The sequence below is a fragment of the Zingiber officinale genome, chromosome 5A, assembly GCF_018446385.1.
Source record: "Zingiber officinale cultivar Zhangliang chromosome 5A, Zo_v1.1, whole genome shotgun sequence".
NCBI classification, from domain to species: domain Eukaryota; kingdom Viridiplantae; phylum Streptophyta; class Magnoliopsida; order Zingiberales; family Zingiberaceae; genus Zingiber; species Zingiber officinale.
Genome location: NC_055994.1, coordinates 82,366,573 through 82,438,661, shown reverse-complemented (window position 1 = coordinate 82,438,661; position 72,089 = coordinate 82,366,573). Strand labels below are relative to the sequence as shown.

General features: G+C 38.1%; 2 protein-coding genes across 3 annotated transcripts; one reads left to right on the top strand and one right to left on the bottom strand.

Annotated features, from left to right (window-relative positions):
• Positions 1 to 16,320: 16,320 nt before the first annotated feature.
• On the top strand, positions 16,321 to 40,468 carry LOC121980753 (syndetin-like). Its single transcript, XM_042532948.1, has 25 exons — positions 16,321 to 16,805; positions 17,821 to 17,976; positions 19,706 to 19,780; positions 20,695 to 20,773; positions 21,782 to 21,846; positions 21,943 to 22,032; positions 22,683 to 22,772; positions 22,920 to 23,006; positions 23,757 to 23,840; positions 24,173 to 24,292; positions 25,366 to 25,394; positions 25,482 to 25,614; positions 27,931 to 28,494; positions 30,612 to 31,153; positions 31,502 to 31,565; positions 31,650 to 31,752; positions 31,862 to 32,049; positions 34,933 to 35,058; positions 35,319 to 35,389; positions 36,041 to 36,103; positions 37,934 to 38,006; positions 38,425 to 38,544; positions 38,609 to 38,686; positions 40,054 to 40,104; positions 40,201 to 40,468. The coding sequence occupies exons 1-25, from the start codon at positions 16,593 to 16,595 to the stop codon at positions 40,309 to 40,311; spliced, it is 3,375 nt and encodes a 1,124-aa protein (XP_042388882.1). The 5' UTR covers positions 16,321 to 16,592; the 3' UTR covers positions 40,312 to 40,468.
• Positions 40,469 to 52,982: 12,514 nt separating this feature from the next.
• LOC121980752 lies at positions 52,983 to 59,940 on the bottom strand. 2 transcript variants are annotated; one of them, XM_042532946.1, is made up of 7 exons: positions 58,458 to 59,940; positions 55,826 to 55,944; positions 54,611 to 55,201; positions 54,230 to 54,539; positions 53,693 to 53,858; positions 53,445 to 53,547; positions 52,983 to 53,376 (listed from the first exon to the last, which is right to left on the bottom strand). In XM_042532946.1, exons 1-7 carry the CDS (start codon positions 59,508 to 59,510, stop codon positions 53,259 to 53,261), a joined length of 2,460 nt encoding a protein of 819 aa, XP_042388880.1. In that variant the 5' UTR covers positions 59,511 to 59,940; the 3' UTR covers positions 52,983 to 53,258. The 2 variants fall into 2 exon arrangements, with proteins under 2 accessions (XP_042388880.1, XP_042388879.1); XM_042532945.1 differs by having other exon boundaries at positions 54,611 to 55,207; positions 58,458 to 59,939.
• Positions 59,941 to 72,089: the final 12,149 nt, after the last annotated feature.

The window sequence follows — 72,089 nt, the reverse complement described above, 5'->3', positions numbered from 1 at the left end:
CCACCGCTGCATTTCATCGAGCCTATTCCGCACCCGCCGCATCACCATAGGGATAGGGGATCTTCTTCGGAGGAAATGCCTAGGCGAGATGACAGAAAGGGGAAAGCCCCCGAGCGGATGCATCGCCCGAGCGGATCAATCGCCAATTTTTAGAGGCTATTCTACGAGACCCTCTGCCAAAGCACTACGCGCCTCCGACGATCGGCGAGTACAATGGGACAACCGACCCAGATGATCATCTGGGTAAGTTCGATAACACAGCTACTCTCCATCAATATACAGATGGAGTAAAGTGCCGAGTTTTTCTTACCACTCTCTCGGGATCGGCTCAACGGTGGTTTCGGAGATTGCCGGACGGATCCATCACGAACTTCAGAGATTTTCGAATGGCCTTCCTCCACCATTTTGCGAGCAGTCGACGCTACCAGAAAACGAGTGTGAGCATGTTCGCCATCAAGCAAGAAGCCCGTGAATCGCTTCGAGCTTACATCCAGCGGTTCAACCAAGTGGCGATGGACATTCCAACGGTCACCTCGGAAACCATGATGAATGCCTTCACACAAGGCCTGGTGGATGGGGATTTCTTCCGATCGCTCATCCGAAAGCCGCCCCGAGACTATGATCACATGCTACACCGGGCGAACGAATACATCAACGTGGAAGAGGCACGAGCGAGGAAAAAGAAACTCCAACCGAAGGGGCTCTCCAATGAGCGGAACAAGACGCTGCTCATCACCGCCTGAGGACCAAGGGTCAAGTAATCCGATCCCCATGCCGGTCCCACGTGCAAGAGGTAGCCGCCACCGCCCAAGCCAAAAAGAAATGGACCGATGTTTTTCTCCTTCCACCGAACGGATACACGCACAACACAAGGGATTGTCAAGTCTTCCTTCGTGGCTCATCCTGCGCCTCGAATGCCGGGACGACGTCCTCTCCCTCGCCGACAGCAACGGAGAACTCATGACGCGTCGACGGACGCTGATAAAGGCCACGAACAGGACTCCCGACGGCATCGCCCTCAAGGAAGGAGAATCGCCGAGCGTCCAGAGAACGTCGACCATCCGCTCGGAAGAGGAAAATAGAAGCAATACTTCCGAGGCGAGATCAACGTTATTGTCAAGGGTCGGTAGGAGACTCCAACCGAGCTAGAAAGGCGAGCGTCCGATAGCTCCAGATTCATACGGTCGGCTGTAGCCAAGAACGAGCGGAAGGACCCAAAATTAGTTTCGGGCCCGGGGACTTGGAAGGAGTTGAAGTACCCCATGACGATGCGCTGCTTAGCCAATTACACTATTCACCGTGTATTTGTTGACACAGGGAGCTCAGTCAACATCATATTCAAGAAGGCGTTTGATCAGTTGCAAATTGATCGAGCCGAGCTATTACCCATGACAACTCCGCTCTATGGGTTCACCGGTAACGAAGTTCAGCCGGTCGGACAGATCCGACTGGCTACCTCGCTGGGAGAAGAGCCACATTTTGGGACGACCGGCGCTCAGCGAATTCCGAGCGGTCGTCTCAACCTTCCATCAGAAGATCAAGTTCCCAGTGGAGGACAAAGTGGGAGAGGTACGGGGAGATCAGCTAGCAGCTCGGCGATGCTTCATCGAGATGGTCCAAGCAGAAGCCAATTCCGCTCGGAAGGCGCCTCGGATTGAGGTAAACGCCATCACCGAAAAGCCACCCTCTTTAATTTATGAAAAAAAAGAGGAAGTGCAGATTCACCCGACCCAATCGGGTGCCACGACTTTTATTGCGTCCGATCTGGAGGAGAAACAGAAAGATGAGCTGATCCAATGCCTCCGAAGAAATCATGATGTCTTCATCTGGTCGGCACATGAGCTGCCCAGAATTTCGCCGAGCATAGCGCAGCACGAGTTGCATGTCCGACCGGACGCTCGGCCAGTGAAGCAAAGAAAAAGGGACTTCAGCGCCGAGCAGAATGCCATCATCGTGGCGGAGGTGGAAAAGCTTTTGAAAGCCGGCCATATACGCGAGGTGCAGTTCCCGAGCTGGCTGGCTAACGTAGTATTAGTCTCCAAGCCAGGCAACAAGTGGAGAGTGTGCATTGATTTTCGGGATCTCAACAAAGCTTGCCCGAAAGATTTTTATCCTCTGCCCCGGATAGATCAGCTGGTGGACTCTACGGCCGGCTATCACCAAGTGCCGCTCGCCCGTGAAGATCAAGAAAAGGTTAGCTTCGTAACGACCGACGGCACTTATTGCTATAATGTAATGCCGTTCGGATTGAAGAATGCGGGGGCCACATATCAGCGCTTGATGAATAAAGTATTCAGAGAGCAGATCGGGCGGAATCTAGAAGTTTATGTGGACGATATTCTCATTAAGTCCCGCCGAGCGGCCGATCTCTTCAAAGACATGGAGGAAACCTTCCGAACGCTGCGCAAATATGGAGTCAAGCTAAATCCCCAGAAGTGCCTGTTCAAGCAAGGTGAAAGCTCTACAAGATATGCCGCCTCTAAGAAATACAAGGGAAGTGCAGCGTTTGACCGGTCGGATCACCGCTCTGTCCAGGTTCATTTCCAAAACCGCCGACCGGAGCCTTCCTTTTTTTCAAGATCTTACGCAAAGCTACAAAATTCTACTGGGACAAAGAATGCGACCGGGCGTTCGAAGATTTGAAGGCATTTCTGAACTCTCTCCCGGTATTAGTCAAGCCGACTGCGGGTGAGCCACTTCATATGTACTTGTCTTCAACCGAGCATGCAATCGGCTCAGCTTTAGTGAGGTCGAGCGGAGAAGAGCCTGTATATTTCCTTAGTCACATTTTAAAAGATGCTGAATCTCGCTACACTGGGCTCGAGAAGCTGGCTTTCGCTTTGGTCCTGGCCGCTCGGCGCCTTCGTCCATACTTCCTGGTGCATACGATCATTGTCAAAACCAATAGCCCGCTCGGACGTGTCCTACTAAATCCAGAGGCATCCGGACGGCTCATCAAATGGACGACGGAATTAAGTGAGTTCGACATCCAATACCAGCCCCGCTCGGCGATCAAAGCGCAATCCTTGGTCGATTTCGTGACTGAGGTGCAAAGGCCGGAGCTATGTGGAGAATATATGTGGATGGGTCGCCCACCTGGAAGCGGGATTGGAATATTGTTGCTCTCCCTCAAGAAGAAAAGATGCACTTATCCGTCCTTTGGATTATAAAGCTACCAACAATGAAGGCGAATATGAAGTCACGATAGGTGGCTGCGGTTGCCATGTGGGAGCTGGCAACGCTTCATTCGGATTCGCAGTTGGCCGCTCAACAGCTCTCTGGTACCTTCGAAATTAATAATGCTCCCCTCAAGCTCTACGCTGAAGCCTTCGAAAAGCTCAAAGCCAATTTTAGAGAAGTTATTGTTCAGAAGATACCCAGAGCAGAAAATCAAGCGGCCGATGAGTTAGCCAAGCTCGCGAGCTCAATAACGTCAATCGCCATTCAGCAGCCAATTGAAAAAGTATTGTTGGTGGCGCATGTCGACCGGATGGCAGGCCTCACGATTCCGAGTGACTGGAGAACACCCATCATAGAGTTCCTCCGCTCGGGCGCCACACCATCCAATGAGTATGAAGCCCAACTGCTAAGGAGAAGAGCCGGTCGGTTCACACTCATCGGCGATCAGCTTTACAAAAAGGCTTTCTCACGCCCGTTGTTGAAATGCGTGAGCTCGGAGGACTCGGCTTACATCCTCCAAGAAGTACATCAAGGATCATGCGGAGGGCATCCGGGCGGACGATCGTTGGCCAAGAAGATCCTCCTGGCCGGGTACTTTTGGCCGACTTTACAAGCAGACGCCGCTCGGACCGTGTCGACGTGCCTTTCATGCCAGAAGTACCATAACTTCAACCACCGACCGGCAGAGGAAATGAAGGCATCTACAGTCTCGTGTCCGTTTGACCAGTGGGGAATGGATATCGTTGGTCCATTTCCTATGGCGATCGGACAGCGGAAATTTCTACTAGTGGCGGTAGATTATTTTTCCAAGTGGGTGGAGACCGAGCCGCTAGCCAAGATCACCGAACAAATGGTCAAAAAGTTCATATGGCAATACATCATTTGTCGGTTCGGCATCCCTCGCCGACTGATTTCCGACAACGGACGACAATTCACAGGGAAGGTGCTGGAGGATTGGTGCAAGAGCTACGGCATCAAGCAACACTTCACGTCCGTGGCTTATCCCCAAAGCAACGGTCAAGCCGAAGTAGCCAATCGGGAAATTCTTCGTATTCTGCGCGCTCGGCTCGACCATTTGGGAGGAAGTTGGCCGGATGAAGTGCCGGGCGTCTTGTGGGCCATCCGGACGACTCCGAAGGAAGGAGGGCGTAACACCATTCCATTTGGTGTATGGTGGCGAAGCAGTATTCGGTGAAGTCGGCGTCGAGTCCGATCGAGTCAGTTATGATATGATAACGGCGAAGGAACATGGAGCTGGATTTGGTCGACGAAGCCGAGCCAAGGCGTCGTTCGGTTGATGGCATTCCGGCAGCGGATGAAGCAAAATTACAACCGTAATCCCGAATGGTTGGCGATCTTGTTCGGAAGAAAGTCAAGCCGGTCGGCGATGTCGGCAAGTTAGAAGATCCTGGGCGGGCCCCTTCAAGGTTATTGAGAAGCTCGATCGGGAGCATATTATTTGGAGGATGAAGACGGGCGTAGCTGGATCGACCGTGGAGTGCGAATCATCTCCACCTTATCGAGCGGGGTGAAAGGTGCACGAATGTAAATCATTTTGTATATGTTAGTCGCCCACCCTTGTAATGCAGAAGCAAAATTAATGCAAAGGATGGCCAATGGATTCGCCCGATCGGCAGTGTCAAAATTAACCTTGAAGACCATCGAGCTCCGACGTTAAATATCGAGAGGAGCGGCGTCTATAAACGCCCGAGCGAGAGACCGTCGAGCTCGGACGTTAAATATCGAGAGAGCCGGCGTCTATAAACGTCCGAGCGGAAGACCGTCGAGCTCCGGCGTTAAATATCGAGAGGCGAGCCGGCGTTTATAACGCCCGGCGGAAGACCGCCGAGCTCCGGCGTTAAATATCGAGAGCGGCCGGCGTCTATAAACATCCGAGGGAAGACCGTCGAGCTCCGTTAAATATCGAGACGAGCCGGCGTCTATAAACGTCCGGGCGGAAGACCGCCGAGCTCCGAGCGTTAAATATCGAGAGACGGCCGCGCTCTATAAACGCTCCAAGTGGAAGACCGCCGAAGCTTGACGCGTTAAATATCGAGAGATGAGCCGGCGTCTATAAACGTCCGAAGGGAAGACCGTCGAGCTCGACGTTAAATATCGAGACGAGCGGCGTCTATAAACGCGTCCGGAAGGAAGACCGCCGAGCTCCGGCGTTAAATATCGAGAGCGAGCCGACGTTATAAACGCCCGAGCGGGAAGACCGCCGACCACGTTAAATATCGAGGCGAGCCGCGTCTATAAACGCCAGCGGAAGACCGTCGAGCCAGACGTTAAATATCGAGATGAGCCGGCGTCTATAAGCGCCGGAGCGGAAGACCGCCGAGCTCCGGTGTTAAATATCGAGAGAGGCGAGCGGCGTCTTATAAACGCTCCGGCGGAAGACCGTCGAGCTCGGCGTTAAATATCGAGACGAGCTGCGTCTTATAAACGTCCGAGGAAGACCGCCGAGCTCGACGCGTTAAATATCGAGAGACGGCCGGCGTCTATAACGGTCCGCGCCGCCGAGCTCCGGCGTTAAATATCGAGAGACGCGAGCTCCGGCGATACGAGAGAAGAGCCGAGCTCCGACGTTAAATATCGAGAGACGAGCCGGCGTCTATAAACGTCCGAGCGGAAGACCGTCGAGCTCTGACGTTAAATATCGAGGGACGAGCCGGCGTCTATAAACGTCTGAGCGGAAGACCGTTGAGCTCCGACGTCAAATATCGAGAGACGAGCCGGCGTCTATAAACGTCCGAGCGGATAGCCATTCACATGATACGATCAATGACAGCCTGGTCGTTAAGACCAACATACGGCTGAGCGGCTCGCTTATCAAATGTGTACGGAAAACCCCTTTGGGGGTAAGGCACAGAGCAAAAGTTGGTCAGTAGAAGTTAAAAGATATTAGCGTGTAAACGCCGAGCGGCTTCGTTAGAACGCCGAGCGGCTGCTCAGTCGCATGATAAAAGACATTAAAAACAATCGACTTGTCTGGTAGAGCGTGGTGCCGAGCATGGTGCCGAGCGTGGTGCCGAGCGTAAGAGTTTTAAAGAAGACTTCAGTCGTGACGAGATAAAAATTTCTTGCCAAAACAGAAGTTGAAGGAACAGAAAAGATTATCTATTATACACTGGGTGAACCAAAAAAGTTGGGCCGAACGGCTGGAATACAAAAAAAAGTTCATACACAGAAAAAACGCTTATCACGCGTCAAAGTCAAAAAGAGTGTCGGGATGGAGCCCATCACGGTCGCAAGGTCCTCGGGGGGGATGGCCAGCTCGGCGGGCAGGTGGCCCTTTGTCTTCAGGTAATCCACCGCCGCCTTGATCGCTTCTTCGAAAGTGAGGGATATCTTGTCGGTAAACTTCTCTCCGAAATCTTCCGAGCGGAGATACGCCTTCCTCACTTCGTCAGAACGGGCCGACTCCCCCTCTTGATATTCTTTGAGCGCGGCGTGGGCAGCGTCGCTGGCGGCTTGGAGATCCTTCAAGTCTCCATCAAATCTTTGGAGATCGGCCGAGCGGCTCTCCTTCTCGGTAGCCAACAGAGCATCCAGATCCTTGATGCATTGCTCCAGCCCTTGGATCTCCACCTTCATCCGGTCCATATCATCGATGGCCTGGAGCTTCCGGGTGGTCGCCATCTTGATCTCCTTATCTCGTTGCTTGATCATCGCCTCAAGCCGAACGACCTTGCTCGCCAGATCGGAAGCCCTTTTCCGTTCGGCTTCCAGTGACTTTTTGGCCTTCTCCAGAGCGGCCGTCGATTGTTGGTTGTCCCCGGCGGCTTTAAGTTTTCTCAGTTCGTCCTCCAGCTCGGCCAACCGATTGCTAATGGCAATCTGCTCCACCCAGTTCTACGAGCAAAGGTGAATAGGTTAAAAACTTAATTCAACTACACGAATAAAGAAGAAGAGCATACCCCGGTGGCCTGTTGGAGGTTGCTGTCGCCGAGCTGCCCAGGAGTCATCGCTTTTATGCGACGCCGAGCGTCCTCCCAAGCTTTTGCAAGGGGGCCCGTCAAGGTGATCTGCTGTTCGGGGACCACTGGCCGATCAGCAACAGCCATGTATTTCTCTGAGGGGAGGCGCAGAACGGTCTTAATTAAATTCGAGCCGCTCGGCTCGCTCTGAGAGGCATCGGCCTTACCGGTGGACGAGGAGGGAAGCTCACCCAAACGCCTGATACGGCACAGAGTTCTAGAAGGGCTGGATGGCGGCACCTCAGAGCTGGCCCTCGGAGAGCCATGTGGGGTCGGAGTACTCTCGAGGGAAACCGTCCCGGACAACATCGGAGCATCCGCGCCCCGCTCGGGCGGTGGCTCATCAAGTGGAGTGGAGGCAGACGCAGATTCCGGTCGGCGGCGCTTCCGAGTGACTAGCGGAACATCGTCGACTGAGCGGCCCTCCACCTCGGCTTGGGTAGGAGGTTCTGTGTCGCCCGCTGCCTCCTCGTGGGAGGTAGTAGCTGCCACGGCTTCAGGGGCATTCTGAGTCCCCTCACTTGCTTCATCGACCGGATCAGCTAGACCAAGGCCCCGCTCGGCGACCTCTTTGTTCATCACCGCCTCAATCTGAGCGGCTTTCAACTTGAGCTTCTCAATCGCCTTGGCGCGCCACATGACTTCAGCTGCAGAAGAAAAAAATAAATCAGTTAGAATAAAACAAACGGGAAGATAAGAGAACTTACTCATACTACAGGGCAGATCGGCTGTGGTAAAGGACAAGCCAAATATGTGCATTACTCCCGGAAGGAGCAGCTTGTCAATATGATAACGCTGACCAACCAGCCGTTCGGCTGCATGAAGGTAGGCCGCGTCGCCTCTAAATTTGCCAAGCTCCGGTTGCGCTGGCATTGCCGTCTGCCACTTGGTACGAAAAGTTGGCCGCTCGGGAAAACGTATATAGAAAAAGTGCTCATTCCAATGTTTGTTGGAGCTCGGCATGCCGTCGAAGAGGACGAAACCTATCCTAGATTGAAAAACAAAAGTTCCCCACTCGGCCTGCTTGGGATAGTAAAAGTAGTGGAAGATTTTTGGGTCTAAGGGGATGCCGTTCAGTTTGAACAAAACTATTACTCCGTTCAGCAGCCTAATAGAGTTGGGAATTACCTGGCCGAGCGGAATGCGGAAGTAATTGCAGACTTGCAGGAAAAATTTATGGGGTGGGAAGCGTAGTCCGGCCAGAAATTGGTCTCGGAAAAAAAGAACTGTGCCGATCGGCGGTTCATGAGGCCGATCGGCCGGTGTGGCTAATACTATTTGGTGGTCGGAAGGAATGTCGTAAGTCCGAGTGAGACGCAACGCATCCTCCTCGTTAAAACGGCTTTCCATGGTCGAGTACCATAGACCCGGAGCACCGCCGGTAGACTGCGAGGTGCTAGTCATGGTCGAAAGACAAGAATGCGGGACAAAAGGGGAAGGTTCAAGCAAGGAATGGGTGGAAACCGACCGAAGGAAACGATTAACAGAAAGAAGAAAACGTTGGGAGCAAGAAAAAGGGTCTTACGAGCAAGGAAGATGGTCTGAAGAAGCTGCAGGGTCGCCGGAAAGCCGAAACACAGGGTCGCCGGCGAAAGGAGGAGCAGCGGGATGTCTGGAAACGAGGAGGTCGAAATGCGGCGAAGAGCAGGGGTCGGGAGCTTTATATGGGCGGCCGCCATCAATTTCCACCGTCCGGTTCAGGTCACCGATATCAAGGTCGTCATCCAGCCGTTCATTTCAAACGGCGGTTGTCCCATCGGAAGTGACGCCACCGCCATACGTTGACAAACGCACGATCGCCACGTGTCAGCAGGATACTGGCCGCATTTAATGAACTCCCCTTACCGTGCGCAGCGCACGTGATGGGTAATAGGGGAGAGCATCGGACATGGATGCCAAGAAAACACAAGGCATGGACAAGATACCGCCGAATGGATGAGCATCCTTACGCCTGGCCGAGCGGCCCAATGCAGCAATCATTGCTCAGTCAGATCGACAGTCCAGTCAGTCGGACTTCGCCTCCTTCGACTAGACTCGAGGGGAAGGCAAGTGATCCGGTGGTAAGAGCCCGGGACCCCCTAACGAGGGGTCAACGCCACGTGGAGGTCAAGGGCTGTGGTCCGTCAAAGAAGGTGAGCCGACGGACGATGAAAAAGGCGGAGCCGATCGGCTGCCGAATGTCTCGATAGTGAAAGACGCACGACAGGGTCGGGTTCCGGCCAATGAAATAGTAAATAATGACCGAGCGGAAGGCCTAAGAAAGGCAGGACATAATGGGCGGGCCGGTCGGCTGGCGCCGGGAATTAAGGCCGTCCGGACGCGGACGTCCCGGCCGGGCGGTGGGCGAAGGATAGGAACATCTTCGGACGTCGTCAATTCCTATGGCTAGGCCATACTCTAAGTCGACAACAAGGTGTTCTTGTCCCATCAAGACGTGATTGAATCGATATGGTGTCAGGTAAGCTCTCTGACAGGTACATACCAAGGTATGGGCTGCGGACACGTATGTGCCTCGGTGAACGTGCATTAATTCTTTCACCGCTCTATATAAAGAGCCTCTTATTTCGCCGGAGGTACGCATTCTACAAGCCTCGGAGCCACTTTTTCCACCACTCGCTTACCTGACTTGAGCGTCGGAGGGTCACCATCGGGAACCCCTTCCCGGCCCGACTTCTGTGCAGGTTCGCCGGACATTCGTGCGACCAGACGGAGGCCTACACCATCGACTAGGAGTGCGCCACGTGCCCAGCGTCCTTTGGTTCGGCGATTCGGACAGGATCATAGAGTTAGAGAAAATGGAAAGCTGCAAAGCTGAAGAAATGTAGTCTGATACAAAATCATGTTTAGGACTTAGTCGATCTTCTTCCAAGCTGAAAAGCTATAGGGAATAAGTGGATTTTCAAAATTAAAAGGAAAGCTGATGGATCGATTAATAGATACAAAGTTCGTTTAGTTGCAAAAGGATATAACCAAATAGAGGGTATTGACTTTGAATAGACATTTTCTCTCGTAGTGAAATTTGTATCAATACGAGTTATTTTGGCTTTTGTGACACATTATGACTTGGAATTACATCAAATTGATGTGAAAATCGCTTTCCTTAATGATGAGCTTGATGAGGAAATCTATATGGTTCAGCCAGAAGGTTTCATTGCTGGAGGCCAAGAGGAGAAAGTATGTAGACTTAAAAAGTCTATATATGGGCTAAAGCAAGCGTCAAGATAATGGAACATAAACGAAGTTATTTTATCTTAAGATTTCGAGATGAACAATGAGGATCATTGTGTTTTTTTAAAAAGAGAAAAAGAAAAGTATGCTATTTTATCATTATATGTTGATGATATGCTCATAGCTAGAAATGACATAGAGTATGTGAATAAAGTTAAAAACTGTCTGTCATCACAATTTGATACAACGGATATGGGAGAAGATGAGTATATTTTAGGGGTAAAGATCATTAGAGATCGTCTTAAAAGTCTTTTGGGTCTGTCATAAGAGTCTAACATAAATAAGATGTTATATCATTTCAGCATGTCAAAACGTAGAGCATACACCTATTATGAAAGGTATTGATTTGAGCAAAAGTATGTGTCCCAAAACTCTAGATGAAATAGCTGAGATAAATAAAAAATCATGTGTCAGTGCTATTGGTAGTTTGATGTACATTATATTGTGTACACGTCTTGATATCAACAATGATATTGGCTTAGTCAGTCGTTTCCAGTTAAACCCAGGACCGAGATACTCAAAGGCAGTAAAAAGGATATTCAGATATTTGAAGGCGACAACAGATTATTGTCTTTCTTTTCAAGAATCAAATATGAGTCTGAAAGGTTATTCAGATGCAAATTGGGTCGGGTACCTGGATGATAGAAAATTCACATCAAGCTATGCGTTCTTGCTAAATGGTGGCGCCATTTCATGGAACAACAAGAAAAAAGCTTGTGTAGCTTTGTCAACTATAAAAGCTGAATATGTGACATGTTCTGTGTAAGAAGCAGTTTGGTTGAGAAGGTTCCTGAAACATCTGAAGATTGTCGAGGACAGTGGAAGTCCAGTAACTGTCTATTGTGACAGTCAAGTTGCAATAACTTTTTCCAAGGATCCCAAATATTACAGCAAATGCAAACATATAGTTATAAAATATAACTTTGTGAGGGATATTGTGGTTAAGAGAAAAGTAATCCTTGAGTGTTCCTACACGTGCTATGCTTGTAAATCCTTTTACTAAGCCAATGACTAAATAGTCATTTAAAGAACATGTAAAGTTTTTGGGACTTCATAAAATGTAACAATATTGTAATAACAATCAAATATTATGATTTAATTGTGTAATTTGCCATAATTTATTCAGTGTATATATTTTTGTTACATTTATATATGATCTTGGTGAGCATGTGACAGGTAGAGATTGGTCCACTATATGGACAATAATCTCTATTTGTTAAGTACAAATAAAGGTAAAACTGTTACTTATGGAACATGTTACATAGCTGTGATTAGAAACAGATCCATAAGTTAAAGCCACCTTGATAATTGTGTGATTATTTATGTTAAATAATGATCTAAGTAAATGAACCTACCATTTACTAAACATGTTGAAGACCAGATTGAAATTCATATGTTGAATTCAGGATTAGGCATTAGGTATGTCTAGATTAAAATTTACATACTGTTAAATATTAAGGAAAACATGCACTCTTTTTGGTAAAAATAATAATATTGTAGCATGTGATTCATACCATATGTGCTATTGCGATAATAAATGTAGTAGGAAAATGGGTCCCTGTTTCTCTACTTTGTGAGACTTTTGAGATGATAAATTAATCTCAGTTTTACCCTTACTGATCATTTAGCTGTTTACTTGAAGTTTTAATCAGTGTCTGCTACTTTAGTATGTATCCTGTGACTATGGATGATTCGATCTATAGAACATAATTAGGAAAACGACTTATTAGAATGAATAAATTGTAGCTAAAAAGGAAGATTAAATATATTTACTGTTGGTACGGTTAGCACTAACGGTCTAACTCAATTTTTGATAAAATGACAAAATAGGTTTAAGTTAGTTTCATTTGTGTTCTAACCCCTTTGATCAAGTGTGCAGAAGTCCAGACAGGTCGACGGGCTGACCGGATGTCTGACATAAAGCCAGTTAGGTCGACGGGCCAACCAGACGTTTGGCATAAAGTCCAGCTAGGTTGATGGGCTAACCGGATAGCTGACACAAAATCCAGATAGGTCAACGGGCTGACCGGATAACTGGCACAAAGTCCAGATGGGTCAACGGGCTGACCGGACGTTTGACAGGTAAGTGAAGATAAGTCACTGGAGGAGAGTGACTGTGAGAACGCATTCCCGGGAAAGGAACTTAGGCGCCGATCCAACTTAGAAACATTTCGGAACTCTAAGTTGAGATCTTGACTAGATTTCGGTCTTGATGAGACGAAGTCTAATTAATATTTCATTTTGATCATAAACTGTGTTAACACTCTGTTTTGCAGGATATATATTTGCCTCGAACTAACATTTTCTTGCAGGAAGGAAACTATTGGAAAACAAGGGTTCGGGCGTCCAGAAGGGATCGGGGCGCTCGGAGGTCCGAGCGCCCGGAAGGGATCTGGGTGCTCGGAGGTCTGGGCGCCCGGAGGTCTGAGCACCCGGAATGGGTCCGAGCGCCCGGAATACAAAAATGATTCCCAACGAGCTTCGCCACGTGGAGCACCCTGGTTGGATCAGCTACGTCACATTCAGGGAGCCCTGAAGGGATCTAGGTGCCCTGAACCTCCTATATGAGGGTGAAGGCTAGAGCAAAAGAACAACAACAAGATCTTTCAACACTAGCTTTAGTGTGTTGTGCTCCTCCGACGCCGTGAGGCTACTCCGACAAAGTGCTTTCTTTCTTTCTTCTTTTCTTAATTATTGTCGGAATTTTCTTTTAGCATTTCCTGTAATTCAATTGTGCAATATCTTTTCGAATTGCTAGTGGATTGCCGAACGAAAGCACTCGACGAGTGCGGGCCTTGGAGTAGGAGTCGACAAAGACTCCGAACCAAATAAAACGTATCTTGTTAGCATTGTTGTTTTTTTATTTTTCCGCTGCGTAACTCGATAAATTTTTTATCGCTATTCACCCCCCCTCTCTAGCGAATTCTTGATCCAACATTTACATCTTTTGATGTTATTCACGGGTTAACCTATTTCTGTTATGTATAGAAATGATTGTGAATATTGAATATAGAACATGCTCTTGACGTAATAGTCATTATAAGACATTAGAGATGTTCATATTGGTGTAAATGAAAACTATTTAATTTAGGTAAATAGTAAGACATTGATATCTCCAATATAATGGCTGCTGCCACAGAGAGATTGGATGTTTCTTGGATAACGAATATGTATCGCCAGGAAAGAGGCTATGTGCCATGATGAGTATGTCTCTAATTCATTTGCAAGAACGGCTAAGTAAAGTGTAACAAGTTTGTTAGCATTGATCGCTCTGAGAGCGGTTATGTAAGGTGTAATAATTTTTTTAACAACTATCGCTCAGTGTGTTTGCTGTCGCACAAACCATTTTCTTTAAGTATGGATTAGATGTTTTGATATGATCTTTTTGACTAAACTCTTATATAATCTATGTGACTTATTTGGTCTTTGTGTGTAACTGGTGTTAGTGACTTACCTGGATGAACTGATCTTTGTGGTCTGATTTGGATGAGTGAGAGATGTTGGTAATGGGAATATGGGAATGTTGGCTATCCATGATACCCATGTTGTCCATATTTCCATAGGATAATTTACTGATATACTCTTAGGTATTTCCATTATATAAAGTGTCTAAGTCTTTCATCGAGAGATAGAGAAAGAAAGAAAAGAGAAAAGAAGAACATCCATTAGGCAACGAGATTTGGTCCGTGGAATCGTCAAGAAGCGTTTGTCTAACCTTCTCGTAGACGGCAAGAGACGAATTCCTCTATCCAGTGGTTTTTCTCCTCCTTCAAATTTTATCGTAATGAGATATGATTCATTGTTTAGTACAGTAAATTTTAATTATAATTCCTTCCCAATTTCTTTTCTAGAACTAATGTTGATTTTGGAGATTTTGCAACTAGAAGCATTAACGAATGCAGAATTACTAATTGCTTGCGATACCGGTACTTGATTGTCATTCCTTTGTTAATAAAAAAATATCAGCGAACCCTTTGGAATCGTCAGGTTTTATCTCATGAGGAAACTTATTATTGTATTACAGTTCAAAGAAACAGGTAATAGATAACAGAAGAGTCCAGAAAGTTCTGACTCAAATGATCGTGGAAGCTGTTTGATGTGCAATTGAAGCTGTTGCTGTTTTCATTGTTGCAAAATGCATGTTGAAGATTTTGAGCACGAGTTTCAAAACATTGCCAGGACTCTTGTTTTCTGTTTTCTCCGCACAGGGATACAATCATACAAGCGGGTGGTGCTTCGTTAGCACAATGCCAGTGGAGATTCTTTCCGTGTCTTGTGTCACCTCGCTTTACTTTGGTAAGCATTGACATGGTTTAATTACCCACTAACATGGTAACCTTCGGATAGATGACATGTAGTATAAATGCCACTGCAAGTGATGAAAGCTTGTTAATTCATGTGGTAAATTAAAATTGAACAATATTGAACTATATGATGTTTTTTTTGGACTAATAAAATCAATCAAATTTTACTATTAAAATTGAATTAATTCCGTAGATATTTTTTTAAAAAAATAAAAATTTTATTTTTAATAAAATATAATAAATTTGTTATTATTTATTTAACATATTTAAAATTAAAATTTAATTGATTTAATTGAAATAATCGATGGAAGAGTCATGCGCCCCGGTACTAAGTCATCGTTAAATTTTATGATGTTTTAAATCCTAAAATGAATGAAGTCATGAAGATGATTGCTCAAGTTAGGTTTAATTTTTTTTTATGAATTTGAGTTTAGTTTAATGGTTTGAGTTTGATTTATTTGGATGTTTTTGAAATTCTCAATTCAACATTTGGATGTTTTTGAATTTTCAATTCAATGTTATTTGATTTTTAAAAATTTTTGTTTTAAGATTGACTATATAATATAAATTTGTTTTGTTCATCGTTAATTTTTTTTTTATTTAGTATGTTAATACGAATTTTATTGATAAACACAGTTTATGAAAATATTATTCATGAATTCTGTTGATAAATGTTATTTACAAATGGTGTTCATAAATAAATTTATTTATTTAGTTTGACTAGTTGTTTAAATTTATTTCTTTAATTGATTTTCTGCATTAAAATAAGGTGGGAGGATTTTTTTTTCCAAAGATGCGTCAGTCGGGATTTTTTCCAAATATGTGTCGTCGGGAATTAAGCCCTTATTTCATTATAGTTAAGTGTTCATTCTCTAATTAACTAGGCACAAATTTATTATCGCTAGCACATTAAAATATGCCGTATTAATAAAATGATTGTGGAATAATAAATTAATGCGTTTAAATACTAAACCTCTGGAACTCTTTATTTCATTTCTAACGACGGGTACTCCTTTGTTTTTTTTTTTTTTTTTTTTTTTTTTTTGTTGCCTTGTTATTACAGATTGAAAGAATGATAGGTAAACGAAACAATATATTATTAAACTAGCGAAAACATTGAATTGAAAATTATGGTTAAATATATATGTTTATATCTAAAATTCCTCTATCAACAAAAATTGGTTCTAACCTTACAAAAACATAAAAAAAAATTATTTATTACAATTGAAAACAATGATCACCTTAAGATTCTAAGCTTTTATTTATATATGCAATCTCCATTGTCCAAATAAATGTTTCTAAATTAAATTTAAAATTAAGTTATTATAAGAAAAACCCCGTATTTTATCTTAGATTTAAATATTTTTTTTGAAAATATATTTCTTTACATTAGTTAACTAGAAGTGACAGATTTATTATAGTGCTAGTGAGGAGAGTAAATTTACAAGGATAGATGACAGATACAAATTATTGTGATGTGTAATAAGAAAAAATACGAAACAGACACGCTGTAGAAAAATAAATGAATGGTTTAAAAGCAAAATTTACTTATACACAGGTAAGATGGCACGTCCATGTCCTCACGTGCAATACACGTGTTCGGCTCTTGGTAGGGATGTGAGTCAAGTGACGGCGTAGGGTCTCCGTTTCCGAAGAACGACCTCGGCCACCATCGTCCGCTGCCAATCTCGCTTGCTTCTCTTCCTTTCCGAAACGAATTCCGGCGGACAGTGCCGGTGATCGAGGCTCGTGTTCGATTTCTACACCTCGGATCCTGTCGCAGCCGGTACCGGATGCTGCTGGAGCACTGGATCGAGTCGCCGTCTCCGTCGTCGTGATCCTGCGATGGGATCGAGGAGCGCTGGCTGGCTTACTCTGATTTCTGGCTGCTGCAGCTGAGATGCGCCCAGATCAGGCAGGCAATCCTCCATCGTTCCTCGACGGAGACCGCGCGATCTCGGAGTTTGAGACCCCAGGGCCCCTCCTGTTCCTCCCCTTGCTCTTCATCCAGGGGGGAGGAATGGATCTCTCCAAGGTCGGGGAGAAGATATTCAGCTCCGTGCGATCCGCTAGATCTCTCGGACTTCTTCCCTCCTCCTCTGATCGGCCCGAGGTGAGTGCGAGCTTGGTCTGCTCAAGATTAATATTTATCGCCTTACATTTTCAAATTTGTGCAGTGCCAGTTGAGTTCATCTCGCAGAATGAGGATTTTTAGTTGAATTTATTTCTTCTTAACTTTCGGCTAGATATTGCTGATTGAGTTTCCTATTTTAACTCCGATCGCTATGCTTAGGATGCCAAAGACAACCTCCAAACCATTTCCCAAATCCTCCTCTACTTCGAGAATGGCTCTTCTACCTTATCGGTGAGCAGCGCCTTCCTATGTCCCCTAGTCGCTCCCACGTTTCTTCCCTCACTTTCACCTGCTTGGAATGGCGTACTCCCTTCCATCCACCCCAATACGAATGATTCCTTCTCATGCAATTCTCTGTCTCTAAATACGTTCGGGTTACAAAATATCTAAAGCCCATACACTTCTATTAGTTGCTAGTAAACTCATGCATAGCTGAGAAAAAAATTGAGCCCAGATAGGCATGATAGGATAGAGCTCCGGCTGAGATGAATTTGAACAGTAACTCATTTGATCGTTGTAAGAATGTATTATATTTCTGTATCAAGAGACATGCTAGTTTTGGGCCCATTAGCACATGGAAGAGACAGCCCTCGCTAAGTCTGTGTATCTGATCTAGTATTTTTGTTAAATAATTCAGTGAATTCCTATTGGTCATTTCTGTAGAGCTCTTGGTTTGGTGATTCTGTTATGAAGTGTAAAGGTTCTCTCTCTCTCTCTCTCTCAAGTTTTCAAACAATACATACTTTTCCCTGTGCACAAATCCTAAATCAGTTCATGTTCCATATGACATAGTCTAAACTCTAAACTGGTTTGTAGTTTTTGATGGATCATTCTATATAACAGTTTAATTCTCTCAAATCTAATCAGGAAGTTAGCAATTCAAAGTTTGGGTCTCATATTTTGCTAGAGTTTATCCAGTATCTGTGTGCTGTCTTTTTTCTAGAAAACAGAACTGCTCTAAGATGTTTCATATATTATTCTTTCTATGATTCAGGTTCCTGCTAGAGCAGCAGCTGCAGCTGCTATTGCTCATGCTCTCGCTGCCATACCACCCTATCAAAAAGTTAATAGACTATCAAGCTCAGAAGAATCAGCATCAATTTATAATAGCAAATCTATTGATGATCTTGAGGAGGAGTTCTATGAAGAGGTATGTTTTTTCCTGCATTGTGATTTTGTTCTTATTTATATCAATTCCAAGAAGTCTTAACCTGGGATCTGAAATGTCCACAACCCATTTATTCTATTTAATATTATTGTTATGCAAAGTAGACATGCATGTTTAAACACTTATGAACTTTCTTCCAGTCTTCAATAACTATCATCTAATTTCCATTTATGATTTAGGTTCTGTATGTCCTACAAAGTCAGAATTCCTGACTAGATTGCTAAATCATCAAAAAGTAACATGGTAAAGTAATTTAAGATGCCAATATCATCCAAATTAAGCATTTCAATTTAGTTATAGATCTTTGGAAAATGATTTAGACTAGAGGAATATGATACTTTATTTATAAAACCATTGAAGAACTAGATTCTCTTTCCCTGAAATGACAAATAAATTTTATAGTTTTGGGTCAAAAGGAAACCCAAGCAATGGGAAGCAAAGTGTAGATGGTTGCTTAACTCAAATAACTGCTGTTAGAAATTTGATTGTGCTGTTTCCTGCACCCTCAAGATCATTGATGAGAATAAATGTGCTTGTGCACTTTTTTACTAGGAATGATTTATGAGATATGGTATGGATTGGTCAATGAGGAAACAAACTCATAAAAAAGTTTAGCTAGCAAAGATGATAATGTTGTGATCAAGGACAGACGCAAATAGACGGGGGTGGTTCCTTCTCCCAGCATTCTAAAAATCTTTTATAAAATTTGAAAATTTTGTCATAAAATATGAAGTATTAATATTTCTTCCCAATCCTTATTTTTTTTTGCCCCTGCCACTAGCTGAGATAAAAGTATACAATCAAGAAGTAGTTAGCTCTAGTAGATGATAAATAGAGATAAAACAAATCCAATGATATTGCCTTGTTTAAAACAATGATAGAATCTATGATTACATAAGTGTTCAGAATGGAGGCGTGTGAGCTGAAAAAAGATAAAGGAGAAATCTATATGACAATTTTGAGTGATTTGAAACACTTGGGCAGCACTAGCAATATAGCCTTACATTGGCTTCATGGCGGGATAGAACTATACACCTACTTCCAAGTAGTTGGAACTTGTCTATTCTTGAGAATCATCATGAAAGAATTGCTACTTTGTTGCTAGAATTTATACTAATAATAAGTTAAAAGATTTGAAAGCCTCCAAAATGATTTAATGATGAGGTTTTATTTCTAACAAGAGTTCTCAAATTTGAGGATGCAAAGGCCTCCAAATTGCTTTATTGTCCCCTTGGACGCCATAAGTGAGCTCATGCGAGGGCTAACCAATGACTGTATGAGATTTTATTTTGGCGAAATCAAGGGAATTTGTTATCTACTGTTGTAACTATTAGTTCCATTTACGTTTAGTTGTAAGTTCAATTTGCTTACGGTTTGGTATGGTGTAACACTTTCTCTTCTCATGTTAGTATGCTGAGTCTTGTTCATTAGGCTGGTTTTCTCTCCATATCCTATGGTGAATGCTCCAGTCATGGTCATCTTATGGTTCAAGCATCAGGCTTTCCCTTGAAAGACTAAATCACTTTGCTTTGATACTATTTTCTCTAGTACATACATTATTCACATTTGTCTGAGTCATGATGTCCTCCTGTCCTTGTTCTGCTAGTAATATTCTAATGCTTATTTACTAGTAGTTCCTTTTGTAAGTGGCTAAATGCTAACTGTGTTCTCTATGAGCAAAAAGAAAAAGGTATGATGATTTTGTCTGCAGGATTTTGATCCAGTTGGATATGTCCTGGAAAACTTTCCAGATGAAGAACTTGATTCTACCTACTTTGATAAAAAGGTTGGTTCGTTCAAGTATTCATTTTGTTGTTTAGATATTTGAAAATTTGCCTCATAGAAAAAGGGATTTTGTTAATTTACTGATAACTTCTGGGATCATTAATATTATTACCTGTTTTGTTATATTTTTGCTATTCTTTTATCAATTGTACGCTTTATGTCATGGAGTATAGTTTTCCAAAGCAGGCAGCTTGTGCTTGGGTAATTTCATGGTTTTATACAGTTTATGGATGCATATCCATTCCTCAGTAATGAATATCTTTGAACTAATAATAGTAATTTACAGACCAGTTAAATATTCAGTTGATGTAAACATTTGATATGTCAATCATGTTGTCCAAATATAATAACAACCTAGTCTTATCCCACCATGTGGGGTCGGCTAATGCTTATCCAAATCCCTTTCTAATTTAGGATGAATCATTGACTTACAAACTTGCATCTTACAATCAGATTAAATGATTGTGTGATCCTACAATTTAGTTAAAATTTAAGTTCTATACAAATATAAGTTGTGGTTTTAAGTAGTGGGATCAGACAGCCATTCTTTTCATTGATGCACAGAAAACATTGTGTTCGAGATGGAAGTTTTGGTCCAGATTAAAGATGCTTGACTTTGGTTCTCGTGTATACCATATATCACTGTCAAATGAGCCATTGAAATAATCTGAAATATAAGGAAAATAAATCATGTGATGCGTTTGTTGAACTTGTATTAGTAGTCACAAATCTGTTTAGTTATATGGCTGCTATTTGAGCTCAACATTCACTGATTCTGTTTTGATATGCTTTCATGTCTATTTTATTTTCTACGTGCCACTCCTGTAATACATGTTTCTATTATATATATTTTTCCTCTTTATGGGCATTTTTACAACCTCCTGATTTGGTGAATTTTTTTTCCTGATACTGTAGTCAACCCTTAGGTTGGCACAACTTGATAAGATATCAGAGCAGTTGTCACATCATGTCATGGAGCACCATGAAGAGATGGGTATGTTTCTGGACTCTAGGATAGTGAGAACGATGCTGATCTTTCAATTATTTTTCATACAACTGAAGATACACATGACTTTCAGCAGAACATAGTTTTATATTGTCTATGTCTTTGTATCTTATTTTTGATCCATTAGCATCATGGTGTTGTAAGTTACCGAATGATAAAGTGGTCTTGGTTTCTTTGAAATCATAATAGGTGGAACTGAATAGAGTTAAGAATCCAAGGGCTTCAGTTAGTCATCTGCACTTCAGTATTAGCAATTTAGCATGAGCAATTATACATGACAAATAGCATACATATAGTCAAATTTTCACTTTTGAAGAGTCATTTTAAATTTAGATATGCTCGTGCTAGATTTGAAATATCATTTTGAGCTGGGATTTAGCTCCTTGATTCATTGATTGGATCGATTTGGTATCGGTGTTGTGTTGACACATGGTGCTAGAGGCACCAAGAAGAGGAAGGAATAAGGGAGGAGGATTTATGACGCCATCTCTGTGCTCTCATGAGAAGTTGCCTCTGTTGTTGTGAACTCCGTGTGAAATTGTAAACTTCTTGTGGCCTCATGGCAGCCTAGCACACTTTGCAGGGAGCCGTCATTGTCATTGTGAACCTCATGCAAAGTTGCTACCTTTCTTAGGATCTTGATGAAGTATCGGGTGAAGTTGTCACCTTCTCTGGATCCCATGGAAAACTCACACAAAATTGTTGCTGTTAGTCATGGTTTCAAGCTTGTTCAGCATGTTGGTTGGCTGACAGAATAATAAGTTTTGCCTACGCCAATTAGAATAGAACAATTTTTAAAATCTTGTGCTTATGGAAACTAAATTTTATTGGACACTGGACAAATTTTTCTTTATCGAAAATTCTACTTTTTCTAAGCATGGTTTCTTGGTATGATATTTTTCTTGATTCATTATGTTTGCTTGACAATGATATGAATTAACTTAACCTATTTCTTAAGTGTACTTTAAAATTTTCTCTTGATTCTTCTTTGGTCAGTGAAGGGAATGCAGTTAGTGACCGAGCTGGAGCAAGATTTGAAAGTTGCGAATGTCATCTGCATGGTAGCTATATGAAGACTATACATTTGTTGTTAGTTATTTTCCTTGCTTAAGTCTGCTGAAATGATATGATGTTTATTTGCATGTCTACTCTTACAGAATGGGCGGCGACACTTAACTTCATCAATAAATGAGGTTTCAAGAGATCTTGTTGTCAATAAAATGTCAAGAAAGAAACAAGCATTACTGGTTGGCATCTAATGTCTTCACTATTTCTTCCTTTTCTGCAAACTTCTTTTTGACATTGTTGCCACTTATCACTGACAAGAAGGATTTTTGTTTAGAAGTTGTCGGAATGTTTAGCTTATATGACTTATCTTCCTATTTTCAATTACTTATGTAAAATGGCCATCTGTATTAGTAGTATAATATAACTCTGCGTCTGCAGCATTTATTTTCAAGTAACTCCGAGGATTTCAAATAGGGAAATCTTTTTTTAGAAAATAAATCAAAGGACTTGTCATTGTTTGTGACATTTCCTTGTTCACTGCTTCATCTTTTTTTATTTAAAATTCAAAAACTCAATACAATTTAAATGACCTTAATTGCAGGTCCTTGACATCTTTGAAAGACAGAAAGATTGTTATAGTTTACCTGAATCAAGGTTTCTTACATTAAAAGATATTTATCATCTCCCATTATGTTTGGAAGTCTTCATGTTAGTCCGTTGTTGATCTCTCCATACTTCTATTTCTTTGTTTTCCACATAGATTATTATTACCATTAAAATTTCTTATCATTTTGTACATTTTGTTTGATTTTCTAGGCCATTAATTTTTGGCCAGATTGTTAGATGGCATTGTATAATTAAGTCATCCTTGGGTTCATATGTCCTGCAGGATATGATCCCAATTCTTACAGAACTTCGTCGTTCAATAGACATGCAGATGGACCTAGAAGTTCTTGTTGAAAATGGAAAGTATTGTCAGGTGGTTTGCTATTCCAGGTTTTTATGGTGTTATCCTGTTCCATGCTTAAATTTAAATTAGAAGTTCTATGCTACAAACACAACCTCTGTGTGGTTATCTTGTCTGAATAATTTTCCTTCTTATGACCTGGCCGTTGTCCTGTTACAGGCATTTCAGTTGTTACCTGAGTATCTGCAAATTTTAGATAATTACTCTGAGCTTTCTGTTATTCAAGAGATGGGACATGGAGTTGAGGTTAGTTTTCTTTGCAAGTCCATTTGCCAAATTCATTTGGTAACTTGTTTTACTTCTAACCTTTTGGCTTAGAAGCTTAAAACTCATTGATTGCATAATCATTTTGAGAACAATAAAGCAAGTGGTAACAATTATGGCAATGGATTTTATAATTGGTATAAATTCAAAATTGTGCAATGAGAAAAGTTTGGTGGTTGAAAGTTTAGACCAAGGTACAAAGTTCTTCAGTGGTTGCTATTGACACCTCTAAAAACTCTAAATAATGTATAAGGCTTCCTCAAACTTTTACATGCTGTAAGTTGAAATTGTACTACTTCTGGTCTTTCAGCTGGTTTACTGCTTTGACTATATTACTGCAAGGATTGGATTGTTTAGGATGCAAGATATTTGGTTGAAATTTCACACAATATACTAATATAGTTTTGTTGCTTTTGAAGAAACTGAAAATTAGAACCAATACTTGTCCTTGGTGGAGAAGGCTGAATGAATGCCAATACCATAAGATGAGAAAGTTAGAGATATGATCTAGTGTACTAATTTTCAGTTTATTCTAGGATATCACTTCATTTTATGATTCAACAATGGTAAAACCTGATAACATGTGCTTCATTGTGAGCACAAGCTCTTCTTTCTTGGACTTAGTTTTGGCAATAATGTAGATGCACAGTAAGAAGTACTTGTAATTTCTCTTTTCTATTGTATCCTTCTCTTTGCATGATAATTTGACATTTCATGCCTATATGTCTGCAGGCTTGGCTTGCTAGGACAATTCAAAAGCTAGATTCACATTTGCTGGGTGTTTGCAGGGCATTTGAAGAAGAAAGCTATGTAACTGTTAGTATCTGACAACTAAGTTGTATTTCTTTCAATAATTTCTTCTTTCGGCTTCCCTTTTCTGTATTTTTGTAAATTATCTAATATAATGCAACAACTGACATTCTCAACCCAACAAATTAGCATAGTTATTATTTTACATTTTTTTTATCACCATGAATCATATCTTTGTACCTTGGCTTAGAGTACTGATCAACAAACCCTTTCGTAGTCTGAGCAAAACTATTATTATTATACTGATTTTCATTTTTCATCTTAACTTCTTGCCAAGTGGGCTTTCCTTGTTCAGGCACAATTCTTTTTACTAATTCTGTGAATTCAATCCTCTGCAGGCAATTGATGCTTATGCCTTGATGGGAGATATAGCTGGTCTTGGTGAGAAAATTCAGAGTTTCTTTATGCAGGAAGTTCTCTCTCAAACACATTCTGTGTTGAAAGATATGATATCAGAGGTAATCACTTCTGTTTCTTCTATTTCTTTTCAAGTTTCTGGGTGCCACATTAATTACAGAACTTTTCTGATTTTGTATAGGTTCATGAGAAATACATTAAAAGTTCCACATCTCAGAGACATAACCTTGATCTTTCAGTGTTGTGTTCCAGTAACCATCTAGCTTCACCACTAATGTTAATTACTTAAGATGACTCTTTGTTTGTTGAATTAAATGAATTCTACATGTCAAACTGCAAATTGTTATCTGATGTTAAGAAAAACTTCAGATTTTATGAAATTTTTTACTGGAGGCTCCTTTCTTTATCTTAATGATTTTTCCCTCTTTCAAATTACTTTCTGGGAAAGATTAACTGAAAATTTTGAATTTTCTATGCCTTCTGTACTGGTTTATGATTCTTCGGTCTAACTCTCTATATTATTTAACATTCAACATAATGCTTTCTGCATTTGCTGCTTTAGAAATGTTCAAAGTAGGGTTATAAGTTACCTCTTCGTGTCACCAATTTATATGCATTTGATTTTATGTTTGTTAATGTGTTTCTATAATATGTTTACTCTTTCTGATCTGAGCAGTTCAATCAACTCCTTAGGTTTAGAATATATGCATTTAGCCTGAATGCTAGGGGTTTTGTTCAATCATCATTGGAAAGTAATCTTTATTTTGGAGAGACAATCTAGTTGCTGCATGTGGAAATAACTCTAATTGGACATTTCACGGCAAGTTATATTGTCAAATTCCTTCAATCTAAAATTAGAGATGATATAGAAGATAAAAAACGCTTCCCTTTTCCATGCTTTGTTTACTTTTTTGAAGTGTAAAACTGTAATTGGTTGAAGTATGAGATGTGCTTGTTCGCTGCCACCCAAGGGTCAGAAGTGGTTTGCAGTGGAGGAATTGCTGTACTTTGACTTACAATAGTCTGAATTGATGTCTATCTGTAAATCTGTATCCTCCTCTTGTATTTGCTTACTCTTGTTTTTCCTCTAATAGCTTGCTGATGTTGTGAATTTGTTGCATTTGTAAGGTCTTCCTTTTGATTACTAGTTACTAATCAGTAAATTTTATTACAGGAAATTGGAAATCCTTCGCTGACAAGTAGGTGCGTCTTTTTAGCTAAATTTTCTCTCTGCACATTGCTATGTATGCATATGAATTTTATAAATGCCTAATAGGTTTCTTGTTTCAGACTCACTTACAGTGATCTCTGCATTCAGATACCTGAATCTCAATTTCGTCAGTGTTTGTTGAGAACTTTGGATGTCTTATTTAGGTTAATGTGTTCATATTACTCTATTATGAGCTTTCATTCACAAGAAAAGGTAAGAATGTATATCCTTTGCTGTCATCACCTTCAATTATCTGTATTATCTATATAATATTTTGCAATATATAACTTTTTCATCTTCTTTAGCTGGTCCTTCTCTTTTATTTACCAGAATACCAAAAATTGAAATTCATGCATTTAGCATGGTCCATTTGCTTTGCTCTTTTTTAATGTGTTTCTTGTTGTTGTTATGTGCACATGTCAACTATTGTTTGCATGTATCTGGTTCCTTGGTTCTTGGACAAGTTTTTTAGATGACTCCCTAGTTAATTATAATCTTTTGGTACTGGTTAGATTTATTCATTCTTTGTTAGATTTCCACCAATTATTACTCTTCTCCCACTTTTATACTTACGGACTTTTGCTACAAAGTAATTGCCTGAATTTTTTTAAAGAAATGGCATAAATAAATGATGCAGCCACCCACGCTGAGTCTTTTCACCATGGCAGTTTAATTGCTGCCTAGTTTTACCTTGATGGATGTGTAATTCTGGTTGATACATAGTGTACTACTACCACATACCAGTCAATGCGTACCTGCCAAATCATGAATTTGAACTAGTTTTTCTTATTAAGTTTTTAGTGTTGTCAACTTGTAAAGCCTGTTATCCCGTAAGCATGTATTGATCAATGCCAGTTTGCAAACTGCTAGTTGGTCCCTACTTTGATGGATGGAGACATAACACATCTAATTGTCTTGTCGAGTACCTAACTGATGAAAGAGCCTGACTTAATATTCCTGTAAATTTTCCTTGCCATATTTGTTTTTGATTTTCTTGATACAAATTCTGTTGATGTATTATTTTCTTTAGGAAAAATAGAATTTATCAAAACACAGGTTATGGTTCGTCTCAAGCAAACTGCTTTCTTTGCATTGTATGTATTGTAATTTCAAGTATCATTGCTGCTATGGTGTTCCATGTCCAATATTAGCCCTTTTAGTGAAGAGAAATCCTACTAATGTATAAAGGTTTAGATTCTATCTTCTTTTTTCTGTCATAGACATTGATTTAAGTACATCTCCTTGACATTGGATAGCAACTAAGACAAAGGCTTATATTTCTGTTTGGTGTTGGTCTGTGTAGTGGTTCTCTATTGTTGCTAGTAATAGGCTTGTTTGCATTAACTACTGGCCTTTGATTATTAAAGGAAATGTAGATTATTGGTTTCTGCTAATTTTGTGCATCAAGAAGGGAAGGCTAATGAAGCAAGTGGAGTAAACTTAACCTGGACAACTATTAGAGGATCCATAGATCCACTCTCATGATCTTAGTTCCACAATCAATTTACTTTAGTCTACAGCCTTTCTTGTTTTATGGGTTCAAGCGTTTATGCATCAGCCTCCTTAATACTGAAGTTACACCCTATGATTTCACTTTTCAATTCTATACAATGCTTACACACTCTATTTTGATGTAAATAGTAATTCAAAGCTTATTCAACAAGAAGTCACTAATTGTTTATTTATTTTTCTATTGAACATAAGGTTTGAAATCTCGAATTGAAGTTTCTGTTTATTTATTTATTCAAAGCTTATTTGAGATAACATAGTACTATTATTGGAAAATCTGTGATATTGATGAAGATATAATCTGTAAAATGGAGAATAGCTTTTATTATCTTGGAATCTTGTGTGATCAGTATTTATCGTAAGATTTTGTTATTTTCCATCATGAATAGAGTGTTGGTTAATCAGGAAACAATACACATGAGAATCTAATGAATCAGAGATGACACTGAAATAGTTATGTGGTGTTACTAGAGAGGATAAAATAAAAAAGATTACTATCCAAGAGTAATTAGTTCTACTTCTAATAGTTTCATAAAGTAATAAAAAAAGAGGTTGAGATAGTGTGGATATGTCTAAGGTGAATAATAGATTCAATGGCAAGATAAGTTAATTGAACAGTGTTAAAAGTGTAAGGTGTAAGTGGTAGAGAGAGAGATGAATTTTTTTTACATATAATAAAAGGTGATTTAATTGATTTGAATATTAGTAGTGATATTGCATCGGATAGTGTTTATTAGAGGATTAAGATCCAGCTTTATTGGGACTAACACAATTTTGATGATGATGGCAAGATAAGTTGAGACCTTTGCACAAGCAATTTTTTTACTAGTTTTAGAATACAGGGTTTTATATTTTGACAGAATTTTCATGCATAGGCGTCTGTCAGCTTATGATATAACTTTTGGAGATTTTATTGGTGTTCCACTTTTTAATTGTCTTTTATATTGAATGTATTGCCTCGGCTTCCATTTTCACATTGCAAGGTTGTACATTACCTGTAAACTTTTCTTCATATGGTAGGTCTTAGGTTCCCAGAAGCCTGACATTGATCTGAAGAAAAGTAGCACATCACATGACTTGGAAGGATCTATACCTGATTCAATGTCCATTGTTCCAACTCACTCAATCGAGCATATTGACTATGCACCTATGTCATCTAACCAGATGGATGGAATTATTGTGCCAAACAATGTAACCACCACAAGTCCAGATACCATGCCACAAAGTTCTTGTAGTTCTACAATGGAAAGGCCAACTAATTTAAGTGAGGCTGGGGTTGCCACTTCAGCTTGTGATTCTCCTTTCTACCAGTTGAGAAAGGATGCAACAGCTTTTGTCTCTCACACATTAGGAAAAGGGAGAAAAAATCTGTGGCAACTGACTTCAAGTCGTGTCTCAGTTTTGCTTTCTTCTTCTGCTATTTGCTCAACCAGTACTTACCAATTCTTACGGAACTACGAAGATCTCAATATTTTTATCTTAGCTGGTGAAGCATTCTGTGGCACTAAGGCTGTTGAATTCAGGCAGAAATTGAAGACTACTTGCGAAAGTTATTTGGCATCCTTTCACCGTCAAAATGTGTATGTACGTAATGTTGCACAGTGATGTCGTATTATGTATATTACTTCAATTGACTTTTATGTCTTCTGGTTGAGTATCTTATTTAGCTTTATGGGACTTTAAAATGAAATGTTGTCATAATTTGGTTGAATGCTATTTGGTATTATGTAGTTGGTTCAGTATGTTATCTTCCTTCTGTGAGTATTTTGGGTTTATCTGTAGACTTATATGCCATAAAAATATAGAAGATTACCATTGTATTTCTATTTCAACATTCAAAACATGTGTAATATCTTGAGACACGATAAATTTACATATTAATGTATAAGCCTTGGATGATTGGATACTTTGGATCTCCTTCAGTAACTGTGCTTGCAAGGGATTAACATTTCTGTGGTGACCTTGATCAAGTCATGTACACAGAATAAATGGATAAAATCTTTAAGAAAATTGATAGTTTTTCAAGAATTTTTCAAACTGTTTCTCAGTCTGGCTTTGCATAGGATAATGTTGACTCTCTGTAATATCAGTGCCAAAGTTAACTTGTCACTTAATCTCTTGTACTCTAAGATTGGTGTTGGACAATTAGAATTTGAAGTCCTTGATTGTCATTTGTATGGATTTTTATGATACATTTTTTTACTGATTTTTGAACTTACATTGCTATGGAGATTCATCTGTTGTTATGATTTGTATTGTCTACATCTATACTCACCGTTCTGTTACTATCATGCGGGATCATGAATGTCTGCCGCCACTCATTCAAGAAGATGCAGACTTCAATAACGATATGATTTTTGACATGATTTTCTTATTTATACTGAACTCTTTTTTTTTCTCACCATGTCTCTTGGTCTATTTATTTGATATTAAGACTTAATATAATTAATCTGCTTGAGACTTCACCTTTTGTAAGCAATGCTATTGGTCACTGCTCCATTCATCAAAATGCACAATTTTGACAGCATTAACCATATGTTTTATGTTCGACAGTTTTTTTTTTGGTAGCATTGCTGAGTTTTACAACTTTGTTTCTCAAGTTTTGTCTTTGTCTGTTTGTTTTCTGTGAAGATTTAGCATGCCAATCAACTTACCTTATGCATTCAGTGTTGTTGCAGGGTACTTTTGTATCAATAAGAAGTTTTTATCTATGATAATGCTTTATAGAACAGTATTTTTTAAACAATTAAAGATGAATTTACCTACAGCTATTAGCTGTCGGGCATAGGTGACATCTTGATACACGTCTAGCTGCCTTATTAAAGGTCTTTTGGCTGCAATTTTTTTTTTTTGCCTAAAATAAATAGTACAATCTCATGTTGTATTGAATGCTATCCATTTCCACTGTCTCAATCATATGTATTTTGGAAGTTGCCATTGATAAGGATCTCATATGATAGACATGAAAACCTTATATTATTCTGTAAATGAGTCGAGCTTATTTGTGTCTCTTATTAAGTGAAATTCTCTCTAGTTGTAGGCCATGGGGTGTGTTTAAGTAATGAGTTGATTACATAGATTGAATAATTGCTATAAATTGATGCGTCTGTTTGGAGCAAAAATTGTCCAGTATGAAATTGAAACATTGGTGATAGTTTATATATTTTGATTCTTGCAATTGACTCTAGCGCCACATCTAGTTAACTTGTGTAACATCATAGTTTATCTATAAATAAGCCTTTTCAGATGGACCTAATTTCCATGTGGTTATGAGCGTTCCAATCCAAGAATCAGTTATCCTCTTGGGTAGTTATCAGTCATTGTGCATAACAAAAAGACATCCACAAATCAGTTCATTGCCAAAATGGTAGTTTATGGGAAATATTAGACCATGATTTTGTTTTGGATAAAGAAAGATAATGTATTGTTTAAATCATATTTCTCATGTATATATTGATATCTGCCAACTGAAAGTGCCTATGTTGTTCTTTACAAATTAACTAACATCATGTAGTTGCTTGTATATGATCTAGAATATCTTAATCTTCATACTGTATATTATGTGTATGTGTAATTCTTTTGCGATGGTATATGCCATTTTCATTGAAATCTTGAGCCATGTCATCTCATGTTCTATTATTTTAGCTGCTAGTTTGCCATGTTACATATAATGGCTGATTTGTAATATTTTCTGCAACCAGGCTCTTAAGATGATTCTAGAAAAAGAATCGTGGGTGAAGATGTCAATGAACACGCTACAAGTAATTAATTTAGCTGGTCTTGTTGGTGATGGGGCTCCATTGATTGCTCCTTCTCCAGGTCATGCATCCATGTCTATGCTTGAGTTGAAGAGAACTAATGATTCTGTTGATTCTGGCAAACAGAATGGATTTGCCTATTGGCTTCAGATGGAAAATCCATTTTATTCAAAGCTGACATTTGTCTCAAAGGAATCACCACGATCTATCTTATCACTTAATGGATCAACCTCAAATTTAGGCCAAGGACGTGTTGGTATTTCACACAATGATGATATATCTCCAAAGAGCTATTATAATGATCAGGCTAATGGAAGTAGTTCTGTCATGGAGGATGAGAATGAAGATCTTCTTGCCGACTTTATTGATGAGGATAGTCAGTTGCCTAGTCGCATATCTAAACCCATACATAACAGAACAAAATCCTCAACCTGGAGCAGTGAGGAAATCTCAGCACAGACAGCGTCTTCGCTTTATCTTTTAAGGTACTTTTTATCCATTAAAAAAAAATGATTAACTAGGTTGGGTAACGTCGAGCCTGGGGTGACCGGCCCGGCCCTACGGAAATTTTCCACCGGCCACCAGGGTAAATCAGGAAGCATTTGTGGTGGGCAGTCCAAAAGCCCAGCATCTCTTAGTTGCAAGTTCCATTTGGAGGAAAAATCCCTGCAATTACGTCGTAGCTGGGAATCGAACCATGAGTGCCTGGAAGACAACTAAGCACCCTTACCACTGCACCGTAGCCCGGGGGCTACTTCTTATCCATTAGAATATTGATTACACTGATATATCACTAATAATTCTGAATTTTCTTACTCCCTCCCATGAATCAGGTTGTTGGACAAGTATGCTAGGCTTATGCAGAAACTAGAAATAATCAACGTTGAGTTTTTCAAGGTAAGCTGAAGCATATGCTTTTTATGTTGTTCTAGAGGTTTGATGGTTTTGTAATATATATTTTTGCTCATTATGTTATTGCAGGGCATCTGTCAATTGTTTGGTATATTTTATCATTTTATATTTGAGACCTTTGGTCAGCCAGAAGCTAGTCAAAGTGGGAAACCCATACCAGATTTTCTACCTTGTGAGAAGTGGTTATATTTTCCTTCAATTCTTTACCTAAGCATGATAGAGCTGAATCACATTCTGTGTGATATAGTTGCTAATTTCAAATATTTATCTGTCATTTCCAGCTCGAATTAAAACAGCTTTGTCAAAGATTATGCAAGATTGTGATCAGTGGATTAGAACACAGAACATATTACATTCAATTTCATCACCTATCCCAATGAGTCCAACATTCGCACAGATGGATGTAACGCCTACAGCACCTCCTAACACGTTTTTTGGGCATGCACCTAACACTTCATTTGGATTAAAGGTATCTAACATCTGTTGTATATATACTAGTTTTTATAAGTCCTAAGTTATAAGTTGTTCTTTCTTCCTTGAGTAGTGGTTATTCTTACGGCAGAGGATCAAACTCTTTTCTATCTTCCTTTCAAATCTACTTCTAGGGCTAAAAATGAATAGGATGTTGGTGAACAAGATCAATACTTGGCTCAATAAGAACTTGTTTTTACTGTTTAATAGTATAAAATGTATCAATGATCAGGCTTGAATATTAGTTATCTTTGCTCGGTAATGTTCATGAAAAAAAAATTAAAACAATTTAGAAATAAATTTATTTATTAATTTATCTAAATCTCAATTCTGATTTGTTGAGTCTTGGCTCAATGGTAAAGTTGCTTCGTGTGACCTATAGGTCACGGGTTCGAGTCTCGGAAACAACCTCTTGCAAAGTAAGGTAAGGATGTATTACATAGACCCTTCCCTGGGACAAGAGCTTTGTGCATCATGCTGTCCTTTTCATTCAAATACCTAAATAATATAATATCTATAATTTTTTTATAATTTTAAAATACCTATAATTCATTAAAAATAAAAAATAGAAGGGGAGCCTTGAAGCAAGGTAAAGTTGCTACTGTGTGAGGTCACTAGTTCGAGTCTCAGAAACCACCTCTTGCAAAATAGGATAAGTCTGCGTACAATAGACTCTTCCCGGGATCCCACATTGGTAGGAGCTTGGTGCACCGAGTTATCTTTTTTATTAAATATAAAAAAATCATGCTTGCATCATGCTTCAGCCTATGGTCATTTCTTCAAAGCTTTGCTTTGTCGAGCTTCTCAACCACTACACTAGTATTGTGTTCTCATTTCATAATAGTCATATCTTCTCATATTTTTTTTTAAACCTTTTATTTTTTATGCAACAAACTAAACATAGATAGTACTGCTGCAGAATGTGTTTACTACAAGTCAGTAGTTATATCTTGTGGGTATAGTCTCACATTGGATGGTTTAGTTTTTGGTTATTGTGTTGTGTTCTTTATATATTGTGATAGTTATCTTGCAATAATATCGATGCAATGCCTCTTTTCCCACATAAAAGTTTTTAGTTGTAACCTAAATATTGCAGCTTGGATGTTGGCTTCAGAAATAGGTTCTTTTAGTGAACCAATCTTCAAAATCTTGATACATATTTTTTGAATTAGTTGAATTGTGTGGTTCATCTTGTAAACTATTGTGTGCATGTTTTCAATAAGCTGTTGCCTTTTTTTTTTAAATAAAAAATCAAAATAACTGAAAATAATTGTTTATTTAAATTTACCAAATCTGGATATTTTGTAATTCTTTCTAAGGTCAGTGACACAGGACTAGACTGAATCAGTATACCTAGCTACTGTTTATTAGGTTTTAGGGTGTCTCTGATAATACTAAAAAAGGGTAATATTTAACCACGAGGAAATGTTTATGTGAGCATTTCAATATAATTAGTCATACAGAACAGTACTAATTTCTCTTTTGATTTATAATGACCTTGGTTATCACTAGCTTGCACATGACTATATGAGTGCTTCCATTTTTATTTTCTTATAGAAAAAAGAATTTTTTTTATTTTATTTAATTAATAGCTTTCTTCCCGTCTTTTTTAGATTTTCTCCTAAAATTATCTTATACTTAACTTTAGATATTAAATTGGGAAACTAAATTGAACCCCAAAAGTCTCTGATAAGTGATAGGTGGGAGATATGTAAAGGTTCATTGTTTAATAAAGAAACCCATACATTAAGCATATGCAATACAGGTACTTATATCTTGATGTAAATTAATTGATATTTTTTGGATTCACGGGGTTAATTTGAAGCAACTTTGCTTTTATTGGGGTTTATTTGGAGTAAGTTGGACTCTATTGATTTTAGTTGGGTATTTCTGGGGGATTCTTTAGAGTGGGATTAGGCCTAGGCTAGCTAGGATTTGAGTTGAGCTTGAATCAAATTCAATGTGGAGGTTTTATGACTGAATCTGGAGAGAAGGGAAAGAAATAATCTCTTTAGCTGTGGGTGGATCTGCTGCTAGGATTAGTAAGATGCGTTAACTGTGCTTCTGTACTACTTGGAGTCTTGGACAAGAGACTGCAGGCATGCATCAAAAGAAGGAAGGCTGCATCCGATCAGGAGGTTGCTTATGGAAGTTTGCATGATATAAAATTTACTACCTATTTGTTGTCAAGTTGGCTCTGGTACTTTTTCAGATAATGCAGAAAATAGCATTGAAATTAACCCAGGTACATCCTTCTACCTATATTTCAAAACATTACAAAAGATTGAGATATTTAGCCTGGATGTTTCTATATTTACAATTAGGTTCTCAACCACAATGAATAGCTTATTTCTTGACCTATGTCCTCAACAAAATTAGGATGCGTTTGGTTTGCGCATTTTCCATTTTTATTTTCTAGAAAACATGAGTTTTCTAGAAAATAGAAAATGACTTTTAGTCATTTTCTATTTTTTCAGAAAATACTATCTATTTTTTTTTAGAAAACAGACATGGAAAATGCAAACCAAACACCATTTTTCAGAAATGCGCGTTTTTCAAAAAATGAAAATGTAAAACATGCAAACAAAGCGCACCTTTAGAATCTTAAATTTTTACATATCAATCTACCAGCCTAAATTATACTATCAAATACCACAAGTTTTATGTAGGAGAAAAGATTTACTGACAAGTGTTTTCTTTTATTTCCGTTGGATAATATATCTTATTAGACATCAATTCACTGGATATTTTACTGTTAAGTAATTTATTTAATGATCTATTCCTAGTTTTGAATAAGCAATTGCTGGTTTTGTAGTGCAAGTGCTTTCTTTTCCATTTGGTCCGTGTAATGTTTATTTCCTTCTAATTCTGCCTGTCACAGGAACGATGTTCTTCTGTTGAAACCATATCATTAGTTGCTCAAGTACTGCATAAATCGAAGGCTCATATCCATTCTATGTTATCACAGCACAATGCTTGTGTAATAGAAGAGTTTTTCATCCATCTGGTAATTTTAAATAATTTGTACACAAACTTTCACCTTTTTGTTTCTCTTTGCTTCTTGTGTAACGTCTTTTTTCTTTAATCAGGTTATTTATTTGCATATGCTCAAACAATCAATTTCCTTCCTACCTCTTTCTCTTCTTCATTTCTTGCCTCGTATTAATAATCAGTTGTTTTATTGTTAACTACTTTGTAAATTTGTTGTTTTAATTCTATTGATGTCCATTACATTGAAGAATGGAATGACAGTCTGCTGTTTGACAGGTGGATGCAGTTCCTGATCTGACCGAGTATATTCACAGGGCAACAGCTCGTATGCTTCTCCATATTAATGGGTATCAACTCATTCCAATTTCATAAATATAATGCTTCTCCGAAACCCTTTTCATTTAGTCATCAGTTTTTAACCTTGCCTCTAGAAATCATTTGCCATCAACAGTTGAAGTTGCATGTGGCGTGATAATGGGAAATCATGTTAAGCTAGAGCGTGAAGATGTGGTGGAAGAAATTCTACAAAAGGTGAAAAATCCGTCACCACACGCCGGTGGGACCCATGTGGGAGGGTATTTCCACGGCTTTGTTGAGATTGGGATGTGGTGGGAGAAAGCTTTTATGGAGAGAGGAGGATGAGGGAGGTGATGTTGCCATCATAACAAAGTTGCAACCTCAATGGGGATTGAAGAAAAAATCGTAAAATTAGATTGGACTTTTATGATACCAAATTGAAAGGACTTAAATTGCATTTTATTTTTAATCCTAATACCCATATTTATCATATATTTAGGACTATGACATAACACCTAATGACCAAATATGAGATTAGACTTATACACACATGTAACTGTTACTTTAAAATTATTAGATTGCTTTGGTTAATTAATTTTATTCGTTGCTTGTAGAATTAAGATCCTTTGCAGCCAAAATTTATCCCACATCCTTGTTCTTTATCATGCCAAAGTAGTAATTTAGATCATTTGTTTGTGCAGGTACGCTGATAAGATTGCCAATGCAAAATGGGAGGTGAAGGAGCTTGGTTTTGAGCACAATGGGTTGGTTCATCATATTTATCAGTTCTTTTTTTTCTCTTATTTTTGCTTCTTGCCTTCCTTGATTACTTACTTTATGCTTCTACCCTAGAAACCACTCCCAGATCACTCAGCTGTGTTTTTTTATTATTATATGATAGAATAACTTTGTGCCATGAACATTAATTATTCATCTCACTTTAGTGTCCATAACCACATCTCATTTTTGCTGCAAGAGCTCATTCATTTTCTCATTGGTTTCATTATGCATATCTTTTTAAATTCACTATGATGTTACTGATACAAGCAAGGTTTAAAATTTCGACCCGTGCCGAGGTTTCGGTCCGAAACCGGAACGATACGGTTTCGGTATCGTATCGTGCCGTGCCGATACGGTTTCGGTAATTTTACTTAAACATTAAATCAGTAAAAAATATAAAATAATTAAAAAATATATATAAGAATATAAATTTGATTTAATAGAATTTTTATAAAAAATATTTTTTTTAGAATTTTAAAGAATTTTTAAAAATTTTAAAATAGTAAAAATAATTTCAGAATATTATTTAATAAAATTGATTATTTTTTTAAAATTTTAAATATATTTTTTTATATTTTATATTTTATATATAAATTTTTTTTAGAATTTTTTGAATTTTTATATTTTGTTGGGATAATTTAATTAGGGTTCATGAAAGTCTCTTTAAAATATCTCAATTAAATAGGAATTGTTTAATTTATTTAAATTATAATTTTGCACAGTGCTGTGCCCGTGACCCGCGCCTGCTCCCGCGACCCCGCGCCCGCGACTCGCTCGCGCCCGCGACTCGCCCGCGACGCCTCCGACGGCGCCGGAGGAGTCCGGCGAAGATTCCGGCGGCGCCAGGACCGTCCGGTGCCGGTTTCGGTGCGCGGGCCGAACGGTAAGTTTCGCCCGTTCCGCCCGGCACGGAACGAAATTTTGTTCATTGGATACAAGTTCCACACTGAATGTTAGGCCTAAAGCAAGCTTTGTCCTGGCATGTGAAATATCTTCTAGCTAACTGAATGTAAGGGTTGGTACTAAATGAAGAACCACTGTTTGGTTTTTGGTTCCATGCTCAATCTTGTGCCCTTGAGCATGGTTTTTCCCCATATTTTGGCCTGAAGCAGATATTTACAGCAAACTATTACTGATTTTCAAAGCAATAAATGGAGAATACTTTGGATCATTATTATATCGACTTCTGTTATTTTCTTGGATTATAAATTTGTCGGGGTTTGGTTTATCATAGCAATTCTAATAATGCTTAATTCTACTTTGTTACAGCAATCTAAGGTAATCCTATATATCTTTCAATTATTCATGTAGTATTAGATAGCAACATCGTATGTTTAACTCATAACTAGTGGAAGTAGTTTCCTTGTTAAAACACTTTTATCCATATGTTAATCCAAGAATTATATAGGAAATATTTTTGTAAAAGCTTTGTGGTATTTTCACATGATACATGTTGTAAACTTCATGATTTTAAATGTGGTAAACTAGTAACCTACCTGTTGGTCCTAAAAAGGATTGTTACTACATGGTAACATCTTTAATGCATGCTAATAATTTCAGTTCTTTTCGGTTGGTATCAAACTGATGGTTCAATATACTGCTTGGGGCGCCAATAATCTACTGATACAATTTTCTAAAAATTGTAATGGTACCAGATTAGAACTCCTGCATATTTGGTTGATAGAAGGGATCAAATCTACATGGTTTACAATGTGGTTTACAAGTGTAGTATCTGTTGGTTATCAAACATCTTTCTTTTTTTTAAGCTGCTGACACTGGATTTCTTTCCTATGCTTATTGTTTGTTATTAACAGGTATGTTGACTTGTTATTGGGAGAATTCAAACATTATAAAACAAGGCTCATGCATGGTGGGATTTCAAAGGAGGTAGCTGTAGTAGATATTTTTATTTTAAGAAAAACAAAATTGGTAGTGGTCTTTCTTTACTTGGGCAGTCTGTTCAGTTTTCAGTTAAATTCAGTTGCCATGCTTCTCCTTATGACTTGACTCTGTAACTGTAATTGTATTCCTTTCTTGAATCTTTCACTGGTGTGCTAAGTACCAATGTATTGTTTTGCTTACCTTAGAAAATGAATATGTTGACTTCAAATTCAAGTGCATTTTCATTAGCCAGAATATCAGCTGAATTCTTGATCCATTTTGTGACAAATTGATTCTTGTACATTGCAACCATTCACACTAAAGCTTCAACCTTGCTTTGCGCGGGGAGTAATATGATTAACCCCATGTTAAACTTGAATTTCATCCTTGTTGTTTTTCCACTTTGACATTGAGATTTTATCAGGTTCAAGATCTCCTCTTGGAATACGGACTTGAAAATGTCGCAGAGACACTTATTGAAGGTCTATCACGTGTTAAAAGATGCACAGATGAAGGAAGAGTTTTAATGTCACTCGACCTTCAGGTTTATCAAACTGCTATTTATGCTAGATCTCATATAAGAGGTATTAATCCCTTCCTGATTACAGGTCTTGATTAATGGACTACAACATTTTGTCACCATAAATGTGAAGCCAAAGTTGCAGATAGTGGAAACATTTATCAAGGTAAATGTGTTTACTTTATGCTTCCTTCCTGCGTGTTAGCTATTTCAGGTATATGGATTCTGAGATTTACAGGAAGATCATACGAATTGCATATATTCTACTATATTCCTGCTGAGAATTTCAAAAAGATGTAGAAATATGTTTCTCATATTTAACATTCATGGCTGTGTCAATCATTTACTTGACATTATCACAATCCCATATTAAGATGCTACTACTTAAATTTTATAAAATTTCCAAGTTGGCACTGTTGAGTTGTGCTGTAGCGACAATGATAAACTAAATAAAAAGTTGCGCTTGAGGTTTGGCTTGGTCAGGTTTACAGTGTCCGAGATTTTTGTTCAAGACACTCATTATCCTCAACTTGAGACCTGACTACTTGTGGAAAATTTGCCAACCTGATTATGTTTGGTTTTTATCAAAACAGCAAAACTGTGATTTCAATAATCAACGTATTGTGCTGGACAAGTCATTCTAATTAAAACCATGGAGTTAGATCGATTCAGTTCTGGCTTGATGATAATTATTGAAATTTGTTTGTTTTGGTTTTGTTATTAGTAATGGTTTGAAACAAGTGGAACAATAAAATTTTCAACCTAACCCAAAATTTCAAAACAAATAGCGCAAAACCTGGTTCAAGACCTAAAGTTGACTCAAAATTTCAGGATTAGATTGAAATCAGATCCTTTTTTTTAATCACCTCTAACTGGATATGTCCTGTTCAATAACAAATCTTGTTATTGGTTGAGTGAGTGCTGGAGACGGATGTATATGCAGGCCATCCAAACTAACAAGTTAGATTGATCCAACTTATGGGATAATAGGGACTTGGCTCAAGCTGTCTGGTTCTGGTAATGGAACTTCTCTTGGTTTGCAAACAAAATCATTGTAAGCAAAATCTGATACCAAATTTTCAGTAAGAATATCTGGTAGTTTCTTAAAATCCACTCTATTTCTAGATCTTGGGATCTGGAGCAGAGTAGCTAGATTAGGAATTTATCTCATGACTTCTAGTGGCTTCTGAAAGGTTAAGCTTGGCAAAACAAGTTCAGTTTGTTACTTCTCATGATCATAAAAACTCATAAAATTTAATGTTGCAGGTATGTTGGGCATAATATCTTTAATTCTTTATCCTGGGTTCATTTGGGCTTTTGCATCATCTAGATAGCAGTTTAAACACTTTTGTTGCCCAATCTCAATAGGTTGCTAGCGATAAGCCCAACTTTTCAATATTACTTATTAAAAGCATGTTATGGAAGATATTCCGTGAGCACAAGATATCCCTTTCAAATTCTGCGAATACTTATACTGTCTCATCATGGCAAACTTTTGATTTGTTCGAGTTGTTACTCTTTCCTTGAGAACAGGCCTACTATCTCCCAGAGACTGAATATGTTCACTGGGCTCGCACTCATCCGGTAAGGAATTTTGCTTTTACAGAAGCTGAACAAAGTGAGATTCTCTTTGTTTGATTTCCAGAATCATTTCAGTTCTGCTGCATATTTGTTTTCCAGGAATTCAGTAAATCTCAGATAACTGGACTCGTAAATCTCGTTGCCACCATGAAAGGTTGGAAGAGGAAGACAAGGTTGGAAATCCTAGAAAGGATCGAAGCAGGCAATTAAAAGAGAGTAGATCTACAATTTTTTCGACATGTAAAGTTCTAATTATTCAATTTTCTTTTCTTTCATTTTGTATATGTACCTTAGGTATCTATATGTAACTTGGATATCTTCGAGTCCGATTGTTTGGCAGCATATAATGATAAATGTCTTTGAACAACTTTTTGTATCGTAATAATCCCCATTAGAAAAGAGAAGGTTCATGCATTTCCATTCTTTGCTCAGAATTCTATTGGGGTAATTTAATTCAGAGAATGTACGTTATTTCTTCTAAATTTAATATTTGATATGAAGAAAGTTTAGTTGTATTTGTTTGATAGTTAAAATTAAATAAAATAAATAAATTGAAATGAATAAAATTTATAAATAAATTTACTTATTAACTAGGAAACTTTGATTTTACTTTTAAAGACTTATAATATATTTAAAACAATATTAATTAATTAATATTTTAATTAAATTATATATGTATATAAATAATGGTACATAATAAAACGTGCAAAAAAAATTAATAAATAAAATTTAACAAAGTTAATAAGGAAAAATTGTTCAAGTTTAAATATAGTTTAAGTAAAAACTTAATTGTAATGAGTAGAGTTGGTAACATAAAAACATTTTTTTTTTATAACAAGTAACAATAGTTTAACACAATGATGATTGTTAGAGCATCTGTAGTCGTGTGTGTGTCTATATATAACCTGAAAGTGATCCAACTCTCTAGCCTTGTGAGCATTGCCCACCATGGATGCACAAATTAACAACTATATATATGTTAAATTGCAAAATTATTTGTTGTTCTTCAGCCTGGGGTTATATTGTATGGATGAGATGTCAATAAATAGAGGTGTAAATTAGCCAAACTGTGAGCTATTTGGTTATTGATTCAGAAAAAAAATTTATTTGAAAGTTAACGAATCAAGCTTAAGTTTAACCGTATTTAATTCGTGAGTTTGTGGATATGTTCATTTAGAGACTTGCGAAGAGTTTGAATTAAGTTCGTTTAATTTTTAAACGAGTTATTTTTTGAACTGAGCTTGAGCTATTCGCAAGTTATTTAATTCATTTCGAATCGAGCTCAAGCTTAAAAATTAAAGTTTGAATTGAACTCAAGCCGAGCTTGAGCTTCTTATTGGTTAGCTTGATTCGATTATACCCTTACCAATAAATATTTGGGAAAGAAACTAAAATGACCGTATTTAACGAATAGTTAAATGAGCATTAAAAAAAACAAATGAACGATCTATCATATTTTTTTCATCTCGATAATATCCTCACTTTCAGTATTATTGTAACAGCTACAACTAATTGTTACACCATGTAACAGCTCCAACTAATTACTATAATATATAACAATTATTAGCTAGCTATTACAATTTATAATAAATATCGGATAGCCATTATAATATGATAAAATATAATATTTTATTTTAATTAAAATTATTATATATAAATACTATTATATTAAAATATTCTTTACTAACTTAGTCTAATTATTTAAACTTTATTAAAACTATTTTAACTTGTCAAAATCATTTTACATTTTTTTTCTAGTAGTTATTAATTAGTTGTTACAATATTTGTATTAGCTAGTTGTAACTGTTGGAACTCCAAGGTTGTTTTGGTGTGATAACAAGTTAAGTTAGGTAATGTCGTATTTTTAACCTTGTGTCTAAGTGTGCAGAAGCTTAGGAGCACAGGGAATCGAGCAAAAGACGCAGCTAGCGAGAAGGACGGCACGGGAGGGAGCCGATGAGCTCGGTGCGTCTGAGGTACGAGGCGTTGAGGAAGAGTATGCGGGCGGACGAGAAGGAGGCTCGCGGTGTTTCCGAGGGACGAGAAGCCGGAGTGGAAGGTTACTCGAGAAGGCCGAAATTAGATTCGGGTGAGCCTTATTTCGGTTGGCTGAAATCACCCGGACCGAGTCGAGCAGCACGAGAGCAAAGGGTCTGGACCAAAAGTCAACTTGGTTGACTTTAGTGGTCCGGGCCCCCGAAACCATTTCGGGCACCCAGAGTTGACTTTTGACTAGGATCGCGTCAAACGCGATCCGTTACGAAGGGGATAAAAGTTTATCCCCTCCCAGGCACCTGGAAGTTTATCCCCTCCCAGGTGCCTGGAACCCTTCCAGGCGCCCCGACCAAGACTATAAATACAGTCTTAGTCTAGAATCTTCAAATCAATTCAAGAATTAGCAATCCAACACTTGTGTGCTTTCATTTCTACTTTAGCTTCTGTTTTTTATGCTTTCACTGTTGTAAGAGGCTTCTCCGCCTGAAAGAGATATTCTAGTGCACGTTTCATTCCTTGGATTAACAACCTCTTTGGTTGTAACCAAGTCAAGTCTGTGAGCCTCTTTCTATTTATTACTTTTTGTTTATTTAATTTATGCAAGTGTTTATTTGAAAGTTCGAGAAGTGTTGTTTGTTTTATTTTTTAGGCTATTCAACCCCCCTTCTAGTCGGCCGCCGCGATCCAGCAAGTGGTATCAGAGCCAAGTTGCTTCAGGAGGACTATCTGCCGATCGAAGCAAAGACGATGACCGGACCGAGCATATACCCGCCGAAGATCGAAAGGGAATTCACTACTTGGAAAAAGTGAATGCAGGTATTTTTTTAAAACCGATTTTGATTTATTATTAATTATAGAATTCGGTTTTGTAGCACCAGAGGGAAAAGAGAAGTATCAGTGGACAAAAAAGGAGCAGCCCGACTACGTGGCAAATGGCAAAGCTGAGTACCATCTGTTGAGCGTTCTTCGGCCACAAGAAGTCAACTGAATCGGCAACTACGACTCCGCGAAGGAACTTTAAGAGAAGTTTCTTGAGCTGCATGAAGGGACGTCTGAAGCCAAGCTCGCAAGACGGGATCTACTTCGCAACCAGCTCACCAACCTGCGATTTGGAGAAGACGAAACAACTGTGCATCTACACTCGAGAGTCAAAGAGCTTATCACCGAACTTTCGAATATCGGAGAAAAGGTAAGTAACCAAGATTCGCTCAGGTATGCACTAAATTCTTTTCCTAGAAATATGAAATGGGCATCACTAGTAGATGTCTTTTATATTTCTAAAGATTTAGAAAAAATTACTTTAGAAGAATTATTCTCGACATTTGAAGTGCATGAATCAAAATGTGCAGGTACGAAGGAGCCCAAGCACAACGTCACCTTCAAAGCATCGAGAGACGAACCTGAGTCAGAGTCCTCTCTCGACGACGAGGAAATGGTTATGATGGTAAGACGTTTCAAGAAATTTTGTAAATCTAAAAATACTAATCATTCGCAGGGTAGAAAGAAAAGAACGATCTGCTGCTACTACTACAACGAAGAAAGGCACGTCAAGGATAACTGCCCCAAGCTGAGGAATAAGGACAAGGACAAAGGTAAAAAGTCTGTCAAAAAACGCAAGGTCTTAAAAGCAACGTGGGATGATACGTCGTCCGAATCGGAAGTCGAGGCCTTCTCCAGACTTGCATTAATGGCAAGTTATCAAGACGACGACTACGAGTCAAGCTCTTCCGAAATGAGTATCGAGAGCATCGATCAAGGGGGAGCTACGTTGAAAGATAACAGCAGTCAGCGGGAGACACGGACAACGAGATCGATAAGGTAAATCAGGTACGATCTCTTCCTCCCGATAAACTATTTAAGTTTATTAAATTGTTAACTAAGGATTGTTGTAAGTTAGAAAAAGGAATAAAAAATTTAAAAGTAATACTAGCTAAATCTTGCCCTTTAGAAGAGTTAGACAAATTAAAATTAGAAAATGATAATTTAAAATTACAAGTAAATAACTTGAAAACCGTGCATACTCATCTAATACAAATGTTAGAAAATTTAATAATCTAAATTTGTATTTTAGATGCCACAAGGGACAAATTAGGAATATTTTAAAAAGGTATGTCCCTAAGAAATTTTTAGTTAATCTAGTAGGATGGAACATATATTGGGTTCCAAAGTCCTGTTTAACTTGAACTATTAATTAGATTCAGAGCTTTCAACGAGAAAATTAGATATTAAATTTCTTTATGAGGCTTTGTCTAAAAAAGTGGTTGTTGCTCCAATAAGCAAGAAAGCCTAGTGTCTCACCACTGTCTGGAAGCTAAAATATTGAAATAAAATGTTTAATTAACTTTTTGATAAAATATTAAGATTGAAATTTAATAATGCCTTAAAAAGTTTTTCAAACATTTTTTTGAAAATCTTCAAAAATATTTTTTTATATACTTAGAAAAATTCTCAAAAAAAAATATTTTTGCCTAAGTTAAAATTTCTTTTGAAAATTAGAAATTGTTGCTTAAATTTCTTTTTACTCAGAAAGTTTTTTTTACCTAAAGTTTTACTTAGAAAATTCTCAAATATTTAAGTTAGAAAAATTCTTTCAAAAATATTTCTTTTTGCAAAATATCTAACTTAGAATTTTTTTTAACTTAGAATTTTTTTAAGAAACTTAGATTTTTTCTTGGAACCCCATTTTTTTATGTGATTAAAGGGGGAAAAGGAAAAGTATAAGTCTAGGGAGAGGTAGACCAATTATTTTCTTTCTACAATTTCTCTATCTTTTTGCACTTTATTGCAATATTAGTTATTTCTTTTTATGGTTATTTACCCTAACTTAACTTGGGTTGCTCACATAAAAAATGGGGAGATTGTTGGAACCCCAAGGTTGTTTTGGTGTGATCAACAAGTTAAGTTAGGTCCTTTCGTGATTTTAACCTTGTGTCTAAGTGTGTAGGAACTTAGGAGTACAGGGAGTCGAGCAAAAGACGCAGCTAGTGAGAAGGACGGCACGGGAGGGAGTCGACGGGCTAGGTGCATCTGAGGTACGAGGTGCTACGAAAGAGTACACGGGCGGATGAGAAGGAGGCGCGCGACGTTTCTGAGGGACGAGAAGCCGGAGCGGAAGGTTGCTCGAAAAGGTCGAAATTGAGTTCGGGTGAGCCTTATTTCGGTTAGCTGAAATCACCCAAGCGAGCGGAGCCGGAGCGAAAGACCCGAACCGAGGTGAGCAGCACCGGAGCAGAGGGCCTGAACGAAAAGTCAACTTGATTGAATTTGTTGGATCGAGAAGCGCTAGAGGGGGGTGAATAGCGCTCGTGGCTTTCACTCATTTCAGATTCGTAAAACTCGTTCAGAATAAAGCAGCGGAAAGATTAAAAGAAATAAGTACAAACACAGAAGACACCAAGGGTTTACTTGGTTCGGAGCCTTGAGCGACTCCTACTCCAAGGCCCGCGATCATTGTTCACTTTCGGTAGGCAACAACTATAATATCGTAAAATGTACAATTTAGTATTATAGTAAATGCAATAAAAGAAACTATACCGACAACTCAAAAATAGAAATCTCGAAGTTCCGGGTCATCGGGGACTCGTCGTAGCTCAGTCGGATTGTCTCGTTGGCAGTATACAGCTCAAAGATGTCTTGGAAGGTGATGCTGTAGCTGCTGCCTCGAGATAGCCTTTTATAGGCTGTTGGAGGCGCCTTGAAGCCACTCTGAGGCGCCTCAGACTATGCAAGTCAGCCGCGCAGATGAGCGAAGAAACGGTCGCATCTTATCCTGCTTGAGGCGCCTCCATGGCCAGTCTGAGGCGCCTCCATGCAGTCTGAGGCGCCTCAAGCTCCTTTGAGGCACCTCCAAGTAGTGTTGTGCGCAAACTTCACTTTGCACCCGAGGCGCCTCCAAGCTCCATAGAGACGCCTCAGACACTGTTCATCCGAGGCTTAACCTTGTTCTTTTGTACCTGCAAGACATGTTAGACCCAAAACACAAGCATATCCTGCAAAACAAAAGTTAACACATATAATATCATAAATATAAAGTTTGACAGTCATCAGACTGTCCGGTTCTGACTTTGGATTTCCTACCGGAAACCCTAGGTCGAACCGACGTCTACTGCTCCCTCTTCCTGGGAGCGCGTCCTCACCTACTCCACTCAGGAGAGTTTACCTTTGCTCAGCGTCCGTTGCTTCTGGTCTTCATGCTGGACGTCCAGTCCACGACCCGTCCAGACTTCTACCCGGTTTGCGACACCAGGATTTCAACCTAGGGTCATCGCCCCTAGGATTTTTGCCCGAAGCTCCGACCCGCCTAGACTTTCTGCATAGGGTTACCACCCCCTATGACCTAGGGTTACTACCTCCTAGGGTTTTCCCCTTGTCTAACCGCAGCTAGGACTTTCCTGAAACACTCAATCATACACATTAGATAACAATTAAACTTAACTTTGAATCCCTTTGCCATTATCAAAACTTGAGTTCGTTTGTCGGATGCTTCCCGCACCAACAATCCCCTCCTTTTTTATTATGGCAACCGAAATTCAAAGTTAAGTAAAAATATGCAATAATGATAAAATAAGCACAAGCATAAATAAAACATAAGCACATACAAAGCTCCCCTTTAATAGAAGCTCCCCCTTAACAAAAATTTTCTTTTTGTTTTGAATTTTCTTTAATTTTCTTATACTCTCCCCCTTTGCCATATATCAAAATAAATAAGAGAGAAAAATGAGTATAGAAATAAACACTTAGGGGGTGCTTGGTTCACATAAGGGAATGTGAATGAGAATGAGATTGATAGAAGTGGGGAATGGGAATGGGGGGTTTCCCATTCCCCTCCTTTTGCTAGGGAATGGTTCATTCCCATGTTTGGGGTAATGAATCCATGGGACCCACCATTAATCCTCCCAACCAAACATCCACTTTCAATCCCTTTCCCATTCCCCACTCTCATTCCCTCCAACCAAGCACCCCCTTAGCTCTTTTAAAATAAGTTTTCTTGTAAATGTTTAGCTAAGTTAGAAAATTTTCCATAAGTTTGGAATCACAATTTTTTCAAGGATTTTAAAATTTAAGTGTGAGAAATAATTTTTAAAATTTTCAAATAATTTCAAAAGTATGCTTTTAAAAGATTTTTCAAAGCATTTTGAAAGATTTAAGTGAATTTTTTTAAATAAGTTTTTGAACTAATTTTTCAAAGAATTTTAAAATAAGTTTTAGAAATAATTTTCAAAGGATTTTAAAATAAGTTTTAGAAATGATTTTCACAGGAATTTTTAAATAATTTTTTGGAGAATTTTTAAAATGATTTTTCAAATAATTTTTTTTAAAGAATTAAAATGATTTTTCAAATAATTTTTTAAAGAATTTTTAAAATCATTTTTCAAATGATTTTTAAAGAATTTTTAAAATAATTTTTTTAAAAAAATTTCAAATGATTTTTAAAGAATTTTTAAAATGATTTTTTTTAAAGAATTTTAAAATAATTTTTAAATGATTTTTAAAATGATTTTTTCAAAAGAATTTTAAAATAAATTTTTTAAAAATATTTTCAAATTTATTTTAAAATAATTTTACAAATAATTTCTAAAATATTTTTCAAATGATTTTTAAAGAATTTTAAAATGATTTTTAAAGGATTTTTAAAATGATTTTTAAAGAACTTTCAAATAATTTTTAAAAGATTTTTCAAATGATTTTTAAAGAATTTTTAAGATGATTTAAAAAAAAATTCAAATAATTTTTAATGGATTTTTCAATTGATTTTTAAAGGATTTTTCAAATGATTTTTTAAAGATTTTTTTAAAATGGTTTTTAAAAGATTTTTCAAATGTTTTTTAAAAGATTTTTTTAAAAATAATTTTTAAAAGATTTTTCAAATGATTTTTAAAGGATTTTTCAAATGATTTTTAAAAGATTTTTAAAAGATTTTTCAAATGATTTTTAAAGAATTTTACTTAATTTTTAAATTATGTTTAAAAGATTTTAAAAATGGTTTTTAAAAGATTTTTCAAATAATTTTTAAAGGATTTTTAAAATAAAGGTTGATTGAGTTTAGTTGATTTTAATTAAATTTGATTAAATTTTTGAATATTTTGAACTTATTTGAACGTAGATCCATCTCACCCGATTCTAAATTATCAATCAGGTAATCTTAAGTAATTTTGTGAGATGATTATCTTTAATTTAGGTTATTTGTAAGAATTAATTTACATTTGAGTTAAACTTAGAGTTTCCAATTAGTCAATTAAATGTCTTTCCATGATTGATTCTCAGGTCAGGGCGAGACTCTACGCCTTCTTGGGTATGAGATCATCCACCCCTTCCTAGACAGAATCGCTCAAAGAAATATATATTTAATTTTCTTTTTGAAACTCCTAGATTTAACTAGCAAGTGTAAATTACGCTTAGATCCTTAAGCTATCCTAGTCTAAGCATGTAAGGAAAATAAATAAACAAGCATCAATCAATTTTATCTATCTATTGAGATAATTTTTCTATTAGCTCCCCCTGGATCATAGCCTCGATATGGTCTATCAAGGAAATGGATCTGATCCTTGGGGACCCAATAGTGGCCAGATCCAAATTGATTAACCAAGTTTGACTTGGGGACCCATGCTTGAATTATGTTTCTATTATATCTATTTACTAGAGATAGATATGATTTATACTTACTTTTAGTTTTGAATCCAAGTCCGGACTTGTTGTAAACGACTCGCTGTTTTCCAAGAATCAGATCCAGATTCTTGGAACCCATGGTGAACCGTTCCAACGTGTCCTTGAATTCTTTAATTTGAGTTTTCAATTTGAAATTTTCTTCCTCAAGTTGTTGGACTTCAGTTGAAATTCCAATTTGAACTTGCTTAGTTAAAGAACTCGATTCAGTCGCTTCCTTAAGGGTTGTTACTTCCTTTTGGAGCCACTTGACCCGGATGTTGGATTTTGCCAATTTTTTTAACAAGTTACTAATTTTTACAATTAATCTAAATGGGTTTCGGTGAGTAGGGCACTTACAGTGAGGTTCGGTCCTTCGGAAATGGATGCGGATCCGTGGCTTCGCTCGGACTCGGTGTCTGACTCACTCTCGGTTTCGTCAAGGTTTACTTGTACTGGCAACGTGAGGAAGCTTGTCGATTCTTCTTCGTCGCACTGGGATTCATCTGATGATTCAGACCAAGTTGCCTGCAACGCCTTCTTCCTTTGTTGCTTTCGATTTGGACAGTCCGGCTTGTAGTGCCCCTTCTAGTTACAGCCGTAGCAAGTGACTCTAGTCTTGTCCTTTGTGTTCGTTTGAGTCACCTTTTTTGACTTGCATATCTTCCGTATGAGCTCTATCAATTTGGAAGTAACTTCGTCTTCGTCCTCTGTGTTTGATTCGTCTTTGGACTCGGGTTTGGTTTTGCGCCTTGATGTCGGTTCGCACGTTCTGCTAGTACATGCAACAAAAGCTATACCCTTTTCGACCGGGTGTGCATTAATCTGCTCATGCAACTCAAATTCAGAAAACATTTCATCTAATTTAATAGAATAAAGATCCTTGGAAACCTTGTAAGCATCTACCATGGATGCCCACAAGATATTTCTTGGAAAGGCGTTTAAGGCATACCTTATGATGTCCCTGTTCTCCACCCTTTGGCCGATCGCATGAAGCCCATTGAGTAGGTCCTGGATGCGTGCATGGAGCTGGCTAGCCATCTCACCTTCTTGCATTTTACTATTGTATAATTTATTGAAAATTAAGTCGCGCTTACTTACTTTAGCATCGGAGGTGCCCTCGTGCAGCTCGATTAGTTTGTTCCATAACTCTTTTGCACTTGAGAATGGTCTAACTCTGTTGAGTTCTTCTTTTGAAAGGCCGCATTGTAGCATGCAAGTCGCTTTGGCATCAACTTCCACCTTTTTCTTTATGCTAGCATCCCAGTTGATGCATGAGACGAGTTCTTCGGTGCCGTCGCGTGGAAGCTCGAGATCGGTCTGGATAATGATCCACATCTCGACTTGTGTCTTGAGGTGGTATTCCATTCGGTTCTTCCAATAGGCAAAGTCCTCGCCGGAGAAAAGTGGCAGATGGACTGTGCTAAATCCTTCTTGAAGGGCTATTTAAAAAGCCTACACACTAAAAAAGAGAAAAACAACTGGTCCCAGGACTTGATTCTGGATTAGTAGTGCGAGAGAGGGATAAAGATAACAAGTAACTAATTTTGGGAAAAAATAATAATAAAATATTTAAAAAATATATAAAAAATATTATTTCAAATTTTTGAAAACGTGATATTTTGCTAATATGGACCAATGGTGAAAAGATGACAATGAATTTTTCGAAATTAATTTTGGAGGGAAAAAACGAAGGCGTAAGGTTTTATTTTTACCCTATAAGAACGAGAAAGCGACGAAAAAAAATGCTCGAACGGTAGTTGTATCAATTCAGAGCAACCCCGCTCTGATACCAATTATTGGATCGAGAAGCGCTAGAGGGGGGATGAATAGCGCTCGTGGCTTTCACTCGTTTCGGATTCGTAAAACTCGTTCAGAATAAAGCAGCGGAAAGATTAAAAGAAATAAGCACAAACACAGAAGACACCAAGGGTTTACTTAGTTCGGAGCCTTGAGCGACTCCTACTCCAAGGCCCGCGATCGTTGATCACTTTCGGTGGGCAACAACTATAATATCGTAAAGTGTACAATTTAGTATTACAGTAAATGCAATAAAAGAAACTATACCGACAACTCAAAAATAGAAATCTCGAAGTTCTGGGTCGTCGGGGACTCGTCGTGGCTCAGTCGGATTGTCTCGTTGGCAGTATACAACTCAAAGATGTCTTGGAAGGTGATGTTGTAGCTGCTGCCTCGAGATAGCCTTTTATAGGCTGTTGGAGGTGCCTTGAAGCCACTCCGAGGCGCCTTAGACTATGCGAGTCAGCCGCGCGGATGAGCGAAGAAACGATCACATCTTATCCTACTTGAGGCGCCTCCATGGCCAGTCTGAGGCGCCTCCATGCAGTTCGAGGCGCCTCAAGCTCCTTTGAGGCGCCTCCAAGTAGTGTTGTGCGCAAACTTCACTTCTTTGCACCCGAGGCACCTCCATGCTCCATGGAGGCGCCTCGGACACTGTTCATCCGATGCTTAACCTTGTTCTTTTGTACCTACAAGACATGTTAGACCCAAAACACCAGCATATCATGCAAAACAAAAGTTAGCACATATAATATCATAAATATAACATTTGATTGTCATCGGACTGTCCGGTTCTGACTTTGAATTTCCTACCGGAAACCCTAGGTCGAACCGACGCCTACACGTAGATCCAGCCGTCGAATTCAAACCGTCAGACGTTGTGTCAAAGCTTGTCGCTTCGGGCGTGCGGCGACTGCGGTAGGGACGCGTGGCATTCCCTCACTGGCTTGCATTTAATGAGTGTGTGCTCGGCCTTAATGGAGGTGATCTGCATGAATTTCAAAGAGATTCTGGTGACGTCAGCATTGACCGCACACATCCGAGAACACTGGAGGAGAAATCCCAAGTGCAAATACTTAGAGCACCGATCGGCTACAAGGGTCGGTCTCGTGGCCGACTAACACTCCTTGACAAACCGATCGGAGTTCTACCAATATGATGGTCGATCAGCCAACTGATCTCTATGCTTCTTTTTGTCCAGTTAGTCGGACCTGCAGCCTTCTTCGACTAGACTTGAGGGGGAGGCACATGCATGTGTGATCCGGTGATAAGGGCCCACCCCTCAAAGGGTCGTTGCTACTGTGGAAGTCAAAGCTTAGGCGATCAACGCCCCTGTATCGCTGGCCAGTCTGACAACCGACTTGTCTGACCGGGGCGAAGGATAGCCAGGCTGATATCAACCCAATGTTACCACAGCTTGGTCGCATACCGAGCTTCCGACGCTCAGAAAACCATGTGCCGGCGAGGCACACGCCGAGTGGCCAGCTCGCTCGGACTTAAGTCGAACCTCAGAACCGGAGAAATGGGAGCACAATCAAGCAGTCACACTCAGATATATCGCGACACAACAGCGAAACTCGGACAGTGGAATGTTAGCCGAGCAACCAACCCACTCGGCCCAAGGGCTAGACACCCGGACGGTTGAGGGCTGGCTGAGCGGCCATCCCACTCGGCCCACTAACAGACAAAAGGTGGATTAGCCGATATCCTTGTGGGAACTCGTGTCATCGACGGACGGTATGGTTGGCGGCATGGCCGGGCAGAGGATCGTACGATGGGAGCTTCCACTTTCATGTCAGAGATATGCTCGGGTCATTGAGGTATGGTGTCAGAGACGCTTTCCTGACATGTCTTTTCAGAGAAAGATTTGAGAAGCGTGCACGTCTCGAAAAACATGCATGCGTGCTCCCGGTAGTCCTATATAAGGAGCACCAAGGTTCAACGGAGGTATGCATAATTTCTACTATAGCTACACTGTTACTTTGCTTCTCCGCCTCCTTACTTATACATCGCCGAAGACTGACTTCAGCGTCGGAGGGCCATCGCTGGGGAACCCCTCCCTGGCTTAGCATTGACATTATTGTGGTTGCAAGTTCACCCTATTCGAAGTCCACGCATGATCAACAAGAGTATCACGTTCTCTCAGCGCTCATCGCCTCCACTCTCGGACAGGATTATATATTATTTAATATGGTATTATCATGTAAATATAATCTATTTCTTCTATATTTTATTTATTTTATTATAATATAGTATTAATCATGAACCAAACAAATCATTATTATTACAATTTACTTTATAAATAGTTCAATCTACTGAACCCTAAATAAATTTTCACATTTTAAATTTTAAAAAATGAAGGAAAAAAAAATACAAACCAAATACTCTTTTTCCCATATCATCATCCCTAATTCGGGAATGTTAACTCAAAGATCATTTCAAAGTAAGCTTGCAAATAGTTATAATCTAACTTCAAATGGAAATTGATACAAATCGCCAATTTAATTGCATTATTAAACATAAATGATGAGAGGAAGAAGGTGCCATTTACAAGTACACTCAACAGTCCCCACATTTCTAAGTATGTTAACATTTCGCTAAACCTGGTAGAACAACCACCATCGATCGATCGATACATCTTCGATGCATCCAAGAATCTCCCGGTCAGTAAAACTACTAATGGCTCCCCCCATCTTCATTTTCTATCTTGTTAATCATACCTACACTATCGAGTAGGCTCGAATCACCTCGACAATGGGCGCGCGGCACAACGGGCACTTGCCGTCATCTCGAGCCAACTCATGCGCACATCGTGAACAGGTGCACATGTGTCCACATCTGGATGTCACAAAGGAATGTGAAAAAAAAGGTCGATAACAATGATACAATCGATAGAAAATTTTAACCTGTAAAGAAGAGAGTCAATTTGATTATCACAGCAGACGCAACAAATCCCTTTTTTGACATGATTCCAGTTTGTGCCATCAATTAGTAAGTGCTGGCTGTCTCCTGAATAAAAGTAATGTAAGCTGGTAATACGACAAACTGATTTCTACAAAAATGTAGCCGAGAAAAATTTAAATGTAGATTTGAAGCATTGTCTAAAGTTTAAGATCAAAGAGAGCGGGTGTATTGCTGAAAAGAAGCTACTGACCATGTGATCCTACAGAATGGTTAAGTGCTGCTGAAACCTCTTGTCTAACTGTACGCTGCAACTCTAATTGCATATCCATGCATGCCTCTAACATACTGTGCATCTGGCTCATCACTTGCTGAAGCTTAGCCATGTCAGTCCTCAGATCATTAATGATATCCCATTCCTGCACCAATAAATTAAAACAACTTCAGACATGGAATTATAGAAAGATTATGAAAGTTTCAAGGTTGGAACTAAAGATGCTTTTAGTGAAGTGAAATGTACTGAAATGGAATTGTAATTAGAATAGAATGATAAGTGAATGGTCTTATTTCATTGGTTTGTTTGGCTACAATGGAATGGTATAGTTAGTAAAAGCATTTATTCTATATTTGACCCATTTCGTCTGGTCTGATTCTTCTGACCAATATTGGAACAGAATCATGAAGGGAATGAACTATTTTCTGATTCCACCCTGCTAATCGCACCACAATAGTGAAATGAGGCAATTTCTAATTCATGCTAAAAATCACTAGACTAAGAGATCTAGCTTACAATTTCAGACCGGCGAATGCTCGGACGATTCCAACTGCGGTGCCATAATGGCAATGGGGGTGGAGGAGGTGGCCGTGGCGGTTGTGCACCATGTGGTGGTCTAGCAGAAGCTTGTTGGCCTTGAACCACATCATCTGTTTGGCGTTGCTGATCGTCTTCTGGCAACTCACGGTTAGGCATTCCTTGCATGCCCCGCTGAAATGGTTCATGCCCCTGCCCCTGCCCCTGTCCCTGTCTATCAATATATGACTGTACCAATTGGTCTAAACTTTCACGGAACCTACTGTGTAGAAGATTAGACACGCTCCTCCTGCAGCATATATGAAAAGAGGTTAAAAAGGGAACTTCCATACCGAAGTCCATTCGAATACCAGTGAGTACCTGCTTAAGAGTTCCTGAAGTTCCACATTGTACACGCTATCATCATCCCCAGATATAAATCTATTTGTTACATCAGGAAATGAATGTTGACTGCTAAAAGAGTGCAAAGGTCTATCTTGCCAGTTTGTTTCAGTTAATTGGGAATTATCATCATGCCAATTCTCATGTGCCTCCAGAATATGGTCATCTTGACCATCATCTTCATGAGTTTCATGAGGCCACTCCTGGTCTGCATGTTCCTGCCAGTCCCTGTCAGGTTCTTCTGCAGGGTCATCTTGCTGTACACTGTGCCCAACTTCAAGAGTCTGTTGCCGGCCAGTTTGCTCATTTTCTGTATCAGCCTCTAGCCGTTCATCTTCCTGAACTCCAGAATCTATCCAACTCATATCACTGCTGTGTGTCCTACTCTCTGTGCGAACTTCTAAATTCACCTCTGTTGTTTGATGGATACTTTGAGATTGGAATTGATCAGGTATCTCATCCAATAGCCCAGATTCTGTTGAAGGAGAGGATTCATTTCTGCTGTCATCAACATATTGGCTTCTTGCTTGAGGTGTTGTAGTAAGATCATTCTGAAGGCGAAATCCTTCCCTAGAACTAGAGGTTAACATATTTTTAATGGCAATTATATGCATACATATACATGATATGTGATATAGAATCAAATCAGATAAATATTTCTTTCAGGCAGTTTAAAGAAACTGTTTCTTATCCAAAAGAGTCATTCTTGTTAAATAGAGAACTTTCCCTGTCTCGTAATCATTTTGTGTACCAGATTCAGTTACTAATATCCACATTTTTTCCACAACAAAGAAGAATTCCTAAAACAGAAACTGAGCTGCTTTCTTTTTTAGGGAAGCTTAACAGCTATGTGGAAGGAGCAATCAGGTAGTTGAAAAGTTCAACACAAATCCAAATTAAGCACCAGTTAAATACTTGTCCACATCTAAAATCAAGTTCTACTCAATATAACCCTTCTTGCTAAAAATTTGTTGTTGATCTCATAAAGAGTTACCCACTAAATCTAGTAGACACAAATGCCACTTAGAACAAATTTGGGAACAAAATATATCACGAACACCAGAAAAGTTTTATCCTTGAGAACTACTGGATCAGCTCCGATAGTTGCTAATATTGTAGCACTAGAAAAATATTGAATTTAGTTGTTGCATGTTCAAAAGAATGAAATGTAATCTAAACAAGTATCAAACATACCTAAAGCCAGATACAGGATGATGTTGTCTAAGGTGACTTATTTCTCCAGCTACAACTGAATGTCGTTGACGATTCTCAATGGAACCACCAATGCGTAAGAATCTACCTCGAAGAACAGACTGGAAGATGGTTCTCATTTAGTTTTGAAATCAGTCAAAAGAAAAATAAAGAAAGTAAAGGACCCAAGAAATCAGCATAAAGAATAACATCCATTGTAAATAGAAGTATAAGATCTGGGTTTAAGACCTTGAAGTTCTTTACAGTTTACACTAGAGCAGGTATATCAGTTCAATACTACACTGTTGTATTAAGTTTTTTTTACATTGTCAGACTTGACAAATGCTGCAAGCTCAAAGTTGCATCGCTCTTCATCTGCATATAAACTAAAAATATTTGCTGAGTTTAATAAATTCGCAGTTCAAATATCGAACCTGTAACTCGCAGAACTAACTGTTGTATTGCACCAGTAATATTCAGGCAGAAACATAATTTCTGTTTAATATTGGCAAACTTTTCTAAGTCACTGACAGTAATAAATAATGGATATACGAAGAGAAGAGCCTCATCTATCAGAGGTAAAAAAACTAAACATGAAATTATGCCTAGAATCGAAAGAAAATTAAAATTAAAAATATTTTTTGAAAACTCTTATGTTCTAGAAAAACTCCTACTTTTCTTGTTTCCACAAGAAAGTTTCCATTATGAAAACTAGCATGTACACTAAGTTTAAATCTCATGCAACCTGAAATATAGACTTTGCCAACACGAGGATATACCATGGCATGAACCATCATAAATTCAGAACTGATGATTTAATACAACAAGACCAAAGGCATCAATCAGGGCACAGTCTCAAATTTATGCTTACAAATTTCTTCATCAAATAATTACAATCACATCCCCATTGGTTTTGGAGCATAAAATGAATCAACAGTTTATATAAATATTTCTTTGTAGTGATTCAAATCTGAAAACTAGGTTTTCTCATGTTGGTCAAAAAGAGCTCAAGGCTCCTGATACTTCTCTTTGTTAGAGTTAATAACTATATGAGTGATAATGAAGGTTCAAGTCCCAATACAGTTTGTCATTAGGTGTTATCTTTATGTCTTATATAAAAACATAGTTTTTTATTTTGGAATTCTCTCTCTAGAACTTCTAGCATGATGTCTTGCTCCACTCCCACACAGTAATGCTGCTAATTGCCAGAACATAGCACCATGTTAAAAGCTATTCCACACTGCCGGTAACTATCTGATGACTATCTCAGCAGGGAAGGATAGAGGAAGGTCTGAGAACGTGTTTCTAGTGGCTGGGAAGAACGGCAAGTATCTTCAACTGCCAGTTAACAAGGTGGCAATGGCGTCATTGCGTCAACAGGCATGCTTCTCCTTCCCCATCCTTTTTTCACCTATATCCTATTTCTCTTCTTCTCCCTAAATGGTTGAGTCCCTCCCTCCACAATATGCCCATATCAGCATGGTTGACCTAAGCTCAACCAATACAGTGTGTTGGCACAAGATGTCACAGGTTCAAAATCAATTTCTGAACTAAAATTAGTTCAGAACAATATTCTGAACCTTGTACTACGTTGTTGTAAATGATTCCTTTTATCGAGAATAATAAAATTTTATCACTCCCATCTTGGAGTCAAAGCAAGTAAAACAATGGCAAGTATTTTCTTCTTTCAATCCCCTTAAAAGACCATCTGTTCGATTGATATGACAGCAACCTCCCTTGCCTTCATCATCACACCTTAATCCGGCCATGGTCTCCCTCCCTCCTAGTGAATCATGGTACTTCACAAAATGCCGTGATAATTTATGTAATCCAACCAAATATTTTCTCTCTCTCTCTCTCAACTCCCTTAAATTACCTATTAGTCGATTAATAAAAGGGTTGTTGCGTTAGGGAAAATGCCCCCGTGATTTATCCCCTTTGTGGGGCTGCCCTGGAGGGGCCACTAAGATGATGACTTTACCTATTAGTCCATTATTAGTTATATTACAAAGTAAAGGATGAAGCTGTTAAGTTGGGAAAACCATCTAGAATTACTCTGTATTTAATTGCATGAAGAAACCAAAGCTTGTCCGACTCACACTCAAAGACCTTGTTTCCAAAGTCGAATTAAAAAAATGCAACTCAAATACAGTGTTTTAGTGGATAAGGAGTCAAAATGTTTGCAACTCTAGGAAGAAAACACCTAAGAAAACTTACTGTTAATTTCATGAAAGGAAAAGAGAACTCCTCCATGCAAGATCTGAACAAAAACAATCAATGCAACAAGAATTGGAGAATGAAAAAAAAAAAGAATGAATCCTAGAAGAGAGGACATGGCAGTTATGAGGTTGATTTACAATAGCATACCCGACAATAATGAAGGAACATCACTATAGCTAGCAAACGTAATGACAATCGCAATGGCTACTATAGCACCAACACAATATGGTGCAAAGCTATTGAAAACCATGTCCACAGGCTTTCTACATAACTTAGCTTCATCATAGAAGACATATATTGAATGCAATATATAAAAAAAGAATGGAGGCATTGCTCAATTAAAAACTATCCATGTTGATTGACATCCAATACTTCAAAATTAAAGGCAAATCATGAATGAACTCCAAATTCTGACCTGTATCCGACTGTGATGAGAGAAATGTGAAACGGGCCGCCGCTCAGACAATTCCTGAAGCTCCCTTTCTCTCTCCCGGACATTTCTCATGACCAAATCATGGCGAGCCAGTCTTCCCCTGATATTCAGCAAGTTCCTCCGGGTGGGTTCAGGACCTTCACGACTTGAGACTGATTCACCCCTCTCCTGCTCCTCCCTCCTGCTAGCACGAACATCCCTCTGCTGGCTCACAGTTTGCATCCACTCCCTCACCAATCTTACCCTCTCACGCTCTCTCTCACCAACCCACTCACTCCTTGGACTACTTGAACTACCACTTCCTGGAAAAATTTGTGAAGCAGTGTCTTCCATGGCAATGTCCGTCATCCAACCACTAACAATCTGCCTTACCCTCTCCCTCTCTCTAACCCCGCCATCTCTAATGCCAAGGGAATGCTCTCTGCTCAAACCCTGATCCTCAATATCGTTGCTAACGCTAGCAACAACCGATAAATTTCTTAGCACCAGAGATCCATGGCTCTCTGGCTCATCACGCTCATTGATGTTTACGTCAGTCGGAGACGGAGTGGGTCTCCTCCGCTCCCTAGCTACCGACTCGCCCTCGAGTTCGCGCCACCTCTGTAAAACTGAGGGTGGCGCCCTGGCGGACACGGGGCGTTCGACGGAGGACTGCGCCCGTCGCGTCTCGCGGAGGAAGGAGGCGTCCAGCATCGACACGGCGTGGAGGCGCGCGAGCGCCATGAGCTCCGACTCCCGATTCCTCCGCTCAATGTTATTGATAATTATCTCTTCCGCCTGCCGCGCCGCCCAGCGGCTCAAGATCCGATCATGCCGCCTGGCGGCGGCCGAGGTCTCGGCGAGGTCGTCGCCTTCGAGGTCCGATCTCCGGCGGCGTCGGGCGATCTGGTCGACGCTCTCGCCCTCGCCCCCGCCGGGGCCAGCCTCGTCCGCCTCCTCGTCGGCGCACGCGTCCCCGCGGCGGGGGCGCGGAAGCAACTCCTCGAGCCGGTGCCGGAACTCCCGATCCGACTCCTTGTGCCGGAAATCCACCATTCGTGCATGCGCCAATCCGCAAAATCAAACTTTCAACTCTACAACCCTCCGACCTCCATCAAGATCCAAACTTTGAGGGCGCAGTCGCGTGGTGGAGAGCAGAGGAGAGGGAATGGCGATCGATATATAGAAGTGGAAAACAGCCAAAAAGTAACGATTTTGCAGCAAAACCAAACTTTCAACTCCACAACCCTCCGACCTCCATCAAGACCCAAACTTTGAGGGCCAGGTCGCGTGGTGGACAGTAGAGGAGAGGGAATGGCGATCGATATATAGAAGGGGGAAACAGCCAACAAAAAAAAAAAAAAAGCAGCGATTTTGCAGCGGTTCTTCTTCTGGGGGCAAGAGAGGTAGAAGAAGCGGAAGAGGCGATGCCGATCCCGAGAAGAAGGAAGAAAGAAGAGGGAAGAGAACAGGAGAGAGGCAGAGAAGCGGCGATAACCATAAAGAAAAGGAAAGAAAGAAAAATAAATAAATAAAAGGAAATAATTGATAATAAGAATTAAAATGAGTGCCACGTGGATTTTGTCTCTTTCTTACGAGCCTCCGCTTCTGCTACTACTTTTCTGTGGCGATGGTGAAAGCCAACAAGAAATGTGGAGGGGGCTGCATGATGGGGATCCAACGGACCAGGATTGATCTCGTGACTTTTGTCTTCGAGAAATAATTTAATCTGTTTTTTTTTTGGCAAAATTCAAAAGTACGCCCTTTATTTCCGTTTTTTTATTTACATATCTTTATTTTAATACTACAGGAAAAACTATTAATTACATATCAGTCAAATTACTTTATATTATAATAATTATGATCATAATTATTATAACTTATAACGGATTTATATATCACATTTGACCTGTGATATATCATAATTTAATGTTAAAAAAATGAAAAAATCCAACCTCAACATTATTCCTTGTTATTTTATTTAAAAAATAAATAAATATAAATTCTATTCGAGTGGTTAGGTAATTATTTTTTAGAAAAATAATTTTTTTAAGGGTGCTAGAAATGTGGAATAAAGTAAATTCCATTTGTTGAATTAATATTTTAATTAAACTAGGAGAATAATTTTGTCACTAGTTTAGTTTGACACGTGTGAATTTATTAGTCTACCTATCTCCTCGTGTTCGACTCCGTCAGTGACTAAGTGCGCAAGACACCTAAAATGTATTTGGATGTGTGTCCAAAAATACATTTAGTTATGGACGGAGTCGGGCAACATAACACCCGTGAAATGTTATCTTACACTCATAGCATTCTATGAGCATCTAGGGTTAATTTTTATTTTAAACTTAGGATTTAATATTTAGAATAAAGAAAATGAAAATTAAAAAAAAAAATACTAGGTGCTCACATGGTACTCAGGAATGAGTGTGTAAGGTAATTAAACTCTCTATATTTAGAAAGTATGTTTTGTTATCATACTTATCTATCTATGGGCACCTAGTATTAAATTATTTTAAAAAAAGCACTTCTGTTAGTTTAAATTCTAAATTTTAAATCTTAAAAAATTTATTATTATTTTTAAAAAATATTATTAATATTTTAAAAAAATATTATTATTTTTTTTAAAAAATTAACACTGGGTGCTAAGTGAGTAGGATATATATATTAAACATGCCCTCAAGTTTAAATGTACTATATTTATTTCAAAAAGAATATTTTAAATATTAAAAATAAGATGAATATCCTTGTAATATTTTTAGATAATTTCTATGAAATTTATGAAAAACATTGAACAAAAATTAAAAGGACATTACAAATAATACATATCATAAACAAAACAGAAGTCCTTTTTAAGTTAAAAAAACACCCAATCATATATTTTATCCAAACAAATCTCTTATTCAACGTTGATGCAGCAGCTAACAATATCTACTACATCATTTAAAACTTACTTATAATATAAAAAATTAACTATTTTATCATAAATCATAAATTTGAACATTATTAGATCAAAATATTCTTTTATCAATTTTATCAAAATTATTTAAACTTTATCAACAATTTTATCAAAATTATTTAAACTTTATCAACAATATTTTAAATTATTTAAAATCACTTGAAAAATATAACAATTTTCTAGTATTGCTACAATATTATATTAAGTGTTACACATTACACTAACTATCCCGTAGTTTTTTTTATATTGTAGTAATTAATTATAACTTCTATAATAACATGGGAAGTAAAGATATTTTCAAAATGAAATTTTAATGGGACTTTTGATTTTTTTTTTTTTTTTTTGTGAAAACAAGAGATGTGATTTTGATTAGGGATAGACAATCTTCTTTCAATGCAATGGAAGATTTGATACCTTATTTGAATGGAGAAGGATGTGGAAAGATTTGTTTTTGACGCAATATAATTAAATAATAGAGTATGAGAATTTTCATATTCCAATATGAAGATGGATTTAATAGATTCCTACTCATACTCATATATATATATATATATATATATATATTTTGGATATCAATCAATATTTGATCGTTTGATGAATATAAAAATGGAGATAAAAGTTAAATATCAGATGGAGATGAAGCATATGAAATCGGACTGAAATTCGGTTCAATGTCAATATATATCATCTTAATTTTGATGATTTAACTTTTGAAACGCCTTTTAAATTTTTTTTTTCAAAAACATTTCACATTCCACGTTCGACATTCTGAAGCGCCCTTTTCTTATCACTTCACGCTATTCCATGCATGATCCATGCAAATTAACATGCACAAAATTCCAATCAACAAAGAGTCAACTTCATCACCATTCATGCCATCAATCATTCCTTTTACTATAAATAATTCCCCTTACTAGAAATGGACATGTACAATTCCCATGGCCATGGTCCCCTCTCCCCCCTCATCCTTTCTTGGATCCATTAATGTGCTCTTCATGCTTGCTCCCAAGAAGAGGAGCCCCTACACTACTGACTACACTATGCCCTAGACTTTCCTTTTTCATTTTTTTAATAATAATAATAATTTTCATTATTATCCACCTCTAAATTAAGTTGGTTCTTGTTGGTCCACATCCTCATCGACCCACTCACTCGCACGTAGTTCCAACCATGTGCTTGTGTTTGGCTAGACTCCTCACCTCTTGGGAATGGCAGGAGCATGGGAGAATTCGTAGGAGTGAAAGTCGTCCGTGCACTAACATGCAACCATAACGTAAAGGTATGACTAGGCGATAAGTACATCTTCCACATTGTACTAGTCTAGTGCTGGACCCCGTAAAAGATGTATGTTTTTGCGCTTCAACGTGTCCTTGGCTGAACCATATGATCAGTTGGAGCTAAGATGTCATTTTTTACCTATAGTAATTTCTTTATCAAGGAGAGTCATAGAAATTTTGATTAAAACTTTAAATGGATAGGGTTAAAAGAATAATATAATTTTGAAAAAAAAACAAATCTCAGGGAGGAGAGGGACAATAATGGAAAACAGAGTGCCCTTAGAATTTTTATAAAAAAAATAAAGCTTATCTTAGTCACTGGTGCAAGTTTGCCTTAATTGGAAACAAGTAAAAATTATATATATATATATATATATATATATATATATATATATATATATATATATATATATATATATATATATATATATATATATATATATATATAAAGGTAACTTAAGATGCAAGGATTTGAACGAGAAAAGCACCATTTACAAGGTAGATCCAACCTAGGTCTTAGTTAGGGTTTACCTTAATGGGCAACATGTATATGGAAAATGATGAGCAAGCCACCATGAAATAGGAAAGTCGTTTATATGAACATCTAGATTTTAACTTTTAACAAAATCAAAGAATATGAGTATATATATAATATTTCATTTATTAACACTCCCTTTTCGCCTTCTATTCAAGTCGACGGCGAGAGAAATTTTTCAAATTCTAAATTTCCCTTGCCACTTTCTCTCTCGCCTTTTCCTTCACCGTCGTCTTCCTTGCAACATGTTCCTGCCGGGCAAGCAAAAGTAAAGGCACTACAAGCTACTTGGACAACTTACAGTCGCAAGTTTGTTCTAGAGCTGGCTGGAAGTTTGAGAAACTACCACCGAACACATACACTATGTTGGTTTGCTTACCAAATTCTCTCCAATCTCGATCATAAGCTTTTCTTCACTCCATTGTTTAGTTTTCAACTTGTACAATGAAAAATCCCACAACGAACAAGCCCTAGCTGCTTTCTTACCAACTTTTTCTTATATCATTCGCAAGAAATTACCCAATCATCAATTCCCATATTTCATAATTAATGGTAATTCGTTTCATTTTAAGTTGTAATTTCCTACCGTGATCCTAATATATATTAGAAGGAATGAAGGATTTATGCTACAACATGTTAGGTCGACCCCTGCTACAAATGCCTGCAGGCTGTAGCCACTTGGATAGTTAGCTGTTACACATTGTAGTAGCTACTTTAACAGTTAACTGCTACTTGGATTGATAGCTGCTACAACGCTATAGTAGCTAATTTGACTGTTACTGCTATAATGGTATAACAGCTACTTGGAATGATAGCTGCTGTAATGATGTAGCAGCTAATTTGATGGTTAACTGCTACAACGTTTAGCAGCTACTTGGAATGATAGCTGCTACAATGTTGTAACAACTAATTCGACTATTACTATTATAACGGTATAACAGCTACTTGGAATGATAGCTGTTATAATGTTGTAGCAGCTAATTTGACGATTAGCTGCTACAACATTGTAGGAACTACTTGGAATAATAGATGCTATAATGTTGTAGCAACTAATTCAACGGTTAGCTGCTACAACATTGTAGCAGCTACTTGGAATGATAGCTGCTAAAATATTGTAGTAGCTAATTCGACGGTTAAGAGACCATCTTCAAAAATCAATATGTGCTCAAGACACAAATAGGAACACCAAAAAAGCCTTAAGGAAAAATAATCGAGCGGGAAAAGGAATTAGAATTCTTCCTATTTTGAATTTCATTAATGTATGATAAGATTAACATGCAGAAACACATTCCCGCATCCCTTCAAACTCTATTACACCTATGATTATTAGAGATATAAAGGTTTCTAGGATGATTGAATCTCTCTTTTAACTCTCGTCACGAGCATGACTAGGGCAGAGATGCCCTGCCTGCCTTGTTCCCTCTCGTTCTTCTTCAAGCATGAGTTGAGTTTGCCTCAATTCATCCTGGGCTAACTGTAGGTTTTGCTGTTGTTGTGCAATTACCTCATCTTTAGCTTGCGCTTCCTGATGTACGAGGGAAATGGCTGAATCATACTTGATCTTCCAATACAATCTAGCTTGTCTCTGACTGTCTAGATCTGAATATGCGTTTGCTTTTAAGGCTAGCTCAGCACGAACCCAAGACTTAGTAGCTACCCAATGTTTCTCAGTTTCCTTTCAAAGAGAGCATTGCAAGTCTCTATCTTGCAGCGCCTCTACAAGAGTTGCTTCTTTTTGAGCAAGCAGTAGATTCAGTTGGTTTATCTATTGGCAAAGTTGTTGGAGTTCATAAGATTCCAAGTTAGAGGTCATTAAATACAGATGATTTGGTTAAAGGAGGAATAAGGAGATAAACTGTTACTGATAGGATGTTACCATTTTTAACGAGAGATTGGGAACATTAATTGCATTTAATCTATTGGGAAGATAGATCGTCTTTCTCTTGGGAAAAGAGAATCAAGAGATAAATGAATCAGCACAACAAGGTATAATAACTTAACATAGAACTTTGTATTGTCATTAATGACCATACAGTCAGCGATAAAACTTTTGGACCTTTTACTATGAATTCGCCATAAGAAATATATTGAATAGACAAATTTTTACTTGTCATATCTCATGGAGGTGCCAGATTGTTCTTCCTACCCTAGATAGGGGCATGTGACTGAATAACAGCCAGACAAAGATGAGACGCTTGCTCCATCCTCCTATGTTTTTGAGACTTACCTTCATAGGTCTATGAAAGGGAGGTTGTCTTCGAGTTGGCTCGGTTTAATTCAGCTTGTAAGAACCTCATTTTATCTTCTTGCTGTTCCAAATCTTGCTACTGTTGCAATATTAGTCAACCATCTGCTTGGGTCTTTTTTGTCAAGATGGTGATCACGGAAGCATGCTTCAATCCCAAGTCATCTAGTTAGGCAGTCCTTTGCTCTAAGTCCAAATAGGCTTTTTCCCTTAAGACGACCTCAAGTCGAATTTGGGAATGAGCAATAGATAGACACACCTCAAGTTCTCGTTGTTGTGAGCGATGAAGATCCAAAGCTTGTATCACCTCTGCTAGGGATCGCTCTTTCTCGGATAATAGTTGAGCCTAAGGAAGAAAATCTGAATTCATAGCTCTCGACAATATACCTAGGAGAAGATAGAGAAAGAAAAGGTAAGATTAGTGCAGCAAGAACGAACCAAGGTCAAACTCCCCTTTTTAATCAGGTCATGGGATACAGGATGAGGGGTCATGGGATCACTGTAGTTGATATGAAGTTTCAGGAATGATCAATGTTTATCAAACGGATAGGGAGGATGACATGGCAGTCAAAGTTAAGGCGATGTGACAGTCAAAAGTCTGGGTCAAAGTTAAATTAGAGGAATATTCCTCACTTGAAATGGGGATTCACTCAGCAATAAAGTTCCTAAATCCTACCCATACGGTTCCAGAGTAGGACGCTCAGATAAAGTCGGCCGACCACAAGCTCGATCAGATCTACGAATGCAACGGTACTTTAAGACTAAGGAAAAATTCAGGGAGGCTCGACCGATTAGGAGGTCGTCCGGACTCAAGATACTTAAACCTTAGTAAACTCCTAATATTTGATCGGTCGGACAGAGGCTGATCGAATATAAGGCTTCCTGAATGCACTCGATCGGTCAAAGCCCAGGCGAACTTAGGAATACTTAGCATCATATAACGATCCTAATATACGATCGATCGGACAAAACTGACGACTAGTTATTACAACGGTGTAGAAGCTGCTTCGACAGGTAACTGCTATAACAGTGTAACAGTTACTTCGATGGCTAGCTGCTACAATATTGTTGTTGCTACTTCGGCAGGTAACTACTATAATGGTGTAGTAGCTACTTGGATTGCTAGTTGTTACAACTTTGTAGCAACTAATTAGGATGTTAACTGCTAGAATGGTGTAGCAGTTACTTCGACAGGTAGCTACTACAACATTGTAGTAGCTACTTCGATAGGTAACTGCTACAAAGGTGCATCAACTATGTCAACGGCTAGCTGCTACAATGTTGTAGCAGCAACTTTGAAGGTGTAGCAGCTACAATGATAAAATAGCTATTAGCTACTATATCATTGTAACAACTATTTTTGTTATGTATATAATTTGATAAAAATTTATTTTAATTATTTTAATCTATAATTATCTCTAATTCTAATATATTATTAACATTTATACTAACTACTACACATTGTAGCAGCTACTTTAACAATTAGCTACTACAATGTGTGGCAGCTAATTGGAAAGTTAACAACTACACATTGAAATAACTACTTGGAAAGTTACCTTCCATAATGTAGTTGTAATTCTCTCTATTCATAATATGTACTGTTTATACATGATTCTAAGTGATATATTTAATACAAGGCAAAACATATGTTGTCTTTATTAGTCGGCAGCCGAGTGTTCATGACATTGAGATAGAAGTATCTACATAAGTTAATCATTTTAGGGTCGCTATACACCAGTCATTCAAGAGTAAATAGGATGCAATACGAGCTTTTGAAGCCTACAACATACTATCTTACAACGTTATTCATCTTTTTATTTTAAATAATGCCTTATATTTATTTTAGTTGTATAAATTGCAGCAAACTTGTCAATTTGGGGAGCTTCAAGATCCCACATTTCATTCGATCGTAAGGTGTTTAAATTTAAGTCTTAATTCCTGCACTATGTGTTATAACGTGTAGCAACTACTTCAACAATTAGCTTCTACACGTGGTAGCAGCTACTTAGACAGCTAGCTACTACAACATTATGACAGCTACTTGGAATATTAGCTACTACAATGTTGTAGCAACTACTTCGACAGATAACTACTACAACGGTGTAGCAGCTACAATGCTTCTCCAAATAACATTTGTTTACCATTTTTTTGTTCTATAATTTACAAAAAACTTGCCCAACATCATTTTCTATAAACCATTTGATGGTAAGTCTTTTTAAGTTAGCTACTTAGATGCTACTAAATTGTTAATAGACATTTATATTTGTATGAGTTTTAATTTTTTATATCCAGTATTATAGTTCGTATGTTTGATACATGTTAATATTTTACGATTTAAGTTGTAACTGCTACAACATGTATCAGCTATCAATGGGGTAGCTGTAATAACTTGTAGCAGCTATCCAACACTAGCTACTACATAATGTAGCATCTACCCTACAATAGCTGCTCTACGTTATAGCATCTACCCTACATCAGCTGCTACATGTGGTAAGTCATTTCATTTAAAGTTTTAAGTACCTTTATTCCTAATATATATTGTTTATACATGATTATTATGATCTATTTAATCAATATAGGGGAAAATATATGTTGTCTTTATTGGACATCAGCCGAGTGTTTATGACACTTGGATAGAAGTATCTACACAAGTTATACACTAGTCCTTCGAGAATAAACAGGATGTAATAAGAGCTTTTGAAGCCTACAATAATAAAAATCGAGAGAATGCTCCCATTAAATCCAGAGGAAAAAAAGTTCATGTGCATCCTCAAATATAATATCAAGTTTAAAATCAGAGAGAAAACTATCGAAGACTGACAAATTTAGAAAACTGAAGATGCATTGGAAGAGATAGAACAACAGTTAGATTCTTTACAAATTAGTGATGAAGATTAGATATGGTATTTAAATTTGTATTATTTATAGGTCTTCTGGCTTAAAATCTTCCACGATGTATTTTGAACAAATTACTTATGAATTTAGATATTTATATTTGTCTTGTTAGCATTGTTTATATCCAATACTATAAGTCACATGTTTGATACATTTTAATGTATTATGATCCAAGTTATAATTCCCTGCTACATTAGTAGCTAATCCAGGCTAGCTGCTACCACGTGAACATTACTACACTAGCTTGTTGTAGCAACTATTGGACAATAGTTGCTACAATGATAAACTTGTAGTATAGCAGCTAAGTAACCGTAGATGTTATAATGTATTGTACAAGGCCGAGATAAATCAATCCATAGTTTTAAATGAAAAGTAAAAATTACTATTTCTATTAAACAGATAAAATTTGGAAGATAGTCATTATAAGACACCAAGAAAATAAACAAGGAACATCAACACAACAAAATGAAGTGCTACAAAATAATCCTTCTCTAGCCTAATGACTTATAAGGTGAGCCCTTAGCATTCCATGCTTTCCAGCAGATCGATAGCCTCTTTAATGACTGTCTTGATCTCCACCAATGTTTGAAGGACTCGCTTCAACTAGATCACCGATTGATCCTGCTTTTGCTGCAAAGATGCTGGTAGTTCAGAAGGGAGGGAGGCCGAAGAGTCTTCCCAAGACCCCAAAAAAGAGGTAGATGTTGATTCATTGATCACTACCATGGGGTCAGGACAAGGTATTGTTTTCTTGTCTCCCAAAGGAGAAGTCATTATCTAAAATTAAATGGTTTAGGATAATGAAGGATAAAGGATTTAGGATGTCATCTTTATAATGGTGTAATTTCATCAATTCCATAGGTAAAGTACGATGAATGTTGAAATTTATTTTAAATAGTTGAAACATCATTTCCAGATAGCACATTAAATGGAATGAGAGGTAGAGGAGTTGGTAAAATTTAATAATTATAATCAAGAGGATGGTGTAGCAGTTTATGTCGAAGTAACTTCTATAACAAAGACTTAATGTTGCAGTTATTACGTGTTGTAGCAGTAATTATACAGCTGCAGCTACAACAGGTAGAATTTTTAAATTTTCGTGAATAAAATTTTATTCACCCTATCAGTAACCGTGTAGTTGCAACTACAAAGTATAGAATTTTAAAATTTATAAAAATAAAATAGTAATCACCCGATTGTAATAACATTTTGTTGCATAATTTTAATTTTTTTAATCTGTGTGTATGAACTGTAAGGCTTGTAATATTTTTGATTGAATAATTTTAAGCTGTGACACATTATAGCAGCTTATGTACATTAGTTGCGCGGAAGGATTCAAGGCCCCGACGGTTGGTTATCCTTGTCTTTACTATCAGTCTTATCTTTTCACAAGTTTTGATGAGTTATAGTGGGTCTTTTGATGACCCATTTTATGGTATCGAAAAGACGCTAGATAGCTTGACTTGTCTTTGTCAAGAGTTAATGTTGTTAGAACCAAATTTCCTATAAATCATCTATCAACCCAACTCACTCTTTCATGTTGCCTTGCCTTTCGTCCTCTTATACAGTGGTTTTATTATAGCTCTTTAATGATCATGTCTTGCTTTAGTAGGAAGACAAAACCCACTCTGGGTGGTGTTAAAGAAACCCCTATTGATTATGATTTAAGTTCTACGTCTTCTCCCTTTGAAAGACCATCTCTATCAGTAAACTCGTATGCTTCTCAGTTTATATTATCCATTATTCAAGCTACTATATATAGAGCTTTCATTCCTTGAATTTAAGATTTTTCTAAATTAATTCGAATAGATATCTCAGTTTAGCCATGGATTATCATGTTGTTTGTGACTATATTAAGATTCTCACCAAACAACAGAATCAGGCGAGGAAGGAGTTGGATGCTGCCCTTTACGAGAGAAAAAGAATCAATCTGAACTTATGCAGCTACGACGACAACTATCCCAAGTTAATGTAGCATTAGAGGATGCTATAAATCAAATGATTGAGTGAAATATCACTCTTTGTGAAGTTCAGCCTAACATCTCCCTATCGATACTGCCCTACTATGAGACAAAAAGAATCAAATTGAACTTGCGCAAGTGCGACAACAACTGTTCCAAGTTAATGTAGCATTAGAGAATGTTATAAATCAAATGATTATAGAATTAGTGTTTGTATTCACTTTTTGGCTTAAGATCTTCTTGTTTATCCTATGTTATTATCTTTGTTTAGAATATTAATAGTTTCATGTATATCAACCCAACTAAAGTCTCGAACTCTTTAATCTTTTATGCTCAATGAGATGTTACTCTGCATATTCAAGCAATAATAGATCATATCAAACTCATTTTTTTATTTAGATTAATTAAATGACTTTCTATACATTGTGACAATTAATGTATAAATTGATAGAAGCTGCTACATGTTATAGCAGCTACTACTGCACGTTGTATCAGCTAGTCATCAGATGCTGCTACAACATGTAGCAGCTTCTCAAGAGTAGCTGCTCACTATGCAGTAGTTATTGTGGATTAGCTGCTACACATTGTAGCAACTACTCTAGAGACATGAGCTGCTACAATGTGCAGCAGCTACTGTAGATGCAACTAACAAACCATAATCTATATTAATAATTCAATAGTCACTTATATAAATTAAAATTAATAAATTATGAAGGCACATCAATTAAATAATGATGACCTACCAAATTTGGTCCATTGATCTGTGATGTCCATAGAATGACCACACATAACTGTCAGAAATCATATGACTAGTCATACTTGTCATATATCATGACTTGTGAATACTGGTAAAATCAAGTGTTGGCAGAAGCCCAGCCGCGGGCTCGTGAATACAACTATTCCTAGATTGAATAATATAACTCCTTTGTTTTCCTATATAATAGAGGGAGGCTCCTTTCATGACGTCTAAAGCGAAATGAAACAAGTAACTAATTAATGGATCGACACCATTTTCCCAACACCACCTTCGTCATTTCTTTCATGGCATCCACTGTAAATCATGAAGTGTATCTTGCTCCCAAAGCAGGAATGACAAAGCGGTCATGTTGCCTTCCATAGTCTAGTGTAAGCTTCCATATTCGTAAAGGAATATCTTTAATGCGAACACCATTGTCTAGCCCCGATTAATGTACGTGGATGAGGTTAGGTCACTCATGGAGTGGTCTAAGTTTGCCTAAAATCCTGTGTGCATGATGAAGAGCCTCAGGAATGCCCTAAGGAATGAGTGGATTAGGGAGAGGATGCTCGTCTCGATGAACTTTTCCCAGCCACAACCAAAGGATGTGAGGGAGATGGAAAATAATAGATGTTGTTTATTGTTCAGAATAGTGTCTACGTTGAACAAGGATGATCACTCAAGGAGAACACTATGGACGAAGCTCGACCAATATGATATTGAGGTTATACAATATGAGAACAATGTGAGCGCTTATGGGGGTTCAGAATACTGTGTTCAATATTAAACTAGCAATGTAATTGAAATGTAATTTTATTGACAATATTTTGTCAAGTTGGTATAATTGTATTGTATAACTATTGTAAAAACTGGTTAAATCCATTGTATACCATATGTAAATGTATAGAAAAGTTGGCTAGTGCATGTTAATATTTTATAGTAGCTAGTCGACACTAGCTACAACACCTTATTTTCTAACTCCCGAGTAGCTGCCACTTCTTGTAGCAGCTACTGCCAACTAGCTATT

Coding starts and splice junctions, on each gene's coding strand:
- LOC121980753 (XM_042532948.1), top strand. CDS start 16,593: ATGCGCCCAGATCAGGCAGGCAATCCTCCATCGTTCCTCGACGGAGAC. Junction 35,059..35,318: donor AAGAGTTTTTCATCCATCTG/GTAATTTTAAAT, acceptor GCTGTTTGACAG/GTGGATGCAGTTCCTGATCT. Junction 38,687..40,053: donor TAGTGGAAACATTTATCAAG/GTAAATGTGTTT, acceptor CCTTGAGAACAG/GCCTACTATCTCCCAGAGAC.
- LOC121980752 (XM_042532945.1), bottom strand. CDS start 59,510: ATGGTGGATTTCCGGCACAAGGAGTCGGATCGGGAGTTCCGGCACCGG. Junction 55,945..58,457: donor CTCATCACAGTCGGATACAG/GTCAGAATTTGG, acceptor ACCATCTTCCAG/TCTGTTCTTCGAGGTAGATT. Junction 53,377..53,444: donor ATTGACTCTCTTCTTTACAG/GTTAAAATTTTC, acceptor TGTGACATCCAG/ATGTGGACACATGTGCACCT.